At 43.8% G+C, this 71,879-nt stretch overlaps 3 protein-coding genes across 4 annotated transcripts in view; 2 read left to right on the top strand and 1 right to left on the bottom strand.

The window, feature by feature from the left end:
• Positions 1 to 12,476, top strand: part of castor2 (cytosolic arginine sensor for mTORC1 subunit 2) — a 19,094-nt gene extending 6,618 nt beyond the window's left edge. The window contains exons 3-9 of the mRNA XM_080484112.1: positions 1,995 to 2,188; positions 4,370 to 4,502; positions 5,223 to 5,346; positions 5,944 to 6,054; positions 7,196 to 7,278; positions 9,072 to 9,166; positions 10,137 to 12,476. Coding sequence (XP_080340238.1) covers positions 1,995 to 2,188; positions 4,370 to 4,502; positions 5,223 to 5,346; positions 5,944 to 6,054; positions 7,196 to 7,278; positions 9,072 to 9,166; positions 10,137 to 10,199 — 803 coding nt within the window. The 3' untranslated portion in view covers positions 10,200 to 12,476. The remainder of the gene's footprint in view (positions 1 to 1,994; positions 2,189 to 4,369; positions 4,503 to 5,222; positions 5,347 to 5,943; positions 6,055 to 7,195; positions 7,279 to 9,071; positions 9,167 to 10,136) is intronic.
• A 2,300-nt stretch (positions 12,477 to 14,776) lies between these two features.
• Positions 14,777 to 27,151, top strand: lig3 (ligase III, DNA, ATP-dependent). Of its 2 annotated transcripts, XM_080483667.1 has the most exons (22): positions 14,779 to 14,871; positions 16,008 to 16,067; positions 16,179 to 16,545; positions 16,946 to 17,074; positions 18,848 to 19,087; positions 19,338 to 19,489; positions 19,666 to 19,832; positions 20,283 to 20,360; positions 20,474 to 20,642; positions 20,983 to 21,138; positions 22,003 to 22,134; positions 23,591 to 23,670; positions 24,163 to 24,250; positions 24,467 to 24,544; positions 24,638 to 24,761; positions 24,968 to 25,110; positions 25,323 to 25,397; positions 25,661 to 25,807; positions 25,905 to 26,043; positions 26,280 to 26,365; positions 26,448 to 26,534; positions 26,678 to 27,151. In XM_080483667.1, the coding sequence occupies exons 2-22, from the start codon at positions 16,035 to 16,037 to the stop codon at positions 26,909 to 26,911; spliced, it is 2,904 nt and encodes a 967-aa protein (XP_080339793.1). In that variant the 5' UTR covers positions 14,779 to 14,871; positions 16,008 to 16,034; the 3' UTR covers positions 26,912 to 27,151. The 2 variants fall into 2 exon arrangements, with proteins under 2 accessions (XP_080339792.1, XP_080339793.1); XM_080483666.1 differs by having other exon boundaries at positions 14,777 to 14,871; positions 16,008 to 16,545.
• A 17-nt stretch (positions 27,152 to 27,168) lies between these two features.
• On the bottom strand, positions 27,169 to 47,593 carry rad51d (RAD51 paralog D). The gene is made up of 11 exons (XM_080483668.1): positions 47,483 to 47,593; positions 47,233 to 47,318; positions 46,555 to 46,616; positions 40,621 to 40,739; positions 33,633 to 33,714; positions 33,383 to 33,517; positions 32,314 to 32,409; positions 32,142 to 32,232; positions 30,476 to 30,546; positions 27,940 to 28,098; positions 27,169 to 27,398 (listed from the first exon to the last, which is right to left on the bottom strand). Exons 2-11 carry the CDS (start codon positions 47,312 to 47,314, stop codon positions 27,309 to 27,311), a joined length of 987 nt encoding a protein of 328 aa, XP_080339794.1. The 5' UTR covers positions 47,315 to 47,318; positions 47,483 to 47,593; the 3' UTR covers positions 27,169 to 27,308.
• Positions 47,594 to 71,879: the final 24,286 nt, after the last annotated feature.

The following is a 71,879-nucleotide window of genomic DNA, read 5'->3' as shown; positions in this document are numbered from 1 at the left end:
TTTTGGAGCAACTAAGATGTCTGAAGCTAAAAGCACTATTGGCAGAAGCTTTGTTTAGCTAGAAATTATTGTAAAACTCACTTATTGAATCAGAATTCTTCTCAGAACGACTTAAACATAAATACTCTGAGGCTCCAATGTAACTTCTTTGTGTATTAAATTCCAGTTTACCTTAAAGCAGTATGAGAGGTTTGACCTGAATGTCACTAAACATTTACATTTCAATGTGAATTATATACACTTCATTCTACTTCAAAGTGGTAAAAACCTGTTTGACAAAAGTACTCTGAACATAGTACTCTCAAAAACTTATTCAGAATATCTCAGTCTCCCTTCAAACTAGAGGAACCTTCTGGGTTCTTGTTTCACCATATCACTCCCCTGCGGGGACTGGTCCTTTATTTTAAAGCTTTTTCTTTAGTTGTTGTAAACTGAGGGTACAACTGAGGAGTGATCGGCTGGATTTGCCGATTCCCGATCCGATATCTACCGATCGGATCGGGACATCCCTAAGTGTTACATCTGATGAAGTGTCTGAAACGAGGCAAAAACCAGGTACTGCGACCTGTGATGGATGAGGAAGTATCACTACCAATTCTCATTACTCACCAGAACAAGACTGTTTTCTTTCTGCAAACTGAGGTGGGAACATCCTCCACAATTACCTTTTTAATTTATTTCCCCATTTCCAATAGAAGGTCAGAATTAATGCTTGTTTACAGCGAAACACAAAGCTCTTGTTCTGTCTTAGGACTCTGTTTCCACGACAACTTTTTGAAAACTGCTCCCAAGGTGGAACTTTTCGAAAACGCTTGGTCTCCGTGTAGACGGAGGAAGTGCTGCGACGGCGTCGACCACGACTGTATTGAATGTCCGTGTGCTCCTATTGTTAATGTTCAGAGCAGATTAGGACTCAGCAGAATATCCAATATAATCGATGTATCACGGCTTGTTTACTGCAGGATATAGAAAATTACTATATCGTGAATATTCAAGTTTTACACTGTAGCTTTTAGGCGCAGGTGCTAAATTACCGATTGCACCCGGCGGGCACCCAGAGACAAAACAGGTGCACCTACAGACATCCTGTACTCTCACAAGAGCTACGTCATACACCGTCGCTTAGCAGAGTGCTAGCGGGTAGCGGAACAGAGATGGAGTTAATTCTCCCAAACGAGCAGGGATCCACCATGTGGCGGTAGTTTGGATTCAAGAACGAAGACTTTTGAACAAACGGTGTTGTGCAAAATCTGCCGCAGCAGCGCCGCCACAGAAGGCGGCGGCACAACGACGTTATATCACCGTTTAAAAATCCTCCGCTAAAAAATGAAGAGAGATATAAATCCTGTATCGTGATATGGCCTAAGAATATCAACATATTTTTGTAAAAAGCCATATCGCCCAGCCCTAGAGCGTATTGTTGCTGCATTTGTGCCAACAGCACCAACTTGTGGCCAAACATGCTAACTTCACCATTTTCTGCCATTTCGATAGAAACGGACATATTTTTTCGAAACGTCGCCGCGTAAATGTGAATCTTTTCTGTAACGAAAACGAGGACGGTGCGTTTTGACTTGAAACGTGAAAACTAAGTTAATCCCAAATAAGGAAATGAGGAAAAGCGACACGTCAGTATTACTAACAGCTGGACTCTACAGACGGAACAAGGGTGAAAACTGTATACACACACACACACACACACACACACACACACACACACACACACACACACACACACACACACACACACACACACACACACACACACACACACACACATATTAGGGATGCACCGAAAACTTTGATGGCACTGCCACTCATACTGTTAGAAACCATTGCGTGCGTGGCCCTTTAACAGACGTGCTGCTGGCTTGACCACTGTGCTTGAGAGAGTGAGCGTGCTGATGCGGAGCGGGTCGAGCACGAAGCTGTACATAAAACTAACTGGCAATTAAATTCATGTCCCCCCCCCCCCCCATGTGCCCCTCCTGCAGAACTTCCCCAGTCAGAGTACATCAGCGTCGCCGACGCCACATGGTTGGCTCTTAATGTCGTGTCGGGCGGCGGCAGCGCCTCCAACTCGCAGCCCATCGGAGTCACCAAGATCGCCAAGTCCGTCATCGCACCGCTGGCCGACCACAACATCTCCGTGTTCATGCTGTCCACGTATCAGACCGACTTCATCCTGGTGAGGCTCACTTCATCACCCTCAAATAATCTGGTTCATTGATCTATTGTGCTCTATAATCTGGATGTTAGAGGGGGGAGATGCTCTATAATCTGGATGTTAGAGGGGGGAGATGCTCTATAATCTGGATGTTAGATGAGGAAGATGCTCTATAATCGGGGTGTTCGATGAGGACGATGCTCTATAATCGGGGTGTTAGATGAGGAAGATGCTCTATAATCGGGGTGTTGGATGAGGAAGATGCTCTATAATCGGGATGTTAGATGAGGAAGATGCTCTATAATCAGGGTGTTAGCGGAGGAAGATGCTCTGTAATCGGGATGTTAGATGAGGAAGATGCTCCATAATCAGGGTGTTAGCGGAGGAAGATGCTCCATAATCAGGGTGTTAGCGGAGGAAGATGCTCTGTAATCGGGATGTTAGATGAGGAAGATGCTCTATAATCGGGATGTTGGTGGAGGAAGATGCTCTATAATTGGGATGTTAGAGGAGGAAGATGCTCTATAATCTGGATGTTAGAGGGGAAGACCCTCTATAATCTGGGTGTTAGAGGAGGAAGATGCTCAATAATCTGGGTGTTAGAGGAGGAAGATGCTCTATAATCTGGATGTTAGAGGAGGAAGATGCTCTGAGGCACTTTAAGCATTTGTGGCTTTTATAAACATTGGGTTGTTTGTTTGTTTGTTTTTCCATGTTTGTAGCAAAATAAACGTGTTAATTAGTAATTCATTTGTAATATTGTCATTGGTACTTAAATTGTTATTTGTAACCTGAACCTCAATCAAAACTTAAAACTTAAATTAAAACTACACACCCGCAGCGCCCGAGCAGTGAAAGCAATACCCCAGGATGCTGAACCCCCCCAACACACACACACACACACACACACTTCCTGTTGCTCTAGGAACAAATCCTCCCTCGTGCTGAAGCCTCTCTGGCCCCTGGGAGGATTTCTTTATTGGTGAAACAAGTTCTGCTGACCAGCTCTCGCATGTTTATGAAAATGAAAGAAAAGGGTCAAACCAACCATGTTGATAATCTGTTACGTAAAGAGGATCAGCAGCTCAGCCTCTTGCTGGAATTCCAGGTATCATACTGTTTCCTGTCTCAACACGGGCTGCTCCTTCTCCTAATCCCCGTCGCTGGTGCTTCAGACGCATTCTGAAACACTTAGTGCCCCGACCGTCGTCCAGCCGGCCGCTGAAGCCCAAAGTCTCCGGAATCACACCAGCAACAACTGCACAGAGGAGTACGGTACCTTCCGTCACCTCTGGCTTTCTGTTTCTATCAGACTGCAGATTCTCCAGCTTCGGCCCGGTTTACACAACAACGCATCGTTTTTACTTTTCCGCTTTTTTCAGCCAGTCCAGCGCACAGAGACACAGCAGATTCTGAGTGCAGCTCATATGATCCAATATTCAAATGGAGGAAAAGCAATAAGCGCTAAATACGGTTCAACGTTTTTGGACCAACGAGAAGAAGTGAAAATCTGGATAAAACGACCCTTTCATAGTTATTTTTTCTTCAATCTGGGAAGAGCAGCCGTCCTCCTCGTGGCCTCGGCGTGTCAACGTGCCCTTGTGCTAAATGGAGATCTGAAGGTGACGTCCTCCTTTATCGGCGTCTGTCCTTCAACTGCCTCCACCTCATCTTCTGTTTTCACCACTGACATGAAGCTCAGCAGCTGCCCGTTCCAGATTACCACTCCGGCTTTTGCTGTATCGCTGATAAAGTGAAGAACAACGTTCATTTATTTTTGAAAAGTTGTTTTAAGATGTCGGCTCTGACAGGAAGTGGTCTTGAACGGACCTCATGATGTCAACAGACAGACCTTTCACCGGAAAGACTCCCGCAGTGTTTTGGGTTTCCGTTTGTATGACAAAGGTGAACGGGTTGGGGTTAGGGTAAGGGTTGGGGTTAGTGTTGGGGTTAGGGTTGGGTTAGGGTAAGGGTTGGGGTTTGGTTGGGGTTAGGGTTAGTGTTGGGGTTAGGGTTGGGTTAGGGTAAGGGTTGGGGTTAGGGTTAGTGTTGGAGTTAGAGTTAGTGTTGGGGTTAGGGTTGGGTTAGGGTAAGGGTTTGGGTTCGTGTTGGGGTTTGGGTTCGTGTTGGGGTTAGGGTTGAAACTTTTCTCTGATTGTTCCCGCCGTTGTCTTTCCCTCGTGTTCTCCTCGTCGTCCGCAGGTTCGAGAACGAGACCTGCCGATGGTCATGCACACGCTGTCTTCCGAATTCACGCTGCTGCGGGTCGTCAACGGAGAGACGGTGGCCGCTCACGATCTGGGAGTCACCAACGGTTTCGTCAAGCCAAAACTCGGTAGGCGCCAGCGCACCAGCGCACCAGCGCACCAGCGCACCAGCGCACCAGCGCACCAGCGCACCAGCGCACCAGCGCACCAGCGCACCAGCGCACCAGCGCACCAGCGCACCAGCGCACCAGCGCACCAGCAGACACGACAGCTTTCACACCTCCATCCTGCTTTTCTACTCAGGCAGTGGAAGGGCAGCACACAACCTCCACAGCAGCTTTTGATTGAATTCAATTCAATTGAAAAGTTTATTTGGGACATTTGGGCACAATGACATTATTCAAAACTCCAACAGCAACAACTAAACAACAAAATAAATAAATGAATAAATCAGAGCAAAGCCCCCAAAAATGAGTAAATGAATAAATAAATAAATAAATAATTCCCCAACATATCCTAAAAGGACGAAGCCTAAGCTCATTTACTCCACCTCAACGATCAGTCCTTCTATACCCCAGTGATTATTTATGTTCATGTTTACAAAAAATATATATATATATCCAAATTAAAGAAAACAATATTAGATAAATGATATATTAATAAATCGTTTTGACAGCAGTGTCACGGCCCGTCCTCCTCCCTGCACTTTGTTTGTAAAGTAAAACTAGAAAACAGGAACAGTTCAACGTGAGAAACTGTTCCCGTTGGGAATAAAACAAAGAAAACTATTGTACGACTTCTATTCTGTGAACTACGGTAATGTACGTGTGACGTTTCCTCTCCGCCAGTGCCCCGTCCGATCATCCACCCTCTGTCGAGTCCCAGCAACATGTTCTGTGTGACGAGCCTGGACCCCGACACGCTGCCGTCTGTCGCCACGCTGCTCATGGACGTCATGTTTTACTCTGGAGGGTGAGTCCTCAGCTCGCACTCCACTTCTGTCCTCGTCACCGAGCGCCAGTGGACGGCACGCAGAGCTTTATAGTCGCACTGCAACAGCTCCACACAGCAGGACGCCGGCGGCGTCCCGCTTAGGCCCCGATTACACCGGAAAACTTCAGCCTTTACATGGCGCACTCTGAAACTGACGTCAGACCGTTTTCACAAAGTTGTGTTGTGAGAGTCTGAGCGTGGCTGCAAAGTTCCACCTCGGGGGTCGTTTCCAGAGAGTTGTGTTTCCAGTGACACGGAGCAGCGCTACAACAGTTTTTCGTTTTCACTTGAAACGAGTCGCGGAAACGAGGCCCGAGAGTTTGTAGCTGTGAAAAGCACTGAAGTCATCAGTATTCCTAAACACTCATATTTTGGTTTGAACGGTCAAGTTGTGTGGCCGGATGACGAGTGAACTTAAATTTCTTCTCCTCCTTCTCCTTCTTTTCCTTCTCCTTCTTTTCCTTCTCCTTCTCCTCCTTCTCCTCCTTCTCCTTCTTCTCCTTCTTTTCCTTCTCCTCCTCCTTCTTCTCCTCCTTCTTCTCCTTCTCCTCCTTCTTTTCCTTCTTTTCCTTCTAGGTCCAAAGAATCCGGGGCGAGTGGCAAAGACTCGAACCACATCCGTTTCTTCTCCTTTTCCCTGATTGAGGGTTACATCTCTCTGGTCATGGACGAGCAGATGACCCGCAGGTGGGGCTGGTGGTGTGTGTGTGTGTGTGTGTGTGTGTGTGTGTGTGTGTGTGTGTGTGTGTGTGTGTGTGTGTGTGTGTGTGTGTGTGTGTGTGTGTGTGTGTGTGTGTGTGTGTGTGTGTGTGTGTGTGTGTGTGTGTGTGTGTGTGTGTGTGTGTGTGTGTGTGTGTGTGTGTGTGTGTGTGTGTGTGTGTGTGTGTGTGTGTGTGTGTTGGGGGGGGGGGGGGGTCAGCTTTATGTGAGGGGAACAGATTTATAAAGGCTCTTTGTTGCTAAGCGACGGCCGACGACGGGAGGACGAACACGATGTCCTGAAGTCACGGTCATCTGTCGAGCTGAACACACACACACACACACACACACACACACACACACACACACACACACACACACACACACACACACACACACACACACACACACAGTCTCACAGAGTAAAGAAACCCGCAGCTCCATTCATAAATATCCCTCTTCTGTCTTCAAGCTTCCATAAAAATCTTTCTTTATTCTCACTCGGAGCGTCTGGAGCCTGACGTTTATTTAAATCTAAATGGCTCATGGTGCTTTTCTTTGTGTATGAAACCGTTTAAGATATCAGTATATTAGAAAGTAAGTGACTCCAAGACAATTATTCGATATTTAATTGAATTTAAAGTCATGTCATTGAATTCAATATATGACTCTAAATATTATGAATAATTTGTAGTATTGCTTTTTGCATATATACATTTACAAACCTGGTGTTTTTTTCCAAGTGAAAGTCGTCTGGTTTTATTTAAGATGCAATTTCACAGAATGGAGCAGAATGCTGCGCGTAATTTAGCTCCTGCTTCATGTGTGTACACAGTAAATGAGATTTTCCTGTATAAAATGAAAGTGGCACAGATTTAGGTGTTCACAGCTTTTCTAGATTTATCTGGAGTGAAGACGAGGCTGCTGCTGCTGCTCTCTGTGCTTCAGACCAGTGTATCTCTATGGCTGTGGAAAGTTTCAAATGCACAAAAAAATAAAAAAGAGGAATTTGTAAACTATAAATAACCATTAAAAACGTCATGCTAGATAGTTCCGGTCTCTGTTCTTCTTTTTATGATAAGAAATAAGTACTTATTTGCTGGTTTCTTGATGTTTTTTTCTCCTCCAGGTTTCCAAACAACGTCCTCTTCACCAGTGCGTCCGGCGAGCTTTGGAAAATGGTTCGAATCGGCGGGCAGCCTCTAGGATTTGGTGAGTTTCCTTCAAAATTCAGTTGTTTCAGGCACTTTTCTCACGTACAAACCGACTTTCAGGAGGATTTCTAACCTACGACTTTATAAATGATCCATTATTGATGATTGTTCCTCCGGAGTGTGTGAAAGCTTTTGTCTCTATCCTGTTAAAACTGGTCTCATTCAGGCCCCGTTGACGTCACAACCTTTCAAAGGTCCTTTTTACGAGAAGTTTCATGTTTACAGGTTTTGAAAATTATTGTAGTTTTCATGTTGGCCCACTAGTTGGTGCTGTTGGGTATTTTTATACTGAACAAAAATATAAACGCAACACTTTTGTTTTTGCTCCCTTTTATTGTGGAAACCCTGAGGCACACCTGTGCAATAATCATGCTGACTAATCAGCACCTTGATATGTCACACCTGTGAGGTGGGAGGGATTATCTCAGCAAAGGAGAAGAGCTCACTGACACATTTAGACAGATTTATCAACAATACTTGAGAGAAGTAGGTCTTTAGTGTTTATAGAAAATGTTTGACATCTTTGAGTTCAGCTCGGGAAAAAATAGGAGCAAAAACTAAAGTGTTGAGTTTATATATTTGTTCAGTGTATAATGAAACCACACACACACAAGCAGAAAAGAACAATCGGCTCTAAACATTAACACAGCGAGAACACGGATATTCTAGTGGACAGACAACCAAGTTTGGATTGTTATTACGGTGACTGTCAAAATAAAACTACCGAGTCGGATTGTTATCACAGTGACTGTCAACTATAAAAAGTTTGTATAAAAAGTAGTGCTCCGATTAAAAAAATGTTAAATCAGATGAGATGATGACGACACCTGAGCTGGGAGGCCAGGAGACGCCGCGGCGCCGGCGCCACCATGAGCAGAGGAGCGCCAAAGAAAAGACGGAGGGAGAAACAGGCTTTGTCCTCGTTATTATGAAGGCGGCAGGAGCTCAGATCCTTCAGACCAACCTGACCAATATAACCCCGTTTCCATAGCAACCTTTCATCTCAGAAAAAGCTTTGCCTTTACAACGTTTTGACAACGATGTCTGTTTACATGGAAACCCCCCAGAACGTTGAAAACGATGTAGTTTTCATGTTGGTCCACTAGCTGGTGCTGTTGGTTGTTTTTGTAATGAAACCACACACAGCAGAGAAGAACGGGTTCTAAACATTAACAACGGGAGAACACGGATAGTCTAGTGGACAGACAACCATGTTGGATTGTTATTACGGTGACTATCAAAATAAAAGTACCAAGTCCAGGAGAAAATGGACTCGGGAGTCATGACACCACAGAAGAAACACTGTTATGATTGTCTCTACTGAGCATGTGCAGAACTACAAGTTACTTCCAACGACTGGGCGACCAGGAGCAACAATTCTGTCTAATCAGCAAGAAACCCTGAACCCCTATATAATGAATAAAAAATAATATATAAACTTCACTCCCTAAAGAAAGTGACCGTCTGAAACTGTCTCGGTGAATCTTCACAATTCAAAAGACAAGAGGCCTAATTTGAGACCTGGAAATGAGTGCGTGTCACTCGGCTCCTCTCAGAAATGGTTTGGAGGTAAAAACTCCACTAAAATAATCGTCTTCATCTCCAGAAAAAGTAAATTAAAAAACTGTTACTTCTTAACACACCGTTCTGAGGGGATGGAAATACTACAGTGATTAACATAATTATTCATTTAAAAAACAACAAAGAGAAAGTGTTGAATTGGTGTACGTCCGTGATGACTCGGCCTGTAAAGTAATCAGATTACTGAGAGTATTGTGTTTGTGTTTGCAGATGAGTGTGGCATCGTGGCTCAGATATCCGAACCTCTGGCCACGGCTGACATTCCCGCCTACTACATTAGTACCTTCAAGTTCGACCACGCTCTGGTAAGAATCCTGCAGAGAAACTTTACAGTTCAACCCTGCAGGTGAACTTTGACCCAAATAAAAGTCTTTGTTTATTTCTTTGGACAATGGAGATGAAAAAACAAACCAAACTAAGGCCACATCCACACGAGCCAAAACCATGTTTTTTCTCCCCGGGGTTCTCAAAGAAAATTGGGGGCGATTACGACACCTCGGGGTGTAAACTGTACGCACCGGGGTGGGAGAATTTAAACTCTAGGACCCGTGTTAAAAAAAAACAAAAACATTTTGGCGCTTCTAAAACGCCGCCTCGTGTGGAGGATCGGCCAAAAACTTGTTGACATTAACCGGCGTTCTGGTGTGGACCGCCCCGGTCTCATTCTAGTCCTTTTAAAAACACCAAAACCTGTGATGTGACGATACAAAGGAAAATGGAGGTTACTAGTGTTGGTAAAGGAGGAGGCGTGTCTTCATGAAATTAAAGATCGGTGTCTCGATGTTATTAATGAAGGGGGCGTGGCTTGTGGTATTAAAGAAGGGGCGTGGCTTGTGGTATTACAGGAAGGGGCGTGTCTTGGTATTTAAAAGGGGCGTGTCTTCATGGTATTACAGGAAGCGGCGTGTCTTCATAGAAATAACGGAGTGGTATGTCTCGGAGGTGTTTAAAAGGGGCGTGTCTTCATGGTATTACAGAAGGGGCGTGTCTTAGTGAGATTTGAAAGGGGCGTGACTTAGTGTTATCAGTTGAAAACGTTCAACTTGAAGTTGATTTTGAGGAACCAATGAGCACAGAAGCTCAGCAGCTGCGACATTTAACCAGGTTTCTATTGGGTTTTTATTGAAGTGTACACTTTGACTCTGTTTTACAGTGAAAGGAGGGAGTTTTATTTTATACTTGAATCAGTAAAAAGGGTTTCCACCAGTTCCTCGTCACAGGTGGAACACGTTGTCCCCATGGCGGGCTTTTTAAATGTGTGTGTGTCCTGCACAGGTTCCTGAGGAGAACATCCAGAGCGTGATCGGAGCTCTGCGGACAGAGAGCGCAGCACAGTGAAGGACGACCACCAACATCAGACACATTCGGTTCAAACATTTCAAGAAGTGCCAGGAGCTGGTTCAGGGTGGGGTGGGGTGGGGGGGTCACTTTACTGCCCCCACTGGAGGCTCTCTGATGCCCTACTTGCGGCTCTCTACTGCCCCCTGTGGCTGTTCTTTTGCATTAGACGTCCAAACTGACTAGTTTTCCTCCGACGCTGCTTCTTCCCGCTCCCCGGCCTTCACCAGCACCACACTGTATCAGGCCCGGTTCACACGACGACGTTTCCAGTGAAAACGCACCATCTTGTGCTACTGAACCTGTGCAGAGCAACTTGTTACTACGACCAGGAGCAGCGTTCTCGCCATAGACGGGGAGAGGCGCCGCCACCGTTTTCCCGAACGCCCGGCATTCTGAGCTCCGACGACGTGAACCGAACGCTAAAAAACGTTTTCACTAGAAATGGTTGCCGTGCGAATGGGCCCCAAGTTACATGATCCCCTTTGTGGAAGGATGACGAATGTAAACAAAATGTTCTATATTATCTATATATATTTATGAGCCTCTCCAGTTGTTTCTCTCCACAGGTCATTTTCCTCGGTGCCAACATGTTTGAGGCCTTTTGTCTGGAAACTCCTCACTTTCTTTCTTTCTTTCTTTCTTTCTTTCTTTCTTTCTTTCTTTCTTTCTTGTTGTTTGACGATCCGGCCGTTAAAATCTGATGTTTGTTGATGACATGAAGTGAATTAGTTTGTCTTTTGGGTGCTTTGACGTGTTTGTTTGCTTTCACACTGCGAGCAGCTTCGTCAAAGAGTCTCCTCCTGCTTCAAACTGCTTTAATGCAGCGTTCATGCTTTAGTTTTTGCGCTTCACGGCCTAATTGATTAATTTATCTAATTTAACAAACACTTTGATGATGCAGAGTCACAAATGGTTAAAAAAAACAAAACCAACCCTGTGTTTTTACTCCACCTAGAATTAATCAAGGTGAAACATTTTATGGCCAAATCTACTGGTTTGATGAAAAAATAAATAAATTAAAAAATATGTTTTGGAAAGTAGTGCAAGAATTTGAAAACAATAGAATTGTTAATCTGAGTTTTTGTGGAAGCTGAGCGTCTTCGCTGTCTGAACACGTGGAGCCTTTCTGCTGTGAGGCTTCATCGCTTCTCCACCATGTTTCCTACCAGAGATGCACAGACACCACTCTTTAAAGTACAAGTACCTTTAGCTGCGTACCGATACTAATATGAGTACTTATTAAATGGCACAAAGCCTAATTCATAGTCCATACGTAACTAAAATGCGAAGGTCATGTGTTGCCATGAACGACCTCCACCAAGCCTCCGTGTCGAGGCTACGTCACCTCCACCAGCCTCGCAGGCTTCATTAGCATCGCGTCTCGCTACACTCTGCGCTATGCTACCGTAGAGTGTAGACCGAGCTGCTGGTAATGAGAGTATCCGTCACTTTAATGTTTGGCATGTAGCATCGCCGGTGTGTGTCTGAACCTCTTTAGCATGTAGCATGTAGCACGGCTCGGCGCTGCTGGAGCCACTGAGCGGTCAAACTACTGAGCAACGGCGCGCGAACGGCTGCTGATGAAGCTGCTGGTGTACCAATGATCTTCCTCCTCCTCTTTATGTTTCGTCATGATTCACAGTCCGTCTTACGTTTGCCTTGATAAAGAATCTTCAAACCGCCGACTTCACTCGTGCTCGCTGTCGTTGCCGACGTGCGACTCAATACCCACCACTGGTATCCGTGCATTTCTAGCGATAGCATTAAAATACACTGAATCCTTCACTTCCGACAAGTCTTGCGCGGTTTCAGTCCAACAGTGTTTCTCTTCGCCGACGACTCTCCGCTGCTCGCAGTGTGAACCCGCCGCTGCCACTCCTGAACACTCAGCTGCAGAAACCTGCTGCAATCCGATTACATTACTGAGTGCAAGAGTGCTAAACATAAGCTATGGCGAGGGAGGGGATACCCCCCCAAGCCCCCCCGGGGTACTTTAAGGTCTGGAAGTTGCCCCTCTCCTGCCCCAGTCTGCACTTTAATGCAGGTCCCCCCCCCCACAGACCTGCTGTACTGATGTGAAAACAGAGAGGGCGTCTTCTTCTCCCGACTGAAACTTTCCGTTCCACTCCTCAGATCTCACCCCATCAGCAGAAAGTCAATATTTATCAGTGTTACAAATGTGAGAAAGCCGACTTTTCTTCCGAGTCCAATTCATTTCCATTTGGAGCTTCTTGTGTGGACAAAATGAAAAATAAACCAGCCATGTTTTTGGAGCTTTTGTGTTTTGGTCTTTTTCCCCACCTTCACTGCCCAACGGGAAGCGTTTTCACTCTGATGAGTCATTTAATCAATAAACTCTGAACATTAACCTCCAGATTAACAAATTAATCTAATTTTACTATCAAACCTAACGTAATGATTCTCTTTTTGTTACTCTGCCTCTTTCCTCACTGAACTGAAAAACATTACTATGGCCCACTGCACCACCTTCAGGTTTAAAGTGGAATTACAACTGAATGAATTAAAATTAACTTTTAATTACAACAAAGAAAAATAAATGGAAATTTTGTTGAATCTCAATAATTAAAATTTAGTGGCAAACATTTCGTAAGCTTCTCGTTTGAGGATGTGTGAGAGATGTTATGTCGACTGATCAAAGTTACTGTGATCATTTAAGCAGCACTAATTATAAAACACCAGGAGCCGACCTTAAACCGTTAGCCTACTAAGGTCAGGAGGTGCTGCTGCAGCATGAGACGCCTTTTAGTTTCTTTCTTATTTACTGTTTTTGTATGTGTCACGGCAAAAATCTATATATTGTAAACATATGACTGTTTGAAGGTAAGAAATGTAAAAGTCGATGACCCCCTGCTGTGTTCGTCAGTGTTGTGCACCATATTTACTCCACATTGCATCAATTAGTGGTGGAACACCTGTCCAGGTGAACCTACCCTCACTCACTGGGGAATTTTTAATTGGTGGACAATTTTTTTTTTTTTTCCTGCACTTTCTATCTACAGCAGGGGTTCCCAAGTTCGGTCCTGGAGGGCCGGTGTGCTGCATGTTTTAGCTCTCCCTGTTTCAGCTTACCTGAATCTAATGATGACGTCATCACCAAGGTTGTGAAAAAGCTCAGTAACGAGCCCTTCATTGCAATCAGGTGTGTTGGAACTGGGAGGAGCTAAACCTGCAGGACTTCCGCCCTCCAGGACCGAGTTTGGACTCCCCCGATCTAAAGCAAAAACGTTGCTCGTCTGGAGTGTAGATTTCTCCTTGTCAGCAGGGGGCAGTAGATCCATGCTGTTGGTGTAAATGTCTTTTTTTTTCTTTCAAAGAGGAGCCTTGCAGACATAGACATAATAAAGAGTAGACCTCTCTGACTGCTGCCGCCCACCAGAGCGGTGTGTTTACAGTTAATTATTATATTCTCATATTTTATTTTATATTTACTGGTATTCCCATTGTACTATTATTATTGCTATATTATTATATTACCTTATTCTAATTATCTAAGGCTGTTTATTATTATAGTTTTTATTATTGTATTATAGTTACTGGATTCTTATATTTTTATTGATATTATTATTATAACCATTACTACAGCTGAGTATAGCCACTAACCTATTTGCCCACGATAACAGTATTATAACAATAGAGCGATTCTGCTCAGTATATCACTGGAAATTTCATCCACGATATATTACGATGTCTGTCTCGCTGAAGAAATTCAGAATTTATTGACTGAACCCACTTCACATGAATTACAAAACATTGTCAATCAATTTCACATGAATGACAGCCCAGTAAAACAAAGTGTGTACTGCACATTAACACACACTAAACAAAGTGTGTACTTCACATTAACACACTAAAAGTGTATACTGCACAATACTGCACATTAACACACACTAAACAAAGTGTGTACTTCACATTAACTCACAAAAAGTGTATACTGCACAATACTGCACATTAACACACACTAAACAAAGTGTGTACTTCACATTAACACACTAAAAGTGTATACTGCACATTAACACACGCTAAACAAAGTGTGTACTGTATATTAACACACACTAAACAAAGTGTATACTACACATAAACACACACTAAACAAAGTAGCTGCATGTATGACGTTTTTAAAAAATCAAACAGTTTGGAAATCGGTTCAAAATTCAACTTATAATTCCACTTAGAGATTGAGGAGTACCTCTTTCCATCGTCGATGTTCATTCACCCCTGCAGCCATCATGACCGGTCCAAGATGGCGGCGCTGTTGACGTGTCGCTCTCCAGTCGCTGAGGGTTCTACTCTTTATTGTGTCTATGCTTGAAGAAACAAAGCTCCCATGCTTTCAGGAAGCGCACCACCGACTCACCAGAAAAGCTCTGTCAATGCTTCAAAATAAAGGAAACAAACCACATAATAACCACATAGGCTCATTTTTCTTCCTCTTTCAAATACGTGATGCACAAAGGTAATTGTACCTAGCGTGTATTTTTTTAAAGAAGTCACAATACACAATAGAATCATGTTTAAATCCCAAAACGGAAACGTCGATCTCTTATTAATTCGGTCCAGACCGGAAGTTAGCTTGACATTCCGAGTTGAACGCTAACAACAATGAGGGAACGTCCCAGTGTAAACTCAAACATTCCTCAACTTCTTTAAGGTAAAAGGCGAAGTTTTGAGTGGAAACATGAGCCGCGTGTTGAACCGAGAGTAACAATCGACGTGGGTTCATGTAGCCTTTTTACTACGTTAGTAAATGTGTGGAAAGAGCGAGTCGGGCTAATGCTAATGCTAACTCACGACTGTGGTCTGCTTCGTGGAAATGTACTTCGTTACTAAGATACTTTCCGTTCAAAGTTACTATGTTGGCTCGGATTGATTTAAAAAACCTACATCACGTTTGGTTTGGTTTCACACACAGAAAAGGTGTTAAAACACATAAATACTTGCATGCTTTGACTTCATGTGTATTTGTTATATTTTCGTGGCTCAGAATTCATAATAAAATGAATAAAATCTGTAAACCTTAACTAAATCTATTGTAAATGGGATTTTCAACAGTTAAAGTAGTTATTTGGGCTCAGTTGCTGCATCTTTGTCCCATTTGTCAGAGTAATTGTAGTTTATAAAAGGCTAAAAACTGATTTTTCTGTATTCGTGCTTCAATAAACTGCTGCATCAATCCTCACTTTTGTGTTTATAATTCAATCAATTTAACCGCAGCGTGGAAAGCACTGCTGTCTACAACTATAAAGACAAAATATCTTGACAGTTTAGTTCTTTTTATGCTTTTCTCTCAAGTGAAAATAGTCCCAGAGATAAAGACAAGACATAAAGTTGAGTTTTTCCACAGAACAAGACTTGATAATATTCCAATATTTTTACTAAACATAGCTAAATGAGCCCCAAATGATGGCTGGACGGCTCGCTGCCTAAAACTGCGTGCGTCTTATACCATCAATGTGTTATTATGCTGATGTCACATGTCTGGAGAGACTGAACAGCAATACTTTATGATGTGGGCTGGAAAGAAAAGTCGAGTTTTGTTAGATGGAAGAACAAAGAGTAAAGAAAATAACCTCATTTGCATACAATTGTTGATCAATCGCAGATCTTATCTTGAGCCCAAGAATCAACAAGTTCTTGATTTTCTATGTGTTTGCTGTGACTGTGTTCATAAGAAAAGGCTTTTAACTAACAGGAGAAAAGTTCTGTATGAACGTCAACATGCCCAGTGGAGCTCAGTGTTTACTCACAATGTGCGTCTTTAACTTTAATGTTTGTCTTGTTTTCCAGGTCGGAGCTTCACACCGTCACATCTGGATGCAGAGGACTTTCGTTCTGACCCTCCAGACTGTGAGTGCTCGTCTACGACCTCAGTGTCAGCAGCGCTTCAAGGCGGTTCGAGCTTCTTCCTGCTTTAAATCTCCGCCTGCTCAGCGGCGTCTGTTTCCTCCGGCGTCTCAGAAGCTCCTCCACCTCCACCTCCACCTCCACCACCCTCCTCCTGGTCCGCTCCCGGACCGCCGCTTCTCCGACGAGGCCGACATGGCGGATCAGAGGTTCCTGGTGGAGTACGCCAAACGTGGCACGGCGGGCTGCAAGAAGTGCAAGGACAAGATCGCCAAGGGGATCGTGCGCATCGGGAAGGTTGTGCCCAACCCGTTCAGTGAGTCGGCGGGGGAGATGAAGGAGTGGCACCATGTCAAGTGCATCTTCGAGAAGCTGGAGCGCGCCAGGGCCACCACCAAGAAGATCGAGGACATCACGGACCTGGAGGGCTGGGAGGAGCTGCAGGACGAGGACAAGGAGATCATCAACAAACACATCTCAGGTACAACCGCCACACCGAGCGTCGCTCAGGCTCAGACGTCTCTGGTAAACGTGGCAATGTGGTGGTCGGACAATCCCGCGGCGCCACCTAGTGGCCCCACGTGAAAACTAGGTTTTTATTCCTTTAGAATTTCTGCCAATTTTTATCCAAACGTTGTTTGATTGTACGTTTCTGAAAGGAAAAGGCCAAAACGAGGCTGTTTCAGTCAAATGGTTAGAAACACGACCTCGACAAGGCAGCGAGTCGATCCTGGTGAAAATAACCTGGAAACGTGAGGGCGAGGGAGTTTCTCCTTCTTCCTCCTTTGTTGTTTAGCCTCAGGGTGAAAAATGAAACGATAGAAACGGACTTGCTTCTGAGGGGGGGAACGTTGTGTTTCATCCCGTGGTTCCTGTTTCAGACCTGATGGCCAAAGTCAACGCCAGTCCCAAGAAGAAGGTTCAGGCCAAAATGAACCCGTCCGGACAGCTGATGTCACCTCCTGCCAACCCGGCCGCCAACGCCCCGCGCAAGTTCTCAGGATTCACCGGTGATTCTTTTCTACTCCACAGTTTAATGTGTTCTCACGTCGGACTGAAGTTTAACGACCCGATCCTGTGGAGATCCACAGTCTCAGTGAAAATGTTCATTTTAATAAACATTGAGTGGAAACTTTTAACTTTACACAAAGTCTTTAAAGGCTTTAAAATCCAAACTAGTATTTAGGAGAATATTTCATGAAAACCTTCATGTAATGTTGAGAAATCTGAAATGCAGGTTTGACGTGATGTCAAAGTATCACAGGTGTGAAACATGGTTATGTGAAGAATTTACTCATTAAAACTTCATTATCAGGACAAGTTATGTATCTTTACATTATGTTGATGACAGATTTTATTGCAAGTAGTGTTTTTTCTAAACTATCTCTGATATTAGTAAGAAAAATATCTAATATCTCAAATCTTAGACTTGATATTTACCGTCATTTGGTGAAAAAATGTTGACGTTATATCAGAAATGTTACTGGGAAGCTGCACATTTTAACTTAACACGTTGTTATTTAACGTATTATTTAATCACATTTTTTGAGAACTAGATATAAAGTTGCTGCCTGAGAATTTCCTCTTCGTCCTTAAAATTTTAACTATTGTCACAATATGGTAATGGATGTTTCACATAATATATAATGTAATTATAACGTAATAATATAATATATAATATAATTTTTCACACCTTCACAATATGTGAAACTTGGTGAGTATTTTATGCTTCAGCACAATATGAAGTTGAAAACATTGTCGGGATGTAAACGTTCATGTTATGTTGACAGATTTCTTTCAAATGATGTCAAAGGATTAGTAAAACATGTTTTACCACAATCCCCAATGGAAGCGTTCACATTACATCCACAAATGTTACCGTGAAATTAACTGTATATGATGTAATAACTTGAAAATACTAGTTATAGCGTCAAATTCATCACAATACCTTAATCTCTATATATTGTATTACAGAATAATGAGACGCTTACTTTTCACCACAAATTTTGGAAAAATATTTTTATTCAGAAAACTTTTTATATATAATAATAATATGAATATATATAAATAATTATGTAGAAAACTTGTGTGAAAAGAAACAAAAGTGAAAATGCTGGTTAGTGGGGCCAGGAGTCCCGACCAAGGCTGCTTTACAGCTTCAGTTAGTCGTAGTTTTTCCATCTCGTCTAAATTACCGTATCGTTGCCAATAGAAGCGCGAGTGCAAGCCCTGGGGTGTGCTTCTGCTGAGAACATGTGAGCACAGGTTAAAACATTCAGTAAAATACGGTGATTACTTGTACCTTTGTTGACATGGAAGTAGTACTGCAAACCATGCATGTGGAAGCGTATCCACATTAACACATGTTTGAAAAAGGGCGGTGCTCTTGTATTAGGAGCTTTACGGTAAATGACAGTTTTACACGTGTGCTTGGCAATAATTTTAAGTGAAAACACGTGTGTGTGTGTGTGTGTGTGTGTGTGTGTGTGTGTGTGTGTGTGTGTGTGTGTGTGTGTGTGTGTGTGTGGGGTTTCATCAGAAAGACAAATAGCGCCACCTCAAGGCCAGGCATGCCAACTACATCGTTTTCTGCCTTTTGCCGTGTAAATCGTGTGAATGTGAAAGTTTTCTTGAAGGAAAAGAAGCTTTTCGTTTTCATGTGAAACGTTGTGAAAACGGAGCCTCAGAATCACTGAGTTTTCAAAGTGATCGGTAGAATCCCGCGGTGGTTCTAAAGTGTCCGATCAGTGGAGTGACTCTGACGCATTTTGTTCTCCTCTTAGCCGCTAAAGCCGGCAGCTCCGGCAGCTCCAGCAGCTCCAGCAGCCCCGGACCATCCTCCTCCTCGTCCTCCTCCAAACCCAGCCAAGGCAGTGCCCTGTCCACGCAGCTCTGCGACCCGCAGCACAAAGACTGCCTCCTCCGGGAGTTCCGGAAGCTGTGCGCCACGGTGGCGGAGAACGCCAGCTACAACGTCAAGACGCAGATCATCGAGAAGTTCCTGAGGAAGGGCTCCGCCGGAGGTTCGTGGGTTTCGCTGTCACATGTCCGCGGATTTCCTGAGCCCCGCCCTCACGTCTGGGTGTCTGCAGTCCAAACGGCCGAATGTCCAAACTGCTGGACATGTCAATCACATCTAGAGGCCGCCCCTTTGATTTGAATTGTTTAGACACGCCCCCTCTGATTCGAACCTTGGTTTAATCAGAACTAAGTCATTATACCTGTGGCATCTCTCTGGGGGGTTTAAATCGGCTCTGATCTCTCGGCTCCCAGATAAGTTCCACGGAGATCTGTACCTGACGGTGAAGCTGCTCCTGCCCGGCGTCGTCAAGAGCGTCTACAACCTCAACGACAAGCAGATCGTCAAACTCTTCAGCCGGATCTTCAGGAGCAACCAGGACGACATGGTGCGCGACCTGGAGCAGGTCGGTGGTCCAACGTCGCGCCGCCTTCGTCTCCGGTTGCCGCTTGGGAATTAGAATTAGAAGAGTTGGAAAGAGAGGCCAGATTATTACTAACGAGGGACGAATACTAACCTCCAGCGACTTGTTGATACGGAGAACCGAATAACCAAATCCAGCCGGTTTCTTTTGTCTTAAAGGGCGACGTGTCCGAGACGGTGAGGATTTTCTTCGAGGACAGTAAATCCTTCCCTCCAGCCGCCAAGAGCCTCCTCACCATCCAGGAAGTGGACGCGTCACTGACCCGCCTGGCCCAGCTCACCAAGGAGGACGAGCAGCAGACCGAGCTGGAGGACATCGCCAAAAAGTAACCATGAGATCCTGATCGGAAAGGGTCGTATTACTCCGCCTTTCAACACTTTCATGTGGTGTCGTTGGTCCAAAAACGTTGTTTTCAGTTTATTGTTCCTTTATTTTCCTCCATTTAAATATTGGATCATATGAGCTGCACTCAGACGGGATTGGCTGAACCCCCGATGACTCCTATAGGGCTTCATTTCTGATTGGCTCGTTGGAGCAACACACTTATTAAAAACTGAAACAAGCCAGAGTGAGAGAGGACGGACTGTCCTCACTTCTGGGGCGTCAGTCCAGGTATGGGGACGATTAGTACTGCAGGAGAACCTTTAGGAAGTGGATTCTGCATCATATGGGCCTTTAAGTAACCACGAGATCCTGGAGTGAAGGAACCACAAGGTCCCGCCAGGCGGGGCTGCAGACGGTTCTGTCTCTGATGTTTGGTGTGTCTCCATCACAGGTGCACCAGCAACGACCTCAAATGCATCATCCGCCTCATCAAGCACGACTTGAAGATGAACTCCGGCGCCAAGCATGTGTGAGTGTCCCGTCCGTCCGTCCGTCTGTCCGTCCGTCCGTCCGTCTGTCCGTCCGTCCGTCCGCGGCAGGAAGCCTGGTTTAACGTCGGCCTCTCGCTCTCCCGTCACGCAGCCTGGACGCCGTGGATCCCAACGCGTACGACGCCTTCAAGGCCTCCAGGAACCTGGGCGACGTGATCGAGCGTGTGCTGAGGAACCAGCAGGAGGCGTCCAGCGGGTCGGGGCCCAGGAAGCTGCTGACGGTCGAGGCCTCGCTCATGACGCCCGTGCAGCCCATGCTGGTGAGCGGAACCGAACCGCCGCCACTGAAAACAGAAAGCAGCTTTCCATCAACACACTGACACTGTTCACTACTCATATATACTGGACATGTACCGACGTCCTACCAAGACACCAAGAGGAGGAAGACAGTTCATACAACACCAGCAACTTAATCACTATCAGAGTGAGCACGATGTCACACAGTCGTTAAACTGCTCCGCTCATAACGAGCGAAGCTCCACGCTAAAGAGTTTCAGAGCTCCATGGTCTTCCACTTTTCTCATGTAAATCCTCTGAATTATAATCTGCACGCCAGAAGGTTCAGGAGCTGAACACTGAACACTTCTAACCTTTTTCCAGGCGGAGGCGTGTAAATCCATCGAGCACGCCATGAAGAAATGTCCCAACGGCATGTACTCCGAGATCAAGTACGACGGCGAGCGAGTGCAGGTCCACAAGAACGGAGACAACTTCAGCTACTTCAGCCGCAGCCTGAAGCCCGTGCTGCCACACAAAGTCAGCACACACACACACACACACACACACACACACACACACACACACACACACACACACACACACACACCCCGCTAAGATTAATTGTTTTGTAATTAGCTCTTTAAACCACTGGAGGGCGCTGCAGTCAACCTGTGGCACCATCAGGTAATCTGTGGTTGTTAATCTGAGGTCTGGGATTACCCTGAGGGACGCCAGAGGGCCAAAGAAAGCCAGATTCAAAGTGTGTTCAGAGTGTTTAAAACAACAGGAAACTTTTCTTTGTTATTATATAAATATGAGATCAGATTGACACTTTTCACATCTTTACATTTAAAGTTTCTGTACAATTCTGCCATTTTTTTTATGGGTACATTTATTATGATACAAATTCTTATTCTTATTATTTATTCAATAAAATACTTTGAGATATTTCAACTTTATTATTTCAGATTATTAAAAAAGCTATAAATTAAAGCTAATCCCGTCACTTAGATTTGAGAAACGAGGAGCTGACATGGTTTCTGGTTTATGTCTTGAAAATGTTCTCAGGTTTGACATCAGGTTTATGTTTCCATCTCTGATCAGAGGACGTTGTGTTTTTAAGGTTTTAAAATGTAGAATGGCCATTTCTATTTGATTAGATTAAGAACTATGCCGGGCCACTAGTTGGCGCTGTTGTTAGTTTTGAAGCCACACACACATACAGCAGAGGACGCTCTGGACATGAAGGATGTTTTCTTTGTTCTCCTGGATTTAATGAAGAAGCTCTGCAGGAACCCTGATCAGCCGCCGATCTGCTCCGACTGAAACGTCAGAAACATTCAGCGTTAGTAAGGACCGTTGGTCCCGGAGACGTCTCACGTCTGTCCCTCTGTGTTTCAGGTGGCTCATTTCAAAGAATACATCCCTCAGGCCTTTCCTGGAGGACACAGTATGATCCTGGACGCTGAGGTTCTCCTGATCGACACCAACACCAGCAAACCGCTGCCGTTTGGGACGCTGGGAGTTCACAAGGTACACACACCTCACACACACCTCACACACACCTCACTCACACCTCACACACACCTCACTCACACACACCTCACACACACTTCTCACACACACCTCACTCACACCTCACACACACCTCACACACACCTCACACACACACTTCACTCACACCTCACACACTTCACTCACACAAACCCTAGCACACACCTCACACACACTTCACTCACACCTCACACACACTTTACTCACACCTCACACACACACCTCACTCACACCTCACTCACACCTCACACACACCCTTCACTCACACCTCACACACACTTCACTCACACCTCACACACACACTTCACACACACCTCACACACACCTCACACACACACTTCACACACACACACTTCACACACACCTCATACACACAAACCATCACACACACACCTCACTCACATGTCACACACACCTCATACACACACCTCACACGTCACACACACTTCACTCACACAAACCCTAACACACACCTCACACACACTCTTCACTCACACCTCACACACACTTCACTCACACACACTTCACTCACACACCTCATACACACTTCACTCACTCACACACACTTCACTCACACCTCACACACACTTCACTCACACCTCACACACACTTCACTCACACCTCACACACTTCACTCACACACACTTCACTCACACACCTCATACACACTTCACTCACTCACACACACTTCACTCACACCTCACACACACTTCACTCACACCTCATACACACTTCACTCACTCACACACACTTCACTCACACCTCACACACACTTCACTCACACCTCACACACACTTTACTCACACCTCACACACACACCTCACTCACACCTCACTCACACCTCACACACACCCTTCACTCACACCTCACACACACTTCACTCACACCTCACACACACACTTCACACACACCTCACACACACCTCACACACACACTTCACACACACACACTTCACACACACCTCATACACACAAACCATCACACACACACCTCACTCACATGTCACACACACCTCATACACACACCTCACACGTCACACACACTTCACTCACACAAACCCTAACACACACCTCACACACACACTTCACTCACACCTCGCACACTTCACTCACACACACTTCACTCACACACCTCATACACACTTCACTCACACACCTCATACACACTTCACTCACACCTCACACACACTTCACTCACACCTCATACACACTTCACTCACTCACACACACTTCACTCACACACACTTCACTCACACACCTCATACACACTTCACTCACTCACACACACCTCACACTCACACCTCACACACACTTCACTCACTCACACACACCTCACTCACACCTCACACACACTTCACTCACACCTCACACTGCCTCAGTTCCACTCTGTTTTAAATGTCTTTACTTCACACTGCCTGTCCCCCGTCTGTCCTCAGAAAGCTGCTTTTCAAGACGCCAAAGTGTGTCTGTTTGTCTTCGACTGCATCTACTTCAATGGCGTGAGCCTCATGGAGCGGTACGAGCCTCCCCACCCAAACTCTCCCACATGATGCTTTCACGAGTCAGACTCCTGCGGTTACATGCTTCAGTCACGTTTTTCATCAAGTTCAAATAGTTTGGATGAATTTTAGTTTGATTGAGAACCTTTCATGGATTTCAGAAAGAGACATTCTCTGGACTACAAGTGTCAATAGAGTGTAAAGACATCGGTTAACAACTGAATGTTCTAACAGATATTTATTTTATCTGGTTTAACTTCTGCTCTTTACATTTTGCTTTGCGGCGACGTTTTAATTGGTCATTCAGTCTAATCCAGCAGTGATGGAGGTTTTTCTGTGGTCATACATCAGTGGTATTTGCTGTCATATTTAGAATAGAATAGATATTTAGTTATGGGAGTCAGTTATTATGAGTCATATGATAAGATGAACGATGCTGTATGATGTGGATGTTAGTGGAGGAAGATGCTCTATAATCTGGAGGAATCTAATCTGGACTTCCTCTGCAGCCCTCTGTCTGAACGCAGGAAGTTCCTCCACGACAACATGGTTGAAGTCACCAACAGGATCCTTTTCTCAGAGATGAAACACGTCACAGTGAGTCTTCACACAGCTGATGGGCCTCAAGCCGTTTCCACACAACCTGACTGTGTGTGTGTGTGTGTGTGTGTGTGTGTGTGTGTGTGTGTGTGTGTGTGTGTGTGTGTGTGTGTGTGTGTGTGTGTGTGTGTGTGTGTGTGTGTGTGTGTGTGTGTGTGTGTGTGTGTGTGTGTGTGTGTGTGTGTGTGTGTGTGTGTGTGTGTGTGTCTGCAGAGGGCAGCAGATCTGGCTGACATGATCACTCGAGTTATCAGAGAAGGTCTTGAAGGTTTGGTGCTCAAAGACGTGAAGGTCAGTTTATCTAAATACGAGTTGTGGAGGTTCAGACAGGGGAGGTTAAACCATCAGACTGTGTGTGTGTGTGTGTGTGTGTGCGCGTGTCAGAGCACCTACGAGCCAGGGAAGCGCCACTGGCTGAAGGTGAAGAAGGACTACCTGAACGAGGGGGCGATGGCCGACACAGCAGACCTGGTGGTTCTGGGAGCGTTCTATGGGAAAGGATCCAACGGTCTGCAACACACGCTTCATTTTTCTAATCTCACTCACACACTTCCTTAATTAACTCCAGATCATGAAACAAATATCAAACACTTTCCTTTTATTTGAAGTGTTTTAATTTGAAATGTGTGGTGTGTCGTGTTGTGACTGTTGAGACCAGCGTGTGACCCAGTGGAAACATTAAAGAGCTCATGTTGTTCTGCTCGTGTCCACCAGGGGGCATCATGTCCAGCTTCCTGATGGGCTGCTTTGACCCGGACTCCAAGAAGTGGTGCACAGTAACCAAGTGCTCCGGAGGCTACGACGACGCCATGTTGGCCCGCCTGCAGAAGGAGCTGGACGTCATCAAGATCAGCAAGGTGGGACCAGGCTCCGCCCACATCCGGGCCCTAACACACAGCTGTAATCCTAATCTGTGTGTGTGTGTGTGTGTGTGTGTGTGTGTGTGTGTGTGTGTGTGTGTGTGTGTGTGTGTGTGTGTGTGTGTGTGTGTGTGTGTGTGTGTGTGTGTGTGTGTGTGTGTGTGTGTGTGTGTGTGTGTGTGTGTGCGTGCGTGCGTGCGTGCGTGCAGGAGCCCAGTAAAATCCCCGGCTGGTTGAAGATCATCAAGAACTATTATCCAGACTTCATCATCCGTGACCCTGAGGTGAAGTTCTCATCACTCTGCTGCTTCAGGGTCACGTTCACACAGTTTGTCTGTTTCACACTCACACACTCCTCAGAGGGATTTAAAGTCCTGAAGAACATCTCCACAAGTCGTATCTTAGAGCAGATGAAGCTCAGTTCTTCAGCATCTCTACCATTAAACCCTCTGAACTGGACTGTCCCCTCTGATTCTGGCTTCATATCAAACTAACGAGAGTCACAGGTTGAAGTTTCCATGACCTGGGTTCTGGTTCCGTGTTGCAGCAAGCTCCGGTCTGGGAAATCACCGGCGCCGAGTTCTCCAAGTCCGAGATGCACACGGCCGACGGCATCTCCATCCGCTTCCCCCGCATGACCCGAGTCCGCGACGACAAGGACTGGAAGAGCGCCACCAACCTGCACCAGCTCAGAGTGAGACACGACTTGACCTCCGACCTCCGACCGGGTCGCCAGCGGTCCAGATGCGAGTTCCTCCCAGGTCTTGGTCTGAATGTGTTCTGGTCTTCAGGAGCTGTTCCGCATCTCCAAGGAGAACTGCGACTTCAAGGTGACAGCCGGACCGTCCAAAGACGACCGCAGCTCGTCAGGCGGAGACAGCGGAGGAAACTCACCGGCACCGCGCAGCGCCACCGCACCCAAGAAGGCCGGTAAGAGAAACTCTCCCGTTACCGTGACGACGGAAACTCGCCCTCTGACGTTCTGCCTCTGGTACTGGGGGTCTGGCTCCTCTGCCGTTCTGCCTCTGGTACTGGAGGTCTGGCTCCTCTGGCGTTCTGCCTCTGGTACTGGAGGTCTGGCTCCTCTGGCGTTCTGCCTCTGGTACTGGAGGTCTGGCTCCTCTGACGTTCGGTCACTAAACGATGCGTCTCGTGTTGATTGACAGGAAGCAGCAGCAGCACGCCGTCCAAACAAAAGATGGTGAAGTCTTCTCCTCGCACGCCGGGCTCTGATGCTCCGAGCGCCAAGAAGGTAGTTCTTCCTTCCCGTAAACGGAAAATGTTTCCTGAAGCAGCGACGACTTCTGATCCTCGTCTGGTTTTCTTCCTCGCAGGCCAAGAAGAGCGAAAGCGTCCACAGCAACGGGCAGACAGGTGGCGCTACAGCCGCTTCACAGCTGCTGGAGCCTCGCAGAGACCAGGTGCGTCAACCACCGCTGGCCAGCAGGTGGCTGTAATGAGCCACAGCTGGTCTTTCTAGAGTAGTTTCCTGGTGCTCGCTGGTGAGCATACTGTTGGTGGTCTTAATGTGGTGTCTCCGCCCCTCCCCCACCCCTCCCCCCAGACACTGCTGGACATCTTCAGCGGCGTGAAGCTCTTCCTGCCTGACTCCGTGCGTGACTTCCACAAGCTGAAGCGCTACTTTGTGGCGTTTGACGGTGACCTGCTGCAGGAGTACGACGCCGCCTCAGCCACGCACACCGTGTCAGAACCCGAGGACGAGAGCCGGGCGCTGCGAGTGTCGACCGGCTGGATCTGGGAGTGTATCCGGAAGAGGCGGGTCGTCCCGCCATGCTGACGCCGCGGCGGCGCCGTCGTCCCGCCGTGCTGACGCCGCGGCAGCGCCGTTTATTTATTCTGACAGACGGTGGATGTTGAGTTTGTTTTTTTTAAGTTTTCATCCTTAAAACTTGAGTAGATCATGAAAATCCTCTCAGCAGAACTTGAACATGTTTTTTTCAGACACTAGAGGAACTTTGTATGTTTGAGGCGTCGACTCATGAACTGAAAACAATAAAGTGTCTCGGTCCTCCACGTCACGTTTTCTTTCTTCTTTCATCGGCGCGGTGGAGAAGTGGAAACACTTCAGGTAAACGCCAGACAGAAAGGCTGAAATCGAACCCTGGATCTTTCGGGATGCTGACGAGGCGTTCCGAGCGCTCGGCTGCTTCTCCGTATTCCAACCTTCGCTGGCGTCACGAGTCTGGAAGCTTCCGCTTTCCCGAGGACGAAGCTTCAGAGCGACTCCACCACTCCAGGTCCAAGTCCTCGGAGAGGAGACATGGCTGAAGAGGAGGAAGAAGATGAGGAGGAAGAGCATTTCAGTACTTCAAATGTACTCTGAACAGAACAAAGTGAATGAACCTCTGGTTCTCAATGAGGCTTAAGGCCCTCTGGTGGTTCACTGCAGTACTGCAGCTGGACTGAATCCACAACAAGCACAATAAAGAGTTTCATTATTTGGTTTATGATCCAGAGCGGGTCGGCAACCCGCAGCTCTTTCATCCCTCCGCTTCTTTGAGTGTTGAAGGTTGCCGACCCCTGATCTACAATCTACACATTTAATTCCAGATAATCCCAGAGATTAGATTGTTCTATATTTCATCACCAGTTTGGTGTGGAAGGTGACTTTACAGACTTCAAAACTGGAAGCAAATGAGGGGAAACGTGGAGCTTTAACTGCTGTAATCAGAATACCGGAGTATCGTCTCGTAATTAAAACAAGTAACTTTAATCATTTTTCTGAATCATTGGTGATGATTTCCCGCTGAACATGAAGAGTACAGAGTTGATTTATGGGCTGTTGGAACTGGGTCGCCTCGGTACCTGTCTGGAGGACTTGACGAGCGTGGCGCGACACAGTGACCTCCCCTCCACCCGCTCCACCCGCTCCAGCAGGACTCGGGTTCTGGGGATGTGGCTCCACGAGGCCCCGAGACCCGGCTGCACCTCGCCTCCGACGCCTCTGCTCACGTGGTTCGTGACCTGCAGACGCAGAACGTTTCTCTCAGGATCATCAGACAGCCAGAGAAACGCCACACACACACGGACTAAACGCCCCCTGGTGGTCCAAAGTGGGACTACATGACGAGGAAAGGATCCTGAGCTTGATAACTCCCTGATTTAGAATTTGACTTGCATCATCTACTCCTGTCATTCTCAAAGTGTGATATTGTGGTACATGGGGCTCCCTCTAGTGGTACGCCAAAGAATAACCGAATCAAATATAAATGCGCCGACATCAACAGTTATTTACGGTAGCAGGCAAGAATTGATGGCAAGAGGTGGAGGTTTTTAATAATGAAGAGTAATAAACTACTGTCGTGGCTTCAGTCTGAGAAGGGAACCCTGGACCAGGAGAGAGCGAGAACCGAAGAGGACGAGTGTGAGCAGCGTGCAGGTGCCGACAGCGGTGGCGCCAGTGCAGCCCCCAGTGGAGCAGCCAGCAAAAACAAAAGTCACAAACCGGTGAGGAGATAAGACCAAAACTATATAAAGTTTGTATTTATTTGGAGCGGGAGAGAGGAGGAGCCCGGGCCGCAGTGTGTGGTATGTGGTGACGTTTTCAGCAATGACTGCATGAAACCGTCACATCTGAAACGGCATCTTACAACCAAACACAGGCACTTAACGACAAGCCAGTGGAATTCTTTTGACAAAAAACGAGATAAACTGAAATGTCCGCCATTCAGTCCTTCGGTACAGCCAAAGCCAAAGCACAGGAAGCTTCATATCGTACCAGCCTCTGGATCTCAGGAGTCGGTAAGCCGCACACAGTGGGGGAACAGTTGTGTTTCCCTTTGGCCAAAGAGACGACCCGGATCATGTGTGGAGAGGAAGCTGCCAGAGAGTTCGACTTGGTGCCACTTCCCAATGACACCGTGTCTCGGAGGATAACAGACGTGGCTGGTGATGGTAAAAACACGCTGATTGAGCGCATTAAGAAGAGTCCATGTTTTGCCGTACAGCTTGATGAGACTTCAGATGTTGCAGATTTGGCCACTTTATTGGTTTATGTGAGATAATAATGTGATGGTGCGGCTCAGGAGGATTCTATGTTCTGTCAGTCACTTCAGACCAGAACCACAGCAGAGCACATATTCCAGGTACTGAACGCGTTTATCCAGGAGAACGGACTGGACTGGACAAAGTGTGAGTGCGTGTGCACGAACGGCGTGAGGGCGATGACAGGTCGTCACGGCGGGGGGGCAGGCGGCACCTGACTGGACTCACTGCAGGATCCATCGTGAGGCGCTGGCAGTGAAGAAGATGTCTGATGACCAGAAGTCTGAGCTGGACTCTGCTGTACGAACTGTGTGTGTGTGTGTGTGTGTGTGTGTGTGTGTGTGTGTGTGTGTGTGTGTGTGTGTGTGTGTGTGTGTGTGTGTGTGTGTGTGTGTGTGTGTGTGTGGTGTGTGGGTGTGTGTGTGTGTGTGAGAAGTTCAGACAGCCTGTTTTGATATTTTTTTATCAAGTACTTTACATTCTTTAACATTTAAGAACAGTTTTTTGTTTGTTTTTTCATTTATTAAAGTACAATGTTTATTTTAATTTTCTGTGCAATATATTTTAATTGAATCATTATTTAAGTACAGTCTTTTATTTTCCTATATTTAAGGGCAGTGTTACTGTTCAAACTGTGTACAATGGTACAATGGCTGAAAATATTAAATATACTTCTTTAGGAGTAAAACCTCTGCCTTGTTTTTGATGAATACTGAGGCTTACTATGCTGTATAGTGTTGGTCATTATGGTGGTACTTGGAGAGCCAAGTATTTTCTAGGGTAGTACTTGGTGTAAAAAGTTTGAGAACCACTGATCATGTAGTGGCTTCTTATGCTCAGATCAGTCTGCTCCATCTGCTGGTGGAAGCTGGTATTACAAGATGAGTTCTGTGTTAGTCTGTGTTAGTCTGTGTTAGTCTGTTAACATCAGCTTATCTACTTATTAAAATGTGTGCGTGACCTTTTAAGCACTATAAACTGTACAAAACATTATTTTTGCACTCTAACTGTAATCGAACTACTCATTTATTCATTCACTCATTTATAACATACAGAAGTCATTTAACTGCTCGACCCCTTTGAACGTACATAACATGGGAATCAAACTGTCAACCTCTGGATTAAAAGAAGCTCAGCCAACTATGAGAAACAATACTAAAGCTTCCTCTGCCGTAAGCTTGATACCTTTCCTTTAATTGTTTAATTCCTTAGAATCTAATTGCCTGTGATAAACTAGTTTTCCCAGTTTAAACCGACAAACGTGGACGAATGTCTCATTTCGGTTTCATTCCTCAAAGTGATATGATGAGAAGCAACGTATGGAGATGAACACTTGATCAAGAACTGCGGTTCTTACCAGAACAGCCACGTTGAAATCCTTCGCCAGCGTCTTGAGGACTCCTGCTACTTGAACCATCAAGGATATTCCTGCAGGCGAAAGGTGACCGGCGATGAGCTGAACGTCGAGATCAGTAAGTAGAGGGTAGTTCTGCTCGTTGAGTTGGTGAAAAGATTCAGTAAGTAGAGACGCATTCGGCTGACAGAGGGAGAAACTCAGTAGCCAGATGGGTAAATTAACTTAGTAGAGGGGTAAATTCAATTGTTAGAGGGGTAAATTTTTGTCTTACTATAAATAGCCTCACCATCATTTTTGACCAAAATCCATAATTCTAATCCATAATTTGGAGGTCTTACATCTACTCCTTATTACTTCCTCGGGGTAAAGCAGTAAACTCAGGTACTAGAGGGGTAAGCCAGGTGGTAGAGGGTAAATCCAGGTATTAGAGAAGTAAATTGAAGTGATAGAGGGTAAATTCAGGTATTAGAGAAGTAAATTCAGGTGATCGAGGGGTAATTTCCAGTGGTGGAGGGTAAATTCAGGTACTCGAGGGGAAAATTCAGGTGATAAATGGTAAAATCAGGGGGTAGAGGGTAAATTCAGATATTAGAGCCGTAAATCCAGGTGGTAGAGGATTAACTGCAGTAGGCAGAGGGTAAATTGAGGTATTAGAGGGGTAAATTCAAGTGATAGAGGGTAAATTCAGAGGGTAGAGAGTAAATTCAGTTGATAGAGGGTAAATTCAGGAAATACTGAGTAAATTCTGATAATAGAGAGTAAATTCAGGGGGTAGAAGGTAAATTCAGGTATTAGAGGGGTAAATTCAGGGGGTAGAGAGTAAATTCAGGTGTTAGAGGGGTAAATTCAGGGGGTAGAGAGTAAATTCAGGTATTAGAGGGGTAACTTCAGGGGGTAGAGAGTAAATTCAGGTGTTAGAGGGGTAAATTCAGGGGGTAGAGAGTAAATTCAGGTGTTAGAGGGGTAACTTCAGGGGGTAGAGAGTAAATTCAGGTGTTAGAGGGGTAAATTCAGGGGGTAGAGAGTAAATTCAGGTATTACAGGGGTAAATTCAGGGGATATCGGGTAAATTCTGGTAATAAAGAGTAAATTCAGGGGGTAGAGGGTAAGTTCAGGGGGTAGAGGGTAAATTCAGAGGGTAGAGGGTGCTTCCCAGAGCTCCAGCTGAAGCTGATCAAGTGTTGATTCCTTCATCAAAAAGACCTGCAGCCTCCCAGTGTAGAAACACAGCAGAAGTCATTATTTTAATAATTCCAGAGTCTCTGTGTGATCTGTGGAACTTCCTGAGGGGCTGCTTTGATTTTGATGCACAAATTCAAAATTGAGTGTTCGGCCTGTTTTGGGTCAAAGTTCTGAATCTTTTGATAAGAAACATAAACTGTCCCTTTTGGAAAAACGTGTTAAATGAAAGTGCATAATGAAGTTCTAAAGTTGTGACAGATTTGTTCAAAGAATCATAGGGTCTAAATGAAGTTGATATATGTGTTTATTTCTATCAACCCTCTGGTTTAGTTTGTATGAATCATGAGGACGATACATTAAGTTAAATTCATGAGCTGCAGATTTACCTGCAACCGATGACCTCCTATTGACAGCTGGCCTCGAGAGCTGGCGGGAGATCATGGAGGTTTCACGTTTTAAAACAAAAACTACAGACTTCAATCACCTTCACTCTGCTTGCTTCCCAGTAGCGGAGCGATGATGGCCGACACCGAGTCCACGATCAGCGCCTTCACCGAGCCGCCGCCGACGGACGCCTGACACACGATGTGACAAAGATCAGAAGGCAGAACTTTTGACCCGCTGGTCTCAAAGGTTCCTCTGGGAAAATATCAGACCTGTTGGAGCAGGCCGCCGCGGAGGCTGTGCAGACAGTCCAGCAGTGGGTAGACTTCAAACACACGGAAGATATGAATCCTCTGGAGAGCCTCCGTCTGTGGACAAGAGATATTCACTCCTTATTAATTATTATCACAAAACATAAAAAATAAAAAAAAGAATCTCCAAAGTAATGAAAATGCCGCAGGAGCATGAAGAGTTAATCACAGTTGAATGTCTTGTAATTCCACATTCTACCACCAGATGGTACAGTGAGTTGCGCAAATTCTTTGTTTTACGTACAAAAAAAACTGAAGAAGCAGCAGATTCAGAAAGGATTCGCAAAGTGTTGAAACTGAAGACACATCGTGAAGGACAAAAATAAAAACGGACTTGCAGGCGATCATGATCTCGTTTCACTGAATTAGGAGCTGGTTTGTTTCACGTAGACGACCATTTAACTGTCATGCAGCCAGCTGCCACTAGTCGGAGCTACAGAGCCCGGTTTCATCTTATTGATCAATCTGTTCCAGCCCCATGAGGATAAGCCAAGACTTCCTGCAGGTCACCATGAAGGTCGCAGTGAATGTCAAAGTGAAGGTCACCATGAAGGTCATTATGAAGGTCGCAGTGAAGGTCACCATGAAGGTCGCAGTGAATGTCAAAGTGAAGGTCACCATGAAGGTCATTATGAAGGTCATTATGAAGGTCGCAGTGAAGGTCACTGTGAGTGTCGCAGTGAAGGTCACTGTGAATGTTACTATGAAGGTCGAATAAAGGCCACCATGAAGGTCACTATGAAGGTCACCATGAATGTCACAGGGGAAGGCCACCTTGCAGGTCACCATGAAGGTCACTGTGACTGTAACTTTGAAGGTCACGTCACGTCTTGGCTCTGGATCCTGGTGGACAATCGATATTAATGAGAGACTTTTTTATTCTTCCTGCTCTCACTTTCGATTGTTAAAGACCTTTCATCAGGGTGTTCCTCCACGGGTTCTGAACAGTTTTGAGTTTGTTTTATCTGATTATCACAGTTTGAATCTTTAAAGCTTAGAATCGATGGGTGATAACTAAATGTTTCCCGACCTGCTCCCTGGTGCTGCTGGTCTCAGTCCGGAGCATTTGGAGCATGCGGCCGGCGGTCAGCCCGCCGGTGGTGTCGACGTAGATCACACTCTGCTTCAGGTGGAAGGAAATGTTGATGGAGACGCCGAAACACACCTGGAAGCAGCAAGAGTGTGAGCTGTCAGGAGGTAAGGAACCCGGGGGACGGAGGAGAAGTGTTTACGAGGATGAAAGTCTCGGTGACGGAGAGGACGGAGGAGGACACGCTCACCTGAGACTTGCCGCTCGCCGGGCCTCCACACAGCTCGGTTATCTCTCCGGTGTATAAGCCCGAATCTAGCAGTTTATCTAAACTGCGAGAAACAAGGACAGTTCATTACTCGCAGCTGCCACCATCAGGGGCAAACAGAGAGAGACACAACCGTTTCCAGAAGCTTCCCTGTTTCAGCTCCGACACAAACTCAAGCTATCAGGGAAAAATCTCTTTTTCTCATTATTGACTTTTCAGAGAATTTAGCTCCAGCTGCAAAACCAAAGTGTGGCTAAGAAAAACAATCTGGACAAATTTCATTGGGATCTACGTCAGTATGTGTTCGTCCAAGATCTACCAGAGCAGACGTGGACGACATGAGGACAGACATGGACAACACAGGCCTCATGTTGTCGTGGACAATGTATGAAGCCAGAGGTGGACCACATGAGGCCAGAGGTGGACAACATGTCTGTTTAGTGAAGACAGACAGACAGACAGACAGACAGACAGACAGACAGACAGACAGACAGACAGACAGACAGACAGACAGACAGACAGACAGACAGACAGACAGACAGACAGACAGACAGATAGACAGATAGATAGATAGATAGATAGATAGATAGATAGATAGATAGATAGATAGATAGATAGATAGATAGATAGATAGATAGATAGATAGATATTGGAAAGTTGCAGGTTCGATTCCCATCTCTGCCATCTCTGCCTGCCTACATGACGAAGTGTCCTTGGGCAAGACACTGAACCCCAAACTGCTGCCATTGGAGTGACAGCGCCTTGCATGGCTGCAGCCTCCAACGGTGTGTGGGAATGGGTGAATGTGCTGAGTCATGTAAAAGCGCTTTGGGGCTGCTCTCAGATAATAACAATAATTATTATAACAGATAATATAACAAAACCCAGACTATATGTTCGAGTGCACCTTTCTAGGAAGGAAAGAGAGGGAGGAGAAACTAATAACTTGCCTGCAACTGTCAAGTATTTCCTCCAGCTTTAGCTGGTCAGCCAACATGGCAACCTGATGTTTTACTGCACAGAATTACTTCTGTGGAATCTAATTTGGCTTTACTCAGCATGCTTTAGCAGCAACTTTATCATTCACTTTCTCCAACAGCCATCAGGCAACTTCCTAAAGTGAAAAAAGTGTTCTGCCTTAATAAAAGCAAAGAAATGTGTGAAAATAAACGTGTTTCTACTGATTTATTTTGAGGGAAAAAATCCTGCAATGTCCTAAAAAAAAGTCACTATTATTCCAATGACGTCACAGGAAACACATTATTCTGAGTCTTACTGGGAAAAGATAACAGATTGATGACAATAAAATGGTAAAGAGTGACACAACTGAGGTAAATTGACGCCAATATTTTAAAAATATTTTGCAGCAAAAGCATAAAAAGTAGAACAGACAGACAACAATTCAATTATTGCTTAAAAAAAGCCACTGCAGCGGTTTAAAACATCACAATGTCATAAAGACATTACTGCAAATAGAACACAACCAAATAGTAAACATAACCAAATAATTCTCTCAATAGCAGACAAAATAATCTCAGAAGTTTTTTCTGCAGCAGCAGTTTTACAATTTGTTCATTTTTGTGGTGAAAAATCCTCAGAAATCCTCCAGATAAACGTGTTTCCACAACAAAGCTCCATAAAATGATTCAATCGCCTCAAACTGGAAATAAAACCAGCGCTGAAAGACGCCAGCTTATCGTCACATTTAGACATGTTTATATTCTATAAGAGGGGAAAGAAGAAATCTCCGTAACTCAACATGTAACGTTTGTGCATAAAAGCACAAATTATTTAGAAATTCCTCCAATATTAATTTTCTCACCAAAATAGTAATAATAAAAAAATAAAAGATGTTAAGATTATCGAGGAAATAAATGAAAGACATATTGAACATAGTTGGGATCAAGGTTTGCAGTAAATTGATCATCAGTTCAGATCAATTATTGAATCTTGTAAGAGAACAGAGGTTTCAAACATCTGGCCCGGGGCCAAACAGCAGGGCCAAGGCGGAAAGAAGAGCAGCTCCTGCTCCTAATTTATTCTCGGGGGGGACTGAAGAGTTTCTACATGAGATGATGACGACACCTGAGCTGGGAGGCCAGGAGACGCCGCGGCGCCGGCGCCACCATGAGCAGAGGAGCGCCAAAGAAAAGACGGAGAGGGAGAAACAGGCTTTGTCCTCGTTATTATGAAGGCGGCAGGAGCTCAGATTCTTCAGAGCAACCTGACCAATATGACTCCGTTTCCATAGCAACCTTTCATCTCAGAAAAAGCTTTGCCTTTACACGTTCTGAAAAAGGTGCCTGTTTGCATGAAAACTCAGAAATTGGGAAAATGATGTCGTTTTCATGTTGGGCCACCAGTGGGTGCTGTTCTTTGTTTATGTAATGAAACCACACACACATGCAGCAGAGAACAACGGGTTCTAAACATTAACAACGGGAGAACACGGATAGTCTAGTGGACAGACGACCAAGTTGGATTGTTATTACGGTGACTGTCAAAATAAAAGTACCAAGTCCCAGGAGAAAATGGGCTCGGAGTCATGACACCACAGAAGAAACACTGTTCTGATTGTCTCTACTGAGCATGTGCAGAAGTAATTACTACAGGTACATGCAAACTCGCAGTGTTTCTGCTGTCTATGCAGAGACATTGCGTTTTACTCTGTTTCTACTGAGTCCCAGTGTTTTTCCAAATTCCACATTGGAAGTCGTCGTCAAAAAGTTGCATTTCCAGTTGCTCTGAGCACCGTCCCGTCGTCGTGTACCCAGATGCCCAAAACGCTACGAAAGATTCCCGTTTTGGCTTAAAAGCGTCGTTGTGTAAGCAGGACCTAAAACTGAAAGTCAATCTGGAGCATGTTGGACATGAAGAGAAACCATAAAGGACAGTCCTGGACATTCCCTCCGCCGACGCAGGCAACGGCATCATTAGAAACAACCTGGTGTCCAAACTGCCTTCTTTTCCTGGAGAAATCTTTTCTCTGTACACATAGATTTACTGGAATTTACACATTTTCCTAATTGACTTTTGCAGCAATGAAAGGGGATGAATTTGATCACGACAGAATCTTCCTGAACTAAACTACATCAGAATGTTTTGCAGTAGATTGTTTGACACTTTGAGATTTCTTCATGAATCAAAGGAGCTGGACGAGTTGACGGTGACGAGAGACGCCAGGTGTGAAGCCCTTCAAACCACAGCTGCAGGCTCGCTTCCTACTCCTAAATCACGTGCATCCCTTTCCATTTCATCCACTTTTTATCACCTCATCTACGTCTTCTGGTAATTACGTACCGAGGCCAACGCCATTAAAATGTTGTGCCAGCCGAGAGTGGATGAACACGCGACTGTCCAACAGTCGCAGTGAGTGATGGAGGGTCCGTCCTGGGATTTATGACCCCGTCTTGTTACGGGTTCTTTGTGGCCGTGCAGGGAAATCTTCTCTGAGCTCCGCCTTTATACACTCACGGTACGTGACCTCTTTCAGCTCCATGTATCCGCTCCTTTTATTTGAGCGGTAAATCATCGGGTCCATTAATTCTGCTGGAGGAGAGCGAGCGGAGATGGGAGGAAACCCTGCGGACCCAGACCCCGGGGGGTGGAGACTGTTCCAACCGGGGTTAGAGGATAGACGGAGAGAAAAGTACAGGACCAGGCGGCCAGGTTGTGGGTGGGGTTCAAACCGTGGTTAGGGTCGGGGGTGACACAAGCAAAAAGCAGGAAACAAATTGTCACGAAGTCAGAAATCCACTTGCTGCAGGCGTGACGGGGCAGCAAATTAACATTTTAACTTGGTTTATTAAAAGGCTGAAAAAAGTATGAAAGCTAAAACAGCCAAAGCTCCAAGAAAAGGTGGGAAGAAAGACAGAATGATAAAATTGCAACTAAAAAGCCAAAAAGAACCTAAAACAGCTAAGAGCTAAAACCAATACAATTATTTTAAAACAAAAAAGGTTGAACAACTAATAACACTAAAACAGCTTAAATCACATAAATGAATAAATCGCAAAAATGAACCAAAAACAAACGACCGAAATCAGCTACAATGGTTAAAACAGTCAGAACGGCCTCAGTAGGTAATAAAAGAAAGAACTAAAAATGGCTGAAACACCTGACGCCACTAAAAATGACCAGAAGACTGAAGGTAAAACTGTTACAGATTAATCACCATTCCACATTACGGACTTTATGATCCTGTTGGTTTTCCTGTCGTATCGTTTACGCGACGTGTTCTATCCAGGCGGGTTCTGGAAAACAGAACCTAAACTTCCACGTTGTCCTTTCAAAACAATGGTTGCAGTCATCAGTCCTGATTCCTGATTGTACTCGTGCGAATGAAAGGTCAGAAACGCAGAAAACGTGAAATGTGAAAGGAGGACGTTGGGAAAATACTTCCAGTGTCCTGATTGGCCCGTCCCGAGGTTCAAACCATCTGTGCAGCGAGTATTTAAGATGTTAAATATACACGACCGAGACGCTCCAGCCTGAAGGTGAAGCGTCGTTGAGAGCTTGATTGTGGTTCTTCTCGCTGATTTTGAAGTGAAGGAAATGGGGGTACGGTGGTATTTGCGGGCGACGTGTTGATGAAACATCAGGATGTCCTCCTGTGAGGGCTCGTGAGGATGAAGAGGGAGGTCTTCATCCTCACGAGCCCTCACAGGAGGATGAAGACCTCCCACGAGCGGCACTCATCAGGCAGCGGCGCTCCGAGTCCTTGGACCTGAAAGTCTCCGTGTGATTGGACGGGAAGCCTTTAAGACTCACGAGGCTGCGGTCCAGGTCTCCCTCTCTGGCCGAACCTCAGACTGGAATAATAATCCAGCTCACAGTGACAATTAGCAGAACGTTTCATCAACCCACAAGAACATGAAGCTTGGAGACTCAAGAGGCTCCGGAGAAGGGAACCTCCGTCATCAAACATCCTGATGGATGAAAAATCTACGAACTCTAACATGTTGGCAGTTTTTATTTATATCAGTTCTTTGTTTATCAATGTTGTTCAAAATACTAAAATTCAGTAATTGAATAAAGTTTCTAGATACAGTGGTGAGTTCTAATGATGGATGTCTAATGAAGGTTGAGGAAGATGCCCTATAATCGGGATGTTAGAGGAGGAAGGTGCCCTATAATCTGGATGTTAGGAGGAAGATGCTCAATAATCTGGATGTTAGAGGGGAAAGATGCTCTATAATCTGGATGTCTGAGGGGAAGATGTTCTATAATCTAGATATTAGTAGGAAGACGATGCGCTATAATCTAGATGTTAGTAGGACGATGGTCTATAATCTGGATGTTTGTGGAGGAAGATCCTCTATAATCTGGATGTTAGAGGGGGAGATGCTCTATAATCTGGATGTTAGAGGAGGAAGATGCTTTATATTCTGGATGTTAGAGGAGGAAGATGCTCTAGTTTCTGGATGTTAGAGGAGGAAGATGCTCTATAATCCGGATGCTGTCGGAAGTAGGTGAAATGACTATTTAAGCATGCTAATGCTAAACAGCTCCTGTGTATAAATGCTAATGCTATTTAGAATTGTACTTTTTCATGCTGAATAAAAAATAGCAAGAAAATATTACCATGGAAAGTTACTGCAATGTGAGTATTTTTAATTCGTAACTTCAACCGCCAGAAATGATAGGAATATAATTGTGTTTAATCAGTATATTACTGTAAACAGAAACCTAAGATAGATATTAGATCTGAGTCACACTGGATCATCAATCATTGAAAATAATAAAATTAAATCTATAAATTCAGCTGCTCTTTTATTACAGGTATCACCATAGAAACTCATTCTGACTTTTTTGTAGTTATTAAATATTTCTTCAGATTTGACTGTGGCTTCATTATGTCAGCTGAACAGGCCTTCACCCCAAGTTCCCCCTGTGGCCAGCAGAGGGCAACAGAGACACACGAAAGTCTCCTCACAGCTTGCGTCTCTGGTCCAGAGTGCTGACTAATTCATGGAAACCACTGAAAAAGAGCCACGGGGAGTCGAAAGAAAACACCTGTGGCTCTTCATTATTCTGAGTCTGAGAGTTTAACTGGGAGAAGAGAGGAAAGAAAAAGGGCCTGACGTCTGAATGATGCCACACTGGACTGTTTCACACGTTCATCCTCCTGACTGAGGGACCTTCTTCCTCATGGCAGTAAAACGTTTACCCTTCAGATCCAGTGCATCCCGTTGATCCAAAGGATCCAGTGAATCCACTGGATCCCGCAAATGATGTGGATTCCAGTCGATCATGTGGTTCCTGCAAATATTTGCATTCATTGAATCCTGTGGATCCCGAGGGAACTGTGTACACATTGGATCCAGTGGATTCCAGTTGATCATACTGTTCCAGCAGATCTTGTGGACACTGAGGATCCTGAGGAACATCAAGATCCATTTAATCCAGTGGATCCATTTGATATTGTGGATTACATGGATCCCCTGGACCCTCTGAATTATGTGGATTTCGGTGCATTTAGTGGATCCTGTTGATGTAGTAGATTCCTGTCGACCCACTGGCTCCTGCTCATCCCCTGGATCCCGTGAAGGCTTCACACGGCGGTCAGGAGACACTCCCTTTTAATGCTTGATTGTACAATGTGCTGCTCGCTGCGGGAACTTCTGCTTTCTCTCAAGTCATTAAATTTTCATTTTCTGATGTGAGCAAAAGTGTTTTAAAAGGTGGTTTGTTTTGCTATTTTCACTGGAGGCCAGCGTAATGCAGCTGATAGGTAGGAAGCCACTCTGGGCTGCTGTTAACGAGTCAAATGGAAGAAACAAGCAGAGTCGGGGCTTCCTCAGAGCAGCACGCAGGTTCAGACTGAACGCCGACCTGGATGACAGACGCTCCTTCTTCCATCACAGTTCAAGGTCACCTGGATTCTGGACTCCAGATGTCCCTGGTTTCAAATAGTCTAAATGAAACTAAACTCCACCGTGACATCAGTGTGTGTATGCAGTCTGGTCACCTGGGGTTCCCAGTGGAGAGGATGGCTGTAGAGTTCAACAGTTCCTGGTACAGATCCGCTCCAGAGACTGGAAACGCCGTGTGCTGGGCCAGCAGCACCCGGCGGACGGCGAACAAAGCCTGAAACACATGAGAAGAGCTGCTGCAGTGGATCAGATCGAAAACAACTTCTGTGGTGCCCAGCGCTGCACAACTGGACCACTTCCTGCAGAACTGGACCACTTCCTACAGAGCTGGAGTACTTCCTATGGAACTGGAGTACTTCCTACAGAACTGAACCACTTCCTGCAGAACTAGATCACTTCCTACAGAACTGGACTACTTCCTACAGAACTGGACTACTTCCTGCAGAACTGGACCACTTCATGCAGAACTGGACCACTTCATGCAGAACTGCACCATTTCCTGACCATTAGGATTTTCCTTCAAAGTGCTAAACACACAACTGTGGCTTGTTTTCACGCTATCTAAAGGTTTTTTCCTTCATCTTCTGGTCTGTTTTCCAAAGAACCACATGTCCAGGTTTTTACTTCAAGGTTCAAGTTGTAAGATTTTCAGCGATTTGCTACAAGGCTTCGTCCAGACAACGGCGCTCGGAGTCACTGAAAGCGCAACTTTTTGAAAAAGGCTCCCAAAGTAGAACTCTTTTGAAAATGCTCAGGCTCCGTGGTGTCATGACTCCCAGTCCATATTCTCCTGGACTTGGTAGTTTTATTTTGACAGTCACCGTAATAACAATCCAACTTGGTGGTCCGTTCGCTAGAATGTCCGTGTTCTCCCGTTGTTAATGTTTAGAGCTCATTGTTCTCTACTGTATGTGTGTGTGGTTTCATTACATAAACAAAGAACAGCACCCACTGGTGGCCCAACATGAAAACTACATCATTTTCCCAATTTCTGAGTTTTCGTGCAAACAGGCACCTTTTTCAGAACGTGCAAAGGCAAAAGTTTTCAGAAAAGGAAAATGTTAAATCTACGCGTGTTCAGTGAAAAGTTGTGGTGTAAATGAGGTCTTGTTAGAACACGGCGCTTGTGACACGATCACAGATATTGGTCTTTGTTATTAGACTGTTTCACTGTAAACCTCACCTCTTGTGAACGTCTGACAGCTGAAGGAAAATGGAAAGTCTTATTGCTTTGCAGAGGCCTCTTTGCCGCCACTTAAACCTGCATGAGAACTGCACTCCAACAAATGAACAAAAAGCTGCATGAGCTCCTTGCTTGCTCATTCATTAGCGAGAAAACTAGAGGAAAGTCTGAGCCTGGGCTCGGCGGCACGGTGATGGAGGAGAGGACCAGCGGTCGCTGCCTGCCAGCCTCTTTCTGTGGCCAGTCAATCAGCACAGACACACAGCATCACCTCTGGAAGGTATCTCCATTCCATTTAGCACTACAAGCCCAGTCAGGTAAAAAGCACATTAGTCTTTGTTCCTCTTGTAACTGGAAGATATTTAAAACATGCACGTTTCTTTTACGCTCCTCAGAGTTGGAATAATTTCACAATATTTCACAATGATTGTGAGGATTGTTGTGCTTAGGTTAAGCAAGAGATTACAGTTACATGTAGTGGAGTAACTTTATGAATTACTGCAAATAAAAAGTTGTTTAGGAAGCGAAATCGTGTTAAATGTCTTGATAATGAGCTGTAATACTAAGTAACATTGAGAGGAAGATGCTCAGCCTAGTGTGTGTGTGTGTGTGTGTGTGTGTGTGTGTGTGTGTGTGTGTGTGTGTGTGTGTGTGTGTGTGTGTGTGTGTGTGTGTGACAAAATGACCCAAAAAGCTAATAAAAGGCTAAAAACAACTGTTACAATTTAAGATTAAAAAAGCTATGATGGCTGAACTAATCGAAAAATGACCGAAGCAGCTAAAATAACTTAAACTGTCAAAAACAGCTAAAGATGGTTTAAGGTTAAACCAGTTTAAAGTTCCAGTTTTGGTCAATTTCAGTCGATAAACTAGCCGGGGAAGGTTTAATGTGTTTTGCAGTTTTATCTGAAAGTGGTCAAAATGGTGTACACAAAGATACGGTGGTAAAATCTACATTTCTGAGACGCACGCGTATTGAAGCTGTTCTCCTCAAAGTCTCGCTGTCTCCTGGTGATGAAGCCAATATGGACGGTGGAGGAGGAGCAACGCTGGTTGATGATTCAGGTCAAGACTCAGTGTTTCCCCGCAGTCCTACTGCAGCTCTGGAATCGCCAGAGAGTCCGACTTTCTCTAGAAAGAGCACCCGGTGTTCTTCAGCAGTCTGATCAGCGTCTCCTCAAGGCCCTGTTTACACGACAACGTTTCACGTGACAACACCTAATCCGCAAAAAAAAAGTGGGGGCGTTTCCACTGCAGCGGCCGACACAGAGACAACGATGTAGTTAGTCTACCGGGCCACTGGAAGGCGCTGTTGCTTGATTTTGTAATGAAACTACACAGACGTGTGCAGAGAACAAAACACTATAAACGTGAGGAAAATGGAGAGAACCTGACATCCATATGGACTGATGGTGCATCGGATGATATCAGGGAGAGTCTCAACTATTAAACTACTGAACTGGACGATAAAACTAGAATATGGACCGCGGGTCGTACCACTACGGGTCGTACCACTACGGGTCGTACCACTACGGGTCGTACCACGACGGGTCGTACCACTACGGGTCGTACCACTACGGGTCTACAGGTCCGCCATGTTTGTTTACAACTGGATGAGAGGAGGGAGGGGAAGAGATGAGCAGTAACAGGCTCTGTAGCCTCCATCAGTCTCTGAAGGAGGGATTTGCGCCGTGAAAGAATCTTTCCACCTTGGGAACCGGATTAAAAACTTTGTGGATACAGTGCATCAGAACACTGGTGCCGTGTAAACGGACCCCCCAAAAGAGAAGAAAGTTTTGCCGATACACTCAAATTCGTTGTCGTGTAAACGGGGCCCAAGTCTCCTGCTACAATTCATGTCCAACGGCTGAAACTTCTTTGGGGAGATGAGAAAATCTGTTGAGTCCCAGTTAGAAGGGAACTGGCAGGATGATCTGGGAGGCAGATTCACAGCCAGGTCACACGACAACGTTTCAAGTGAAAACGCTTTGTTTTCGAAAAACTTTCACGTTTACACAGCAACGTTCTGAAAACGATGTAGTTAGCATGCCAGGCCATGAGTCGGCACTATTCTGGATCGGAGAAAGTCGTCGTCTGTAAAAGAAGATAATTAGTTCGTCTTCGCTGCGACGACACGATTATTTCCTGTTCACGTGACCAAGTTTCCACTCTGGAAGTGAGAACGACTGTGTGAAGTTCCATGGGGTTGGTGGCAGGTTAGAGAAGTGGGTCACACAGGGGGCTTTTCCACCGGAAAGAACCAGGTGCTAGTTCTGGTCCAGGGCCAGACTTAGCACCAGTTCTTAGTCTTTCCACTGCCAAAGCCCCGGCCTATCAGGGGCTAAACTGCTGCTATGCTGGCCCCACTTCTTTGCTGGACCAGAGAGGAGCCAGACTGGGACCCGACGCGTCATCGGGTGGGGGCGGAGTTATCTCTGGAGTTATCTCTGGAGTTATTACTGGAGGTATTACTGGAGGTATCTCTGGAGTTATCTCTGGAGTTATCTCTGGAGTTATCTCTGGAGTTATTACTGGAGGTATTACTGGAGGTATCTCTGGAGGTATCTCTGGAGTTATCTCTGGAGTTATCTCTGGAGGTATCGCTGGAGTATCTCTGGAGTTATCTCTGGAGGTATTGCTGGAGTTATCCCTGGAGGTTTCGCTACCTAAAAGGCGGAAGTGAGGTTGAACCAGCTTTCTGAAAACTCCAGCGAACACGGAGCCCCAGAGTGGTTATAGAGAAAAAAAAATAATACACGTGGGAATGATATAATAAGTCGTTTCCTGAAGTTAATAATACGAGGGAACAGGATTATTTAATCCGTGTTCGCTGAGCAGCGGCTTTCGAGATGCTGCAGAGCTCCACCTGTCAGTCCGCTACGTCAGATATAATTTAGAAGCAGTTTTCCATTGTAGTTTATATTTCACACTTTTCATGGTGACATTATTTTAACTAACGTCACGTCCAGGTCTTGTTTCACCTTCTGACCGCCGGCTGAGGAGCTGCAGCCGCTGAGCAAGGCAGTGTGAGGCTGCAGGGGGCGCTCCGAGACGCTCCGCTCAGAGACGCTCCAATATTATTTTCTACCCACAGAACTTCTTTATAATGAATACTTTTGGTTCATCAGTAACTAAAAAACAAACTACATGCTACTGTAAATGAAAGCTGGAGTTTATAGACATAAAATGAGCCTTTTAACGGCTTCATGTGACGTCACATACTTCACACACATATTCTGGGATTGCCCAAAGATCATATACTTCTGGAAAGCAGTGAAATAAAAATAATTCTCGGTATTGAGCCACATCTTGACCCAACCTTATACATACTTGAGGTATTACTTGCTCCTGATAGCAAAGAAAATGATCCCAATGACCTGTCTGAAGCCACGCCACGCCTCAGTGAGCACATGCTAGCAGGTAGCATTGCACCTTCCTGCAGGATCAGCGGCTGAAGCCACAAACTTCTGCAACGCTGAACAAGAAAAGTCTTTATTTCCCACTGCGGAGTATCTCAATCCAACAAAACTGAGTTTTTAAGACTTTCTTCTTTGTTTCTACACGTCCAGATTGTTCAAGCCAACGCTCTGACCACAGAGGAGGTGTTAAGGCCTCTTCATCCTCCATAAGAACAAGAAGAAACTTCGGCAGTGCGGGGTCCTGTCGAACAAAATGACGTCATTTCCTTCGGCCAGCTCCTTCTGGCCGAAGACATTTGTTTGGGCTGTTCCAACCGCCCTGCCGAACTATGTGGGAGCCGCACTGCCGAAACTTCTGCTCTGCCGTGTGCTGCGCATGCGTGTTCTAGTTCGCTCATGACTATCAGTCATATTTTAATCATATTTAGCTTGTAACAGCGCTACTGTACGAGCGCCGCAGCTCATTAAAATGTCGGAGTGTAGGCTGACGTGATGCACCTGAACGCATCACGAACAGCTGTCAGCTCCTGTAGTTAAAACCGGACCAACATGGCGCTCGGACAAAAACTCTCTTTTATTACTGAAAAAGTTCAGAGAAATGTGTTTCTGAAAGTACTGGAGGCCAGAAATAACCTGTGCAGTTGAAAAGTTTAAACGCCGCTTCACAGACTTGTGCCTGCTGCGAGGGGGCGTGGCCTGCTGCGAGGGGGCGTGGCCTGCGAGTTCGGCAGCTTCTTATCGGAGAATGAACTGTCCTGCCGAAAAAGCTTTTTTTTTCTGCTGCTGGCTGACGTCACTGACGAATTTTCTTCTTGTTCTTATGGGTTCAAAAAGGGAGGATGAAGGGGCCTTTACTCTCACTCTTTTTTTTTCTTCCTTTGTTTTAAGACAAGAAAGGCTGATTGTTACGACCCGTCCACTCACATGACTGCTGACTCTATCTGCCAGGCTCTTCTGGATTCCTCACGTGACCATCTGTACTTTTACATCTCTGCAAAGTTTGGCGAATTAAAAAAACAAAAAAAACAACACAAATGTATTTAAACCCACAAAGTGATGACCAATCGGGATTTGAACCTGCAGAGGTTTGCCTGCCTTTTAGCCAGACGCCTCATTTGGCTCCAGAACCAATTATCTGTTAAAGGTGAAAAGAAAGTAAAAACATCTAAGCAAGTGGGAGAAACTGTGAATGAAATCAATGTGATATTTAAGTTCTGACCAAAAGCAACGTGGGCATGTTCAGTTTCTATCCTCTTCACGCCATGGCAGCATCAGCAAAACTCAATCTGAGCTCCAGGTGGCTCTGGAGCCATGTGTGGCTCTACAGCCCCTCTGGACTGACTCTACAGTGGGGTGTATTGAGAGTAACGTCAGTATTTGTAATCCATTACTTCCACCAATGACCATGACATATTATGTGTACGTACCTTATAGGATACAGAGCATCTCCGAGCAAGTTCCTCTATGTCAGACGAGACCAGATCCTCCACTGTGGATACACACACACACACACACACACACACACACACACACACACACACACACACACACACACACACACACATACACACAGAGAGAGAGAGTCAGTCAGACAGACACACACACATACACAGACAGACAGACAGACACACACACACACAGTCCGACAGATAGACAGACAGACAGACACGCACACATACACAGACAGACACACACAGACAGACAGACACACACACAGTCAGTCAGTCAGACAGACAGACAGACAGACAGACACACACACACACACAGACAGACAGACACACACACAGTCAGTCAGACAGACAGACAGACACAGATAGACAGACACACACAGACAGACAGACACACACACACAGTCAGTCAGACAGACAGACAGACAGACAGACACACACACACACACACAGTCAGACACAGACAGACAGACAGACACACACACACAGTCAGTCAGACAGACAGACAGACAGACACACAGTCAGTCAGACAGACAGACAGACACACACAGACAGACAGACACACACACACAGTCAGTCAGACAGACAGACAGACAGACAGACACACACACACACACACAGTCAGACACAGACAGACAGACAGACAGACACACACACCTGTTCTAATGTCAGCAGCTCGCAGCTCTCTCAGTAAATCTTCTTCCAGTCCAGGACACATCCCCTCTCTCAGGACCACCATGCTGCTGCAGGTGATTTAAAACGTTAAACCGTGAATTAATAAAAACGGAGGCAAATGGTTCACCCCTGGTTAAATACGCTGTAGTAAAACACACAAGGAGATTCAGCTCGTGTCAGAGCTCGCTGTTGTTTTTAGCTTAGCCGCTAACCTCGTGAAACTTTTAACGACCTGTTTGTTCGCGCCGGACGAGATGGGAGACTTTCTGGACGCTTTCCCCAAAGTTTAACCGATTAAAGTATTTCTTTGTGGAGGTAAAAGAAAGACTTGACAATATTTCGCTCTTAATTTCTGATATCTGTGGGTTTCTGTCAAAAAATGACGCAAAGTGTTAAAGTATATAGCTTCAGCTTGCCGTAGCTCCGTTTACCCGCGTTGCATTCTGGGTAGTGTAGTCATTTTCTCCCTCGAACCGTTATGAGACTTTCATTATATTTTAGTTCATGAATTAGATATTATTAAAATAAAAGACTTGAAATCCTTTGGTTCTTTGTAAAAATAGAAATAAGACAAACAATGACTTTATATTAAACAGTGTGATGGAAACGTGATGGAGATAATAAAACACTAATATCCAAGTCAATGGTTATTTAATGAACTGATGGTGAGGATAAAGGCTAATAATGCCGCACATGTCAAACATAAACACAATAATACATTTTCTACAAACTAAAGCAGATCTGGAAACTTCTCTATTGCTGTTTGTTTGAGCGTTCCAGATTTTATAGACCCGGGACGTCGCCACTATAATGTTTCGCCAAATCAGAGATCAGAGATCAGAGTTGGGGTGTCAGCAGGTGAAAACAGGACAAAATTATGAAACTGTGTGCACACTGAAAAATGAAATCCTTGAACTGTTGATTGGCGGTGTGTGGTGGTCTGGCCCACGAGGATTTTGGGGGTTCACCTTGTTCCTGCTGTAAATCAGGTTCCCGCAGGGCTCAGAGGCACTTCAGAGCTGAGAGGAGCTGTGACGGGAGCATCATGAACTCTGCCACATACTGAGCCGCTCCGGCTCAAAAAGTCATTGACTTTGGCTCAGCTTGTCACTCTCTTAGCGCTCCGTGGCTCAATGCCGGACCACTTTAGATTCCCTTTCCACAGACGCTTCCCCAGAGTGACACGGCGGCGACGTGGGGATGGAAACGATCCTTTTAATCCAGCTGCAAGCAGTTCCAGTATGGACAGCACTCCAAACCGTGCAAGCAGTCCACCTGAAAATCTCTTTAGTCCTCTGTAGTTCTTATTCACATCTTCATACAGTTTAAACACCTTTTTTTTTTTTTTTAAATAGATCATTCAATCTATAAATAAAGTAAATTTTATTTGATCTGGTATCTTTTGGAAGGAATGGGAGAAAATGCCTCTCGTGGATCCCTTAATACGCCCACATAATTCAGCTCAAATCAACTGCATAGTGCACAGTCAAGATTAAGAACATGTGGGAGTAATGAAGTTTTACCTGCTGATCATGAATAAAGCCCTTCTCTCCATTAGAAAAGGCTTTGAGTGGCGTCTCCTGGAGCACCATTCAATATGACTGGTTCATGTTGAACATGTGCAATCAAAGGTCAAAAGAAGCTTCGTAATAATAAAGAGATTACATCTCCTGCATGAAGTTATTCCCTTTATTAGATTAATAAGGCTCACAGTAAATAGCTTTGTTTTTATCCAAACTAACGACGGCAAATTGAAGGAAGATTATAGGAAAAAGAATTATTAAAAAATAATGTTTTGTTTGTTTTTCACAATCAGATTCAAAGTGTTTATTGTCATGTGTACAGTAAAGAAAGGTGTTTCCCTATACAATGAAATTCTTACTTTGCTGCCAACACTGAATGCCACATCTATGTAATTATTAATGATCAATTATTAGAATAATTCAATTATAATCAAAAACTATAATAAACTTAAACAATAGAAATATATATCTATACATTAAAACTGTGCAAAATACAAGTAATATATACAAGTGAATATGCAATATACAGTTTGGGGTGGAAGTATAAAAAATAAGTTTCAAAAGTCTGTACATAAACATGTGAGGTAGTCAGCAGTAGATGGGACAGATGTGAACTGGACACGTCTGAAGTGCATATACAGTACAGAAGTTGAGCAAATTCAGTGTAAATGAGAGGTATGGGGGGGGCATGAATAGTCCATTGGACTCCTGTCAGCTGTTTAGGAGTCTGATAGTCTGCGCTACTGAGCTTTCAATGGAGTAAGATGTGGATTCGGTGGCTCCGGCGAATTTCTGTTAAAATTGTTATTCAACTGTGCTTTTTTCCAACAACCAAGTGTTTTTCTTTGTAATTGTGCACTGGATACCTGAAGGCATAATTTGGACCACTTTGCAATGACAGGAAAGGGAAAAAGTCCTACTGTTCAGACGGCTGAAGTCGTGCCCACAGGCCCCGACCGCTCAAGATGTGGAACTCACCCCAGCACAAGTCGGTATGGACGTTGACACTCAAAGTTGCTCATCTTTCGTTCCCCACCTGTTAGCATAGTCAGCCAGGGGTGCACACTTGGACTGGCTATGTTTTACCTGCGCAAACATTCAAACATCCTCACACACACACACACACACACACACACACACACACACACACACACACACACACACACACACACACACACACACACACACACATCACTTACCGGTGACATGACGCCTGGTGACAGGCAAGACGGGGTGGAGTTAACCCCCGGGTTTATAATGAAGCCTGAGCGCGACTTTAGGGTCATGTGATCGTTTGGTGTTTGGTTTAACTATTCATTTTTGTTTATAAAAGGAATTATTAAGTGACTTTATTTGGAAAATGTTTTTGTTCATTTTATTAGAAAAATGAAGTGTCCTAAAAGTAGGATGTGATTATTATTTGTGTTATGAAATTATGATTGGTGAAGATGACTCAATCACACCCCTGGGAGGGGCATAACGGTATAAGAGCAGTGGGCAAAGCTGCAGACGGGAGTCATTCCTTGAAGTTGCACTGTGGAGCAACACGACTCAGAATAGAACTATTTTTTTTAACCCACCCAGCTAAAGGAAGAGCTGGGATAAGGTTATGTTTTTCTGTTCTTATTGTAAATATTTTTCTCACTGTAAATATCGAGCACCGGCACTGTTTGGGGACAATATAAGGAAAAAGTCGACTTGCCATTTGGAATTACGGTGGTTGTTCTTTGAACAGGAGCGAACCCCGCCTCAAGTTGCTAATGATGCTAGGTGGGCTAAGCTAACGGGCACCGTGGGGGACATGGAGGAAGCGCTTTCAGGATGCACGGATGACATAGCCGCCATGAAAACAACCATTGGGCGTCTCACTGCCAAGCTTACAATGCTTCAAGACAAATCTGAGGACCTGGAATGAAGATCACGCCGTAATAACTTAAGGATTATCGGTGTTGTAGAGGGCCCTGGCTCCTGCTCTCCTACAGCCGTGGCCACCTTATTGAAGGAAGCGTTTGCGCTGGATACGGCACCGCTTATTGATCGGTCCCATCGCACTCCGGGCGCTCGACCACGAGCCATAGTGTGCAGGCTTCACTACCACAGTGACTGGGACCAGATCTTACGCCGGGCGAAAGAACGTCAGCGGATCAAAGTTGGAGGCGTGGTTATTTCGGTCTTTCCGGATTACACTGCCAAGGTGGCCCGGCCTCGGGCGGCATTCAACGATGTCAAGCGGCTCCTCCGGGACATGGAAGGAGTCAGACACGGACTTTTCTACCCGGCGCAGTTACGCTTTACTTACAAGGGTGCTGAGAAGAAGTTTACATCACCGGAGGAAGTAAAAGAATACGTGAAGAGTCTGAACCCTGGGTGAGATGGATCCAGCCTCATTCTCATTGAACTTCTCATTGTAGTTTACAAGTGCCTCACTTTTATATATCTATATGTATATTTATGCTTTTTGTTAGGACTCTTCTCATTTTTGTTTTGTTAATTATTAAGAGATTTTGGTCATTTTTTGAGGGTTATCGATGTAATGTAATAATAATTTTTTTTAATTGAGAAAGGAAGTTCTTCCCCTCGCTTTTTGGTTGATAGTTATTAAGACATTTTATTAAAACGTTATTTTGGTTGGTAAAATAATGCACAATTTGTTATTCTATTTTTTTATTTTTTTTCAATAGGTGGGAGTCATTTTCACTCTCGGTGTACTTGTGTTTTTGTCTGCTCTGCATTGTCTTTAAGTTGATCCCTTTTTACAGTGGGCAACCTTTTTCTGTTGCTGTAACACTGCGGTCTCCACTGTTCTTTAGTTGTATGGGGACTTTGGGTATCTGTTTGGGGTTTGTTTGGGGGGATGGAGTCTCATCTCAGCTCACTTTAGTCTCTTTGTTTTCCTTTTCATGTTTTTAAATGGTTAATCCCACTGGAGGCTCCGGCACAGCCGGGCCAGGCACATCGCTCTGATTCATTAGTTGGAATATCAAGGGCAAGGTCTGTAACAGTGGCAGTCTCCTGTAGTGTTCTTACAGGAGACCCATCTTCAGATTAAAGATCACCACAGGTTGCAGTGCTCATGGGTGAGTCAAGTTTTTCATTGAGATTTCAACTCTAAGTCAGGAGGGGGCGCTATTCTGATTAGTAAAAAAGTACCGTTTTCAGCCACTAATGTTAGCGCTGATAGAAATGGCAGATAGTTGCTGGTATGTTGATGCAGAAAAAGGTTCTGTTAGTCAATGTATTTGCCCCAAACATTGATGATGCAGAATTTGCTAATAGCTTGTTAAGCAACCTGCTGCTTTTAAATCCACATTTGTTAATTCTTGGTGGAGACTTAAATGGTGTCTTTGTTCTGTACGCATCACTCCTATTCAAGGATTGATTATTTTTTTATTGACCCGACTCTAAATTCTTGCGTTGTTTCTACAGACTGAGTATAATAATATCTGACCATACACTGGTGTACTATTAGATATATACAGTTATGTGTCCACAAACAAAGCCCACCATCATGGAGGTTTAATTCGCTTCTTTTTCTTTCTTCAGATAAAGAATTTTGTGATTTTATTTCTAGTTCAATTGATGAGTTTTGTTGTTTAATAAGAATGATTCTACTTCATCTTCGTTACTATGGGAGACACTTAAATCCTGTCTCAGAGGGCAGATCATTTATTACTCTGCACTTTCAAGTAAAATAAGTAATTCTAGGCTTATGGAACTTACTACTGCTATTAGTAACCTTGATCAAAGATACTCTTCACTCCCTACACCTGAATTATTTAAAGAGCGTATGGAGGTACAATTAGAATTTGATTTAATTTCTACCAAAGAAGGTTGTTATTACATAGTCGCCGTTCATTCTATGAATATGCTGATAAAACAAGCCGTCTACTGGCACATCAGTTACAGCGTCAAGCAAGTTCTCGGATAATTAGTAGTATTCAAAACACCCAAAGTATCATTACGACTGATCCTGCTGAAATTAACGCCACCTTCAAATCATTCTATTCACTTCTATATACATCGGAATTTCCCCAAGACTCAAACAAAATGAATGAATTCCTCCAAAGCCTCTCTAATCCGGTTATCGACCCGAATATTGCCAAAAATCTGGACTCCAGGCTCCGCCTGGTCCAAGTAACAAATTCAAATAAAGCAATGCAGTCAAATAAAGCAACTGACCCTGATGGCTTCTATCGAATTTTACAAAAAGTTTCTTGAAAAATTGGCCCCACTACTTTTAGCTGTTTAATGAATCGTTACAAAGAGGTAATTTACCACCAACTCTGACGCAGGCCACGATAGTTTTACTTCTTAAAAAGGACAAAGACCCAACCTTCCGAGGTTCCTACAGGACACTGTCTTTGCTAAATGAAGGCGTAAAGGTGTTAGCCAAATTCATCGCGTCTCGCTTGGAGAATAAGCTCCCTTTGGTTATATCCGAAGAGCAAAATGGTTTTATCAAGGGACGTCCATTATTTTAAAATACCCGCACTCTTTTCAAGATAATCTATTCAAAGTAATCATCTGATTTACCTGAAATCGCGGTACCCCTGGACGCGGAAAAGGCGTTTGACAGGGTGGAGTGGGGGTACTTGTTTGCGGTTTTGAAGAAGTTCGGATTTAATGATGTTTTCAGTTTTCAGTAATGTTTTCATGGATTCGTCTTCTTCATTCATCCCCGAAAGCTTCATAGTGTTCATACAAATGACACAGTCTCCGAATATTTTTCTCCTGGTTGAGGAACACGGCAAGGCTGTCCGTTATCGCCTTTGCTCTTTGCTCTTGCTATCGAGCCCCTGTCTATTGCTCTGCGGTCTTCCTCTTCATTTACAGGGATTTTCCGAAATGGAATTGAACACAAATTGTCTTTATATGCAGATGATTTGTTGTTATATGTATCAAATCGAACTCGTTCAATTCCCAAGGTATTTGGGTATTTTAAATAATTTCAGCTCCTTTTCAGGTTATAAATTGAATTTGGAGAAAAGTGAATGATTTCCCATAAATATTGCCGGTTGCGGCCTTCAGCGATCTGATTTACCTTTTAAACTTAATCCTACTGGATTTAAGTATCTCGGTATCAACGTAACACGCTCTTTGTCTAATCTCGCCTCTGCAAACTTCTCTCCCTTTTATTGCAAAAATAACTTCTGACATCCAGCAATGGCGAAATCTTCCTCTTTCCCTCATGGGCAGGATTAATGTGGCCAAGATGAATATCTTACCAAAATTTATTTTTCTGTTTCAGTCGATTTCTCTTTTTCTGCCAAAAGCCTTTTTCGATTCTTTTGTGGTTTTATCTGGGATGGAAAACCACCTAGAGTTCGTAAAGCATTATTGCCACAATGCAGACTCAGCGGGGGACGTGCTTTACCCAATTTTCAATCATATTATTGGGCAGCTCACAGACATAAAATCTGTTATTGGTTCAAATCATTTGGCTCCCCCTGGTGGAGAATGGAATTATCATCTTGCAATGGGACTTCAATTCCTGCACTCATTTTTACCTCTTTACCAGCTAAACCTTCAATATATACAGATAATCAGGTGGTTTGGTGGCAGCCTCCTCCTTGTGTCCTGTAACGAAGAATCATTTGTTTACCCCCTCTCTTTCAGATTCATTATTTTCATTTGGCATGATAGAGGCGTCAAACAAGTAAGGAATTTATAGACATCTGAGCTGTTCGACAGCTTTACCAATTTATCTTCCAACTATAAATTACCAGGTAATCATTTGTTTTGATATTTTCAAATCTGTCATTTTGCTTCTAAATGTTTCCCAAATGTTCCCTCTGTACCTCCTGAACAGCCGTGGGAAAGTAGGAGTTCAAACAGTCCCCATCAGAAAGGGCTGATGTCTAAGATCTATAATCTTTATTTTAACGCTAAACAATGAATCAATAGTCAAAATTAAGAATTCTTGGGAGAGGGAGTTGGGAACACAGATGAATGAGCAGCTTTGGAAGGATGCTGTTAATGGAATTAGAACGTCGTCTTCGTGTGCTCGTCTTAGCCTGACTCAGCTTAAAGTAGTTCATAAGTTCATTTCTCCAAATCTCGGCTCTCTAAGATTTACCCAGAAGTGGAGGACATTTATGATAAATGTAAGGCTCCCCATGTCATCTTGGCCATATTTCTTTTCTCTGTCCTTATTTATGTAATTTTGGGTTATTTTAAAACAATGTCTTTGATTCTTAAAGTGAGGGTGCAACCTTCTCCATTCATTGCCATATTTGGGATTCCTGATTCCTCATTGGCTTTAAATTCAGCACAGAGATATGGTGGCCTTTACATCCTTAACAGCAAGGCACACAGTGTTGTTACATTGGAAGTCCACCGGTTATCCCTCAATTTCCTTGTGGCTTAAGGACATGATATTTTTTATAAAACTTGAGAAAATTAAATTTACAATTAGAGGATGTACAGAAAGGTTTTACTAAAGAAGGCAATGTTTTTTTATCGTATTTTCCAGCTCTCAATATGCTGCCCAACTAAACACCTGGCAGTGCAGGGTGTTTATTTTATTTCCATTAATCAATTCTTTGTTTTGTATATTCAATAGTGTCTACCTGTGTAAATATGTATAATATACATTTGTTGTTGTACTTGTACTGAATTTGGTGAGCTGAGGAGGGAGGGTTTTTTGTTCTGGTTTTTTTATTTAGTTTTTTGTTTCCTTTTTGTTCCTGGGGGATAAAAAAGAAAAACGTGTGCTTTTTCTCTTAGAAGTACACTTTGATGCATTGTTAGATTGGAACAGTGTGCTTTAAGGATGTATCATGTGATATAACTCCACACGAAAAGGTACGTGTACTTCATTGCAATGTCTATTCTTGGACTCCATAAAAAAGAAAAGTGAAAAAAGAGATAAAAGAATGGGCTCAACAACGGAGCTGTAGACATTGCTGAGGATCTTTAGGGACATGCCAAATGTCCTCAGCCTCCTCAGGAAGCACAGCCGCTGTTGAGCTTTCCTCACCAGCTGTGTGGTGTCGAGGGTCCAGGCAAGGTCCTCACTGAGGTGAATATCTGAAGCTGCTCACCTTTTCCACTTCCAGCTCCCGGGTAGACAGTGGCTGATGAAGGCCCCTCTCCTTCCTCATCAGGGCTCCCGATTGGAGAGCGCCTTCCACCACTATCATATAGATTACATATGCATTTGTACAGAAAAATTGTCCTTCAAATTGAATCAATATTTTCAGCTATGTAGAATATATATAGAGAGAGAGAGAGAGAGAGAGAGAGAGAGAGAGAGAGAGAGAGAGAGAGAGAGAGAGAGAGAGAGAGAGAGAGAGAGAGAGAGAGATAGAGATATATAGATAGATATATCTATAGATATATAGAGATAGATAGATAGATAGATAGATAGATAGATAGATCGATAGATATATAAAAACAAAAGCGCCTCAGTCTAATTTCTAACCAAATGGAAGCGCTGGAATTGGAACTGAACTCTGTGGTGACATTTCAACCAGTTTCCCTGCGCAGGACTATCCAGATTGGTGTGTGAGGCGGCGTCAGCTGGCAGAAGTGCTTCTCCAAATGGGGGATTTATTTTTATTTTTATTCCTCAGTGTTGAATCTCTGCAGCAGAACACCAAACACAGTCTGAGACTTTTAGGATCAAAATGCCAAACTGCAGCCTTTTCTTTTGTCACTACTGTGAGAAATTGAATTTTTCTTTTAACTTCGACTGAGAAGAAAGAACATTTTCCTCTGGTGCCTTTTGTTCCTGGTTATACTTGGAACCCTCTGGGAGACAGAGATCCCGCTTTACCCCAGATTTGATCTAATAGTACATGAAGTGGTTTTTTCTGGAGTCCTGCTGAGTTTTCACAGAGATCGTCTTTGTGCTTCGAAGTCTCGGATCTTCTCCTGGGGATCGAACATTTCACTTCTATTTCCTTCACAGAGTTTCACTAAAAAGGTCTTTTTTTTCATTTTCAAGTCACTTATTCAGATTTTCATGAACTCTTCATCCAATGAGTGACCATATTTGGTCATTTGCTATGACTCCCAGTTCATGTTCTCCTGGGACAATGTACTTTTATTTTGACAGTCACCGTAATAACAATCCAACTTGATCATCTGTCCACTAGAATGTCCGTGTTCTCCCATTGTTAATGTTTAGAACCCATTGTTCTCTGCTGAATGTGTGTGTAAACCACACACACATTCACACATTACAAAAAACACCCAACAGCACCCACTAGTGGCCCAACATGAAAATTGCACCTTTTCAGAACGTTGCGTGGAAATGTGAACTGTTTCAGAAATAAAAACCATTTGATGCGTTTTCACTTGAAATGCTGTCGGGTAAACGGAGCCTGAGTCACCAATGAACTCAAATGCAGGTTTTTCCGACCGGATGAGAAGACCTGAGGACCTGAAGAAAACCCTGCCTGTGGAATATAAAAACATGAAACGATACGATCAAAAACCGACCAATTAATATGATCACAGGTGATCACCCACCAGGTGAGAGTTTCAGAGGCTTCGCTTTGGGACCAGGACTGATGCTGGGAGGCAGACATGTTCCTTAGTGAACTGGATGGTCCTGCTGTCCTGGATAGAATCAGGCTTTTATCATTAAAGTGTAACAATCTCAGGTTCTGACTCCACCAGATCTCCAGTCAGCCAATCATCTGAAAATGGCCAACTTTGTACTGCGGCGCAAAGAAATGGACGAAACGCTGAACATTGGATGTCCTGGTTAACGTGAATTATTTGAACTAGGGATGTCCCGATCACACCTTTTGCCCCCGATACCGATCTTTTCAGAATTGAGTATCGGCCGATACCGATAATTTCCCGATCCGATACTTACATTGCTATTGCAAATATACTCAATAGTGTATTTCTGAAGCAACTAAGGTATCTGAAGCTAAAAGCACTATTGGCAGAAGCTTTGTTTAGCTAGAAATTATTGTAAAACTCACTTATTGAATCAAAATTCTTCTCAGAATGACTTAAGAACTTATTTAAACTTTATTCAGTCAGAACAACAAAAAACCCAATTACACTCTGCAGTCTTGTATCTCTTATTTATGTTAACCTAAACAACTTCACCTGTGGCAAATTAAAAAAAATTAAAAATGAAATTCAGTGAATCAGTTTAACATATAAACTATCAAAAACTACAACATAAACAGTATTCAGTAAAACCAATCAGAAGAACTCGCTTCACGGCAGCTGACGTGAAAAAGTTGGTTTTTTTTAGATCGGCAGGGTGATCGGCTGGATTTGCCAATTCCCGATCACTCACAAATCACCGATATCGGACCCGATCCGATATCTACCGATCTGATCGGGACATCCCTAATTTGAACATAATCGACGAAAGCATCAGATTAACATTGGTTGTCAGAGGATGAATAACCCAAAGCAGGGTTTTGTGGGTTCAGCTCGTCTCTCAGCTTCAGTCTCAGCAGACCTCACAATGAAAACATTAAGATTAAATGTGCAAAAAGGCTGGCTGCTCTTTGCACCGCATGGTCATCCTGAATTATCCACCAATTTCCATGCACAGAGCTGATTACCTGTCTGGTTCCAAACAAATGAGACGGTTAATACAGAGAAGGGTCGGGCAGAAGAGTCTTAAATCAACAGAAAGCCACTGCAGTGCTGTTTAGAGAGCAACAATGCAACTTTAATTCCTGTAATCGTTTATTATCCGGCATACAATGAATGCTTATAGCGTTTCCAGGCTATTTGCACCATAAATAAGGCCAATTTACTAAGCAGGAAGTGTGCATTGTTTGTTATTAGCCATCAATAATGAATTAGATTTACCATTGCATATTAAGAAGGCTGAAATTATTCATTGGAGCCCGAGGAGTGATTGATGCAGTTCGATGTTCCTGTAGTTCATCACCACAGCGGGACACTGATAGACGGTGGAGGAGTGGTGAGCAGCCTCGCCTCCCGGTAAGAAAACCCCCAGCTCAAGCCCTAAAGCAGTCCGGAAACAGGCGTTCCAGGTCCGGAGGTGTGAATGTCCTGTGATGGAGTGATCACATGATCCCTTGAATTCATTTTGAACAAGTTAAATATGCTCTCATTTATTCCAGAACTGGCCTAACCCAATTCAAACAAGTGCAATCTGGCATCGAAGGAGTTTTAGAAGCAGTCTGTTTGGAAAGCTCATTTTCTTGCATTTCAAAACACGTTTTATCCAGTTTTATCCCGTTTAGAACTGGTCTCAATTCAGATTAGAAGTAGTTTAATCCACTTAAAACAAGTTCAATATAGTTTAGATCTGGTCTCATTTAAATCAGGACCAGACTGATCCACTTTAGACAAGTTCAATTTGGATTAGAACCGGCCCTACATTAATCCAATTTAGAAACCAGTCTGGTTTAGGTAAGGTTTATTTAGTGAAAAACCAGTTTAGAAGCAATCTGATTGACTTTGGAAAGATTTATTCTGCCTTAAAACTGACCCAATTTAACACAGAACCGGTTTAATCCACATAATTTAGAACTAATGCCCATATTAATCTTGAGAGAACTGGCCTTAATCCAGATTAGAAATTCAGTCTTGTTGAGATTTCTCACAGAAATACATATTTGATCAAATGGTATGGGCGACGGATGGACTCCTGGTGCTTCATTTGCCCACATTGGGACTTTAATCTCAGTTTATGTCACTTGGAAACAGTTATTGTGGGATTATCATGTCCTGTCGTGAACCTCTGATGGTGAGTACCAGACTGATCATACCTGGATGGAACAGCTTCTTATTGACGGAAGCTTTAAAAAGCCTCTGACAGGCATTGAAAATGTAGTTTAAAATCTGAAGCAGCGTCTTTGAAAGAGTCAGATGCTTTTCAGTTCAAACAGAGCTTCTTCCACAGCTCCAGATTAAACATGTATGTGCCATGAATTGTACAAAACAAGTCTTTCTTGAGATTTTTGTAACATGATGAGTTCCTGCAACATGGGCAGAACACGGCTGTGATCTGTGTTTTTAACCTTCCCTCTGAGAAAATAATCCTAATCTACATGTAGTTTATGTGTCGAGGCTGCTTCCTTTCTGGACTGATAATCTAATCCACTGTTAGCATTAGCATTAGCTCTGTTACTATTTCAGGTAACTGATGTCAAGATTATAGAGCATCTTCCTCTAACATGCAGATTATAGAACATCTTCCTTCTCTAACATCCAGATCATAGAGCATCTTCATCCTAACGTCCAGATTATAGAGCATCTTCCTCCCTTCAGATTATCCCACTCAGTGCTACAGCAAATGCTAACACTACAATAAATAGCTATGTCAAATTATAAAGATAGAAATAATAAAAATGAGAAATTTGAAGTATCTACTTGCAGTGATTAAAAAAACAAAAGTTCAACCACAAATAACTGTAACTCTGTGCCACTTGTTCGTATTTACACGGCTCTGTCAGTAAAACTAAGAAAACCAACAAATCCTCATTGTGGGCTTCAGCTTTACAGTTTATTTTCACAATGTGACTTTCTGGACAATTTTGTTTGATCTTTAGTTAAAAAAAAGAAAAAAAAAGGTCAAAACCTCTCTTTGAAAATGATGCACAAACTATCTACTTTGTAATAAAGTGTTAAATGAAAATGGATGGAAACGTCCGAGGGAGTTTTTCTCCTGATTACCAAAAGTGTACATTTCTACCAGTGGCGTTTCTCGAAGTAAATACTTGGTGGAGCAAGATTTTATTTCAGGTCTAGTCACAGCACTAAATGCCAAAGTAAAATGGGAGCATCACTTTTTAGCCACAACCTTTTAGTGTCTATAACAACCATATAGACACTCATCCAGTGAAAATATTGAGCCTTGGCGATAGCCGATCCCCCGCGAAAAATCTGAAAAAAAAACAAAAGTCACGATAGAAATGGAGCCAGGTCATGCAGGTTCAAAGAGGAAAGTTATTCTTCTCAACCATCGGTAAAGCTGCCAATTAATGAGATTTTTAGAAACTGTTGAGCACCGCATCATTCAATTTACCACTGGTTGTCTGCAGCTTCTCAGTTAAAGTAAGAGTTTCAAACTCGTAGTCGTAAATAATCAACCTAATCAATTTGGATTCTTAACTGTTTGTTAGCTTTAGCTGCTAACTAGCTGGTATTTGTGACGACTTTCTTGTGACGACTTTCTCCAGTTCTGTGAAGCTCCGCCTAAATCAGCGCCAGCCAATCAGCTCTGAGCATCTAATTGACGTTGTTTCAGGCTTCAGGCTTCAAGCCCGACTTCACATCAGAATCACGTGCTCTGAATGAACGGACCCACAGCCTGAGCATGCGCACTTACACTTTACTGCATGCAATACACACTGCATGGTGAGAGAGGGGCGAGCTGCACTAATGCACCATCGGTGTGGATCAGGAGGAAACAGCAAGAAGAGACCAATAACCAGGGAGTTCAGTCCTCACACACTAATTATGTGCAATTTAGAAGGATGTTTTATTCAATGACAAAATATTGTAGATTATCAGAAAGAATGAATAGCATACTTGCATGCAGTCCTTTCTGATGACACCAGGTGGCGCTCAGCCCCCCGCCCCTAATGACCAGTCCCCACTGATTTCTACAGAAGCCAGTGTCCTACTTCACTGCAGTTTTTATTTGGAGACAGAGCGTATAGTGCATAAATTACATATAATGATCTAATCTACACCTCATTAGGCTTTATGTCGACGGACAAAGAGTGACGCAGTTTCTTCATGTTGGAAATATTGTCTAGTCATGCATTTCTATGGTTCTTCCTGTTCACAGGGTTTGAAAGAAACAGGTTAATGCAGTCAACAGGTCAAAAACCAAAGTGGGAAATAATAGAGTACAAATACTTTACTGATGGTTGTAAGGGTCCCTCTCATGTCTGTCAACTCCACGTCACTGTTTGTCTCTTCCTGTTCTTTTTTTTTGTCCTGTCTTTTGTGCGTTCATGTGTTATGTTTGTGTTCCCTGGACTCTGGTTTTCATTCCTCCGCTGTTGTTTGTGGGGGGGGGGGGGGGGGGGGGGGTTTGATTCAATAACGGTGAAAAGAAAATATCACCCTGAGCAAAGTGCACCCAAGCCACATTACATCGATTTAGTTGAATTAAGTTACGGCACCAATTTCAAGTGAAAATGCAAAACTTTCATTGTGTTTTCTGTGTCCATTTACACGACAACGATGCTCAGAGCCACTGAAAATGGAACTTTTTGAAAACGCTCAGTCTCTGGCCCTGTTTCCACGACAACGTTTCACGTGACAACACCTAATCCGCAAAAAAAAAAGTGGGAGCGTTTCCACTGCAGCAGCAGACACAGAGACAACGGTGTAGTTAGTCTGCCGGGCCACTGGAGGGCGCTGTTGCTTGATTTTGTTATGAAACTACACAGACGTGTGTGCAGAGAACAAAACACTATAAAGGTGAAGAAAATGGAGAGAACCTGACATCCGTATGGACTGATGACACATCGGATGCTATCAGGGAGAGTCTCAACTATTAAACTACTGATCTGGACCATAAAACTAGAATATGGACCGCGGGTCGTACCACTACGGGTCGTACCACTACGGGTCGTACCACTACGGGTCGTACCACTACGGGTCGTACCACTACGGGTCCGCCATGTTTGTTTACAACTGGATGAGCAGGAGGGAGGAGAGATGAGCAGTAACAGGCTCTGTAGCCTCCATCAGTCTCTGCAGGAGGGATTAGCAGCCGAGAAAGAATCTTTCCACCTTAGGAGCCGGATTAAAAACTTTGTGGATACAGTGCATCAGAACACTGATGCCGTGCAAACGGACCCCCCAAAAGTGAAGAAAGTTTTGCGGATAAACTCGAATTCGTTGTTGTGTAAACGGGGCCTCTATGATAAACATGCGTGTACCACGGCCATTGTAACCAGTATTGTTCTCCTCTGCATGTGTTTGTGGTTTCCTTACAAAAACAGACAATATCAACTTGTGGAGCGACATTCTAACGACGTCGTTTTGGCATTTCTGCCATTTACAGGTAAACGGACATCATTTTTTCAAAACGTTGCCGAGTAAACGGGGCCTCGGTTTGTTCAGAAGGATTTTGCTTCCATCTTTTTAGAAGGTTTTTAAAGTAAAAACTTACAGGCCTGAAATGACGACAGCTAAATATTCACGTATATTACATTGAGTTGTAAACAGGTTTTAATAAAGTAGATATCAGATTTAAACTCCACTGCTTAACCTGACCATCTGGTTCCTCCCGATCTGGAGAGGATTCTTGTTGTGTGGTCGACTGAAACGTCGTCTGCTCCTGGTGTTCGAGGATTTTTACTGACTGGAGGCTCAGATTCTCAGCCAGTCAAGCTCCAACACTTCAACACGCCCGATGTCTGTGTGCAAGCAAAAGTTCATCAGCATGCAACCCACCGTATTCACAGCTCACCACCAACTCCAGCAGATAACGTAATCACAATTATTGCGTCTGGATGATGAAATCGTGACTTTTATCATCACGTTTGCCAAAAATGTTGAACTGTTGCGTTTGCTGCCGGTGATAACGTTTCCGCGAGTCGGAGCATGGAGACATCGGAGCCCACGCTCGCTTCCGTCGTCACAGCAGCGCCCACCATCCCAGCTCCAAACTTCAAAGCTTCAGAGTCCCGCTGTAAAGGTGGCAAAGGGCTAAAAACACATTTCCACCGTCTGAGAGGCGCATTTGCATGTTATTACACGGAGATCGCTGCACGGCCCAATGGCAACGGGCCAGACAGGAGGGTTTTCTGGGATGAAGTGAAGCTGCAGGGTTTCACCTGGCAGTTGTTACCGGTAACACTGACTCCGATTCAATCAGAATGTGCTGAGTGAGAAGTAAACACTTCCTGATATTGATTTTATTTACCAGCAGCACATGTGGAACCCTCGGGATTCCTTTAAAGTGAAACCTCATTCAGAAGCTTCAAAGCGTCAAGAGGATTCCTGCTTTGTACTAAGGGTCTGCTTCTGGTTTTCTCTGATCTCTGGTGTCCTGCTCATGGGCTTTCCGTCAATTCAACAGGTATGCTGACGCTGTATTTCATTTAGCAGATCTCAACAGTGGTGTATCAGTAACTGATTACTCTCGCAACTGAGGTTTGAAATGGTCGATCGTTGATACTGCTATAAAGCTGCAGAGCTGCTGCGTTCACACTGCAGGTCTCCAGGCTCAGTTCTGATTTCTTGCCAGGATCCGATTTCTTTGCGTGATCGTTCAGACTACATTTTAAACGTGACCTCCGTCAGACTGCAGTGTGAAAGTTATCCGACCATTAAGTGAAGCACATGTTCCGAAGAAGGCATGACGTCACATAGGGTAAGCTGTTTACAAAGTGAATATGGACATGCGACTGGACCATTCTTACAGCAGTCACATTGAAAGAGATCAGATAATTATCCGATTCGGTACCAAATATGATGGAGGCCTCGGTCTAGTGTGAAAAAGTCTGAATTGCCATGATCACAGATCGGAGATGGGTCACTGTGAGCAGAAAAACATTGTGTTGAATGAAGCCGAATCCCCGTTTAGACAACAACGGCGCTCAGAGTCACTGAAAGCGCAACTTTTTGAAAAAGGCTCCCAAAGTAGAACTCTTTTGAAAATGCTCAGGCTCCGTGGTGTCATGACTCCCAGTCCATATTCTCCTGGACTTGGTAGTTTTATTTGACAGTCACCGTAATAACAATCCAACTTGGTGGTCTGTCCACTAGAACATCTGTGTTCTCCCAGTGTTGATGTTTAGAGCTCATTGTTCTCTACTGTATGTGTGTGTGGTTTCATCACAAAAACAAGCAACAGCACCAACTAGTGGCCCAACATGCTCGCTACATCATTTTTACTGTTTCTGCTGTTTCCGTGGAAACAGACAGTTTTCATGTCAACGCCAAGCTTTTCAGCAATTTCACCTAAAACGTGGTCACGTTAACGGGGCCTGAGTGAACTCACCAGCAGCTACAGGAATGAAGGTATTCATTCCCTCTCAGCCGACTTGTTTACAATGTAAACAACTCCCACAGTTTTTCAAAGAGGCCACTGTAATCAACGACTTTCTCTCAGCGCTCAACACTGTGCGGCCAGACGCAGTCCTGCTAAGCACCGACTCTAAGATTCCTGCGCTTCAGGAGCCCCACACACTCCCACACACTCCCGTTCAGGACGGCTGCTCTGAAAGAAAGACCCTGAAACGGAGTGAGTCTGGACGGCTGTCAGGATGCCATGACAGGAGCCGTCGGCACCAAACGCCAGCAGACATCAGCCCGATCTCGTCATCTGAATTACATCTTATCGGAAAGAAGAGGACGGATTCATTTTTCATCTGACGCTGGATGAAGCAGGTTTGGTGTTCCGGCATTAGCCGCCTGCTCACCTGCGGTTCCAGCTGGGCTGCATGACACTTCAACGTCTGCTTTATGTTCCTGTCTTTCACTTGTATGACTTGTATGACAAGAGAGATCGTCTTCACCTTTCAGGCTTTCACTGAACAAGACCTGCCTACAAAGGCTCACAGCGCCAGTCGACGTCCCTCTAAAAGAAGCCGTCTGCTGCACCGTGATGGACAAAAGGGCTTTTTTAGTCCCTGGCTTGAAAAACTATCTTGACTGGGAACACAATGAACTCCTTCCACATGATTTGACAGAGCAGCAGGACGCTGGCCGCTTGGCTCAGACTGCAGAGGAAAGAAAAAAAAGAGACGCACGCTGGAATTATGCAAGCGGAGGCATAGGACACAGAGAGACACCAAACGCTGCACAGATTACACAGCGGCTCCAAACCACTGTGTTATTGTCTCACAGCTGCACAAATCAAATAATGGATTCGGGATTAAAAGTTGGAACAGTGTGATAGATTTCATGAGGTGTGTGTGCTTTGTGTGAAAACTCAGTGTTCCTCCATTAAATATATTCTAGAATAAAAGAAAAATTCCTGAGTCTATGAATACATCCCCATGAAGGCTGACAGGAACTTATTACAGAGAGTTTGTCAATTATGCGTTTGTTTTTGTGAACTACCTTGTACAGAACTACACAATATAGCTTTTTACAAGTAGTAAAGCAAACACAAATGTATACGAAAATATAAACTGATAAAAAAAAAAGTCAAACAATTTCAGTAAAAAATAAGTATATCTTTCGATTAAACCACTATCGGTAATAGATTACAGTAAATGGGTAATTTGGTTAAAAGTGTTTACATTTTGATTTAAAGGTGTCATATTTTACAATTTTTCAACAACTTCACAAAATAGCCAGAGGACCAACAACATTGTATGTTAGATCCAGTCTTGGTCCTGAATTTCAGTCTAAAAGTTCCTCCACTGAGCTCGACTGAGAAGAGAGTTTACTAGTGGCGCTGGAAGCAATAAAAAAATAGCACCTGCTCATAATTTAGGATTTAGGGGGCTGGGGGGGGGATGAGCGATCTCATTCACTGAAACGTGGAATAAGTGAGGGAGATGACAGACTTTCTTCACTTCTGGGTCCTCACACAGGCTGTGGGGTCACAGATTACAGGGCTTTTCCACAAGCACCTACTCGCCTCAACTCGCAGTTTTAAAGCTTTTCCATCACGTGTTACGACCTTATACCAGGTACTTTTCTAGCACCCACTTGACCATGGTTCCAAGCGAGCTGAGTTAAGCCGAAAAATGTGATGTGGACAGATGGCAGGCCACTGATTGGCTGGGGCGTGACATCACGCGATGAGTACGGAGAGCGGGTCATTCATAAGAGAGGGAGATAGAGGCGTTTGATGACATCATCAGGATGAGACGCGGGTTGCTAAACGCCGCTTGGATCGTCCAACAAATATTATGATTTCTATGTAAACTTTAATCTACATCTGCCTCTGCTGTGTACCAAACGGTGCCCGATACCCCGCTTCGACATTTTGGACGGCTGTTGTTTACATCAGGATAGCATACCAGGAAAACGGCATTGCTTTCACTACGGCGTGGCGTGACCCGGTGCTACGCTAAACAAACAACAAGGACAAAAGTACTAAAACAACACATTCATCGGGGGACTTACAACAACTTGGGCCAGATGACGCTATCAAGGGCAGAGTAAGCAGACAGATCGGGGCATTATTTCAGGACTCTAACTTTATTCGCAAAATCAGTCAGCTATTGGTTGACTCTCTGATTGAGCCAATCAAACGTGCTATCACTGACTCTATTGCTGAATCTGTCAAAGATTCTCTTAAAAATGAGTTGCAAAACACGGTTGATAAAATGAACGAACTGCAAAACAAATACAGTGACATTGAGGACACTCTAGATGAACAAGAACAGAACTCCAGACAGAACTGTCTTGTCGTCTATGGTGTTCCAGAAAATGACAATGGAAATACAGATGAAGTCGTGATTCGAATCATTAAAAACAAGCTGAACATTGATGTGATGCCTGGAGACATTGACAGGAACCATCACTTGGGATCTAAATCCAAATGGGATAAGCCAAGAGGAATCATCATGAAGTTTGCCCACTATGACATCAGAGACCGTGTTTACAAGGCGAAAAAACGACTCAAGGGAGCCACACCAAAGATGCATATTCTGGAGAGCTTAACTGCGAAGAGGGCTAAACTGCTGGACGAACTGTTGGACTCAGGACGGGTGCTTACATTTGATTACAAAATCAAATCACAAACACGTCTTGAATAAACTTTCTGATGCCAAAAAGCTACGGACTATGTGATTGGGCCAGCTGGACTATAGGTTACGTGAGTAAACCTGATTTATTGTTTCCTCTTGTTGCCTCTGATCCGGCAAAACAGATTATTAGTATTTTTCTTTACTTGTTTTGATTTCACAGTCTATTTTGTCTATATTTTAATTTTGGTTTATTATCTATTAATTTTTTGTTTGTTTGTTGGTTGGTTTGTTTGTTTGTTTGCTTGTGTGTTTATCCAGACGTGGTTTGTGATAGTGAGAGTGTCTGTTGAAAGGGAGAGTGAGTGAGTGAGTGAGTGAGTGTGAGTAATAGTAATTGTGTTGTGCTAGATTTAGTGATTTTCTTATTCTGTTCTTATTTGCCTCTGCAGATTGGTTAATCTAGGTTAGATTATTAGTCACTGTAGATAGATTAACTTAGGGTAGATTTGTAACTAAAGAGTCAATAAATTACAACTCACCACTGATGGGATGAATATGTAGAATCTTCTCGCTCGGGAATGTTGAAATGACTGAAATGTTTTCCAACTGTACTAATCTACTCTCCAATGCAAATACTGTATGGGCTTTAAAGAAATAACTCATGACTGAAATGTTGTGATACTTGACCTGCATTGCTTTGTACATTTTTACTTTAAACGTGTTACACTCGGAAACTTAACAGCCTTTGCAATTGTTCTGTTTTCTTTGTTACACTTAAATGCGAGAAGCCAGATAAAGCATCACGATGACTCACTTGCTTTGTAAGCTAGTTTAGATCATAAGTTCAATATTATAGAATGTAGTGAAACTTGGGTGAATGAAGGATCATATTTGAACAGACCCAACCTGGATGGCTTTGTCCTCTACAATAAAATCATAACGGTTAGACCATGTGGGGGTGTGTGCATATATGTTGATTTAAAACACTCTGTGACTGTCCATGATGACTTATGTAATATATCGACCTCCAGATTCTGACCTCAATTGTTTCATGACCAAATTGGATGATTTACTAAATTGCATAAATAATACCAATACTACTTGTTTTATTCTTGGTGACTTTAACATAAATTTAGTCAAAGATAACGGCATGAAAAATGACTTCCTAAATTGTCTTTATTCTTCATCGTTTTTCCCCACAATAACTTCAAATACCACCGAAACCACTAAATCTATCATTTACAATATAATCATAAATATTCAAAATGCTCGCTTTGATTCAGGTGTAATACTGTCAGATATTTCCGAGCACTTTCCTGTTGTTCTCTTCATCGAACTTGAAACCAATTGTGGGGATCAACCTCGCAAACTTACTCCGAAAAGGAAAGGAAAAGTAAGAACAGAAAAATACTTAAATAGATTATCTGAAATACATAGCAAAACAGTTTTTATATGTGCAGATTGGAACATTGACCTTTTAAATACCAACAACCATAAACCTACAAATGAGTTTATCAATACAATGTACAGTATGAGCTTTTTTCTGAGAATCACCAGACCCAGTAGGATTACATCTAGTTCTGCTCCTCTCATTGACAACATATTCACAAATGACATGGATAATATGGCAATTAGTGGATTATTGATTAACGACATTAGTAACCATCTCCCAGTATTTACAGTTAATAATACAAACCTTGGAAATAAAATAGACAAAAAAACTGAATACAGACGAGTAAAGACAGAGGAATCCATGAACGCACTAAGAAATGGACTGTTGGAACATAAATTGAGATGCAATATATAATGATAACAATGTTGACCATATATATAATGAATTCTTGAAAATATTTACTTTATTATATGATAAACACTGTCCAATTAAGAAATACAACAGAAAACTAGCATATAATAGTAATCCGTGGATAACAACAGGACTACAAAGTGCAAGTAAAAAGAAGAATACTCTTTACAGAGATTTCATTAGACAGAGAACTATAGAGGCAGAACAAAAATATAAAAAAATATAAAAATAAGTTAACTAATATTATAAGAGTGAGTAAGAAAGTTTATTATAAAAGAATATTAGAGGATAATAAAAACAACATTAACGGAACGTGGAAGATACTAAATAATATTATAAGAAACAGCGATACACACAATAGTGTACCGAAGTATTTTATTTATAAGAATGTGGAAGATTATAACATGAATGAAGTAGTTAACAGATTTAATGAATTCTTTGTAAACGTTGGACCTGAACTAGCAGAACAGATCCCTGATACTGGGAATTATGGAGAGCATATACCTATACATATCTATCTATATACTTATATACCAGAGAGAAATCCTTGTTCTTTGTTTCTTAAAGCTGCGACAGAACAGGAAATATTGGATATTGTCACTAAAAGCAAGAATTAAAAACTCTACAGTTTATAATGATATTGATATGTCACTAGTGAAAAGGGTAATAGAAGGCATCTCCAAACCATTAACATACATATGTAATGTTTCATTTCAAACTGGTTCATTTCAAAATAAATGAAAATAGCCAAGGTCATACCTCTATATAGAACTGGGAACAAGCATCATTTCACTAACTATAGACCGGTCTCATAAGTACCACAATCCTCAAAAATACTAGAAAAACTCTTTAACAACAGACTGGACTCATTCTTAGAAAAACACAACATACTTGCAGAGAATTGGTATAGATTTAGATCAAATAGATCAACAACACTGGCAGTAACTGAAGCAATAGAACGAATCACCAATGCTATAGACCAGGGGTGCTCAATACGTCGATCGCGATCGACTTAGTATTGGTAGATCGCATTACATACGCTCATAGGGCGCGGGTTCCATGCCCACACTTCCCCCTTTAACGTTCTCATGGTGTCCGCATTACAACAACACACACACACAAGCATACAAGTGTGCGTATTTAAAAATAGAGCGGGAGCAAAACTGAGTTTGGTTGTGCTTTAATTAAGTATTGATTACAAAGTACTGACATTTTTTTTACCTGTAATTGTCATCAATCAAACCCATCGAACTCCTCGTCCTCTGTTTCTGAATTGAACAGCTGCGCTAAATCTCCATCAAACATACCGGGTTCATGTTCTTCACTGTCAGAGTCACCTTCCGTGCCGTGCGGCTCCTTGGAAATGATGCCGGCTTTTGCGAAAGCTCGAACAACAGTGCCAGCAGACACGCTAGCCCAAGCATCTACAATCAATTTGCAAATTGTGGCGTAACTCGCCCGGCGCTGCCTTCCACTCTTAGTGAAACTGTGGTCTCCATCGGTCATCCATCGCTCCCACGCCGCTCGCAGCCTTACTTTGAACGGCCGGTTCACACCGATGTCCAGCGGTTGGAGTTCCGAGAATTTTCATTTCTTCTGCTAGCGTTACTGCTTTTAGTCGAACGGTGACCGTCGAAACGCTTCTCCCACTCGTTCTTTGTGCGATGATCCACTGCTCGAATCTTTCCTCCAACTCGGGCCACCTCGCCTTATGTCCGCGGAAACTCAGCTGCGTCTTCTTCACCTGTCGGAGCTCGTTTTCCAGCTTCCTCCACTTGCGAACCATCGATTCATTAATCTTAAATTCTCTCGCGGCTGCTCGATTTCCATGTTCCTCCGCGTAGCTGATGGCCTTCAGTTTAAACTGCTTCATAAGCGTGTCTCTTCGCCATTTTCAGGGTTGTTAAAACAACGATGTTCTGCATAACGCACATACCCGTTCATTTATATACAATCCACGCCTACACTTCCCCCTTTAATGTTCTCATGGTGTTCACTACTACGTCCGCTTTACAACAACAACACACACATAGGGCGCACTGCACCATAGGGCAAAACTAACAAGCAAGAAATAAATATATGTTTTGCATTTTTGTAGTAGGTAGATCATTTTGACTTGATCATTTTATAAGTACCTCGCATGCTGAAAAAGTGTGAGCACCCCTGCTATAGACCATAAGAAATATGCTGCAGGGGGGTTCATAGACCTGAAGAAAGCATTTGACACAATCAACCACGACATATTAATCAATAAACTGGAAAGAAATGGTGTCCGGGGGATAGATTGGATCAAAAGTTATTTAAGTGGGAGACAGCAGTTTGTAAAGGTGGGTGACTATTCCTCATCATGTCTGGAGATTGTTTGTGGCGTCCCCCAGGGGTCAGTATTGGGTCCCAAACTTTTTATTTTATTTATTAATGATATGTGTAAGGTTTCTAAGCTACTGCATTTTGTACTGTTTGCTGATGCCACTAATATTTTTCACTCAGGGGACAATATAGTACAACTGCAGGAGAAAATAACTACAGAAATGAATAAATCAAAAAAATGGTTTGAAAACAACAGATTATCATTAAATTTAGGAAAGACAAAAATAACGTTATTTGGAATTTGTAAAATGAACGCACAGGTAAAACTAAAAGTGGAGGGGGTAGAAATTGAGAGAGTTCATGAAATTAAATTTCTTTGGGTAATTATAGACGACAAAATGAGCTGGAAACCACATATCAAAC

This window comes from Lipophrys pholis (genome assembly GCF_963383615.2).
Source record: "Lipophrys pholis genome assembly, chromosome: 16".
In the NCBI taxonomy this organism is placed as follows: domain Eukaryota; kingdom Metazoa; phylum Chordata; class Actinopteri; order Blenniiformes; family Blenniidae; genus Lipophrys; species Lipophrys pholis.
The sequence above is the reverse complement of the archived record's forward strand: the minus strand, read 5'-3'. Positions and strand labels throughout refer to the sequence as shown.

What these genes read in the sequence shown, in the direction of transcription:
- lig3 (XM_080483666.1), top strand. Translation starts at nt 16,035, where the DNA reads ATGCAGAGGACTTTCGTTCTGACCCTCCAGACTGTGAGTGCTCGTCTA. An exon ending in CTGGAGGACATCGCCAAAAA is followed by an intron (nt 19,833 to 20,282) that starts GTAACCATGAGA and finishes TCTCCATCACAG; the next exon opens with GTGCACCAGCAACGACCTCA. An exon ending in GGCGTGAGCCTCATGGAGCG is followed by an intron (nt 23,671 to 24,162) that starts GTACGAGCCTCC and finishes CTTCCTCTGCAG; the next exon opens with CCCTCTGTCTGAACGCAGGA.
- rad51d (XM_080483668.1), bottom strand. Translation starts at nt 47,314, where the DNA reads ATGGTGGTCCTGAGAGAGGGGATGTGTCCTGGACTGGAAGAAGATTTA. An exon ending in CGGCGAGCGGCAAGTCTCAG is followed by an intron (nt 33,518 to 33,632) that starts GTGAGCGTGTCC and finishes TGCTGCTTCCAG; the next exon opens with GTGTGTTTCGGCGTCTCCAT. An exon ending in GCGGCGGCCTGCTCCAACAG is followed by an intron (nt 32,233 to 32,313) that starts GTCTGATATTTT and finishes ATCGTGTGTCAG; the next exon opens with GCGTCCGTCGGCGGCGGCTC.